The 71527-nt window shown below is 46.8% G+C and overlaps 1 protein-coding gene and 1 non-coding gene across 5 annotated transcripts; both read left to right on the top strand.

Annotated features, from left to right (window-relative positions):
• The first annotated feature begins 17151 nt into the window (after window positions 1-17151).
• Window positions 17152-55018, top strand: Jcad (junctional cadherin 5 associated). Of its 4 annotated transcripts, none has more exons than XM_057787632.1 (5): window positions 17174-17249; window positions 24672-24754; window positions 30616-30937; window positions 45696-49228; window positions 52421-55018. In XM_057787632.1, the coding sequence occupies exons 3-5, from the start codon at window positions 30672-30674 to the stop codon at window positions 52453-52455; spliced, it is 3834 nt and encodes a 1277-aa protein (XP_057643615.1). In that variant the 5' UTR covers window positions 17174-17249; window positions 24672-24754; window positions 30616-30671; the 3' UTR covers window positions 52456-55018. The 4 variants fall into 4 exon arrangements, with proteins under 4 accessions (XP_057643616.1, XP_057643615.1, XP_057643617.1 ...); XM_057787634.1 differs by lacking the exon at window positions 24672-24754 and adding an exon at window positions 18072-18140; XM_057787633.1 differs by lacking the exon at window positions 24672-24754 and having other exon boundaries at window positions 17152-17249.
• Trnak-cuu (transfer RNA lysine (anticodon CUU)) lies at window positions 24068-24140 on the top strand. Its single transcript has one exon. It is a non-coding gene; the product is annotated as a tRNA-Lys (tRNA).
• Window positions 55019-71527: the final 16509 nt, after the last annotated feature.

Below are 71527 nucleotides of genomic sequence, written 5' to 3'. Positions count from 1 at the left end.
TAGAAAGCCGGTTCTGGTTCTAGCTGTTTCTCCTGGTACAATTCATGGCTATTCTGTGTTTACGTTTCCTCTTCCTTGAAAGTGTGTATATGTGTATATACACTATAGGTGTGTGCGTGTGCATGCGCACGTGTTACTGTACATGTGGAAGCCAGAGGTCAACATCAGAGACTAGATGAAGAAAGAGTACATATTACATCAACCTCTAACATGCACACATGCATGCACACACACATGTAAGGTTGTTAATGGACGTATTAAGCGGGAGCTGCATGAGCATGCGTGCACAGCCACTCTGATGGCAGTCTCAGTGCATGCAGCCTGCTGGGAAACGGCTGCTCAGCATCAGTGGAGGTGAGAAAGGAAGCGGATCAGGGACTTGACTCCCAGTTCCTGCTCTTAGTTGAAACAGTTGTCTGGCCTTGGAAAACCCATTTCCTTTATCTGCAGAGATGATAAAAAGCTTCTCTCATCACAAAAAGACTCTAATCAAATGGGAGTTCAGCCTCCCTTTTGTGGACGGAGACAGGAAAACTATACTTATCTGGAAACTTGTGCCATTTGGTCCCAAGTCAAGTATACCACTTTGAAATATGTTGTTTGAATTAAGTTTCACATCATTTGATCAGATAAACATTTTCTTTTCTTTTTTGTAGTTTGTGACATTCATTAATTGTGAGCCATCATAGGCCTCCCATGCCATTTTTTTAAAAACAGGAGTACCTGTACTCTAAGGTATTAGAATAAGTAGAAGCTTTTCTTAGCTCCACCTGAGAACCCACTCTATTTTTCATCCTACGGAAAACTGGATTTGACAGCTAATGGATCTGTTTTGTTCTAAAGCTGTCATCTGTTTCCAGGGCACTTTTTAAGGTTTCTATCATTTCTATTATATGTGAGATACATAAATATGTATTCATAATTACTCATTTCCAAGAAAAAAAGGTAAAAGCACAATTACAGTTAAACACAAAGAGATAATATTTAAGACTGTAGCTAAGTTTAAATTTCAGCAAAAGAAGCAATTCCTATACACACTGACCCTGCAGCTAGGCGCACAGTTACCACCTCTGTAAACAAAAGATTGCCTTACTGCAGCAGAGTCATAGGCAATGCTGGGGTGATCGCATGATCATAGCTTTCGAATGTGTGCCCACTCAATGCAGAAGCCACTGCGCTCCAGATGGACACAGACTCTTCAGGGGAAGTCTTGGGGTACTTGAATCTTGGCCTCCACTAGCTCTGTGCCTTTGTTTACCTGGCTTGTCTCTTCAACTTTTTCAGTTCGGTGATCCAATTAAATATTCAACCAAGGTAACTTAAATCAGTTTTGTCATTTGTAGACATCCTGCCTGCTTACTATATAAAAAATATCAAAAATTAGCTACCTTTTGTTGAGTTTCTTTGCTCTTTGTTCTCCAGCTCACCTAGTCATAGTATGGGCTCATGAGGTGCCCGTAATGGTTTATTACTCCTGAGTGATACTGATGCCCTCGAATTAAGCTTGACCTCAGAGTGTAGGAGTGCAGCTGCCTTCACCAGGGGAAGCCAGGGTGCGCAGCAGTGAGAAACCTCTGATCAACTGGTGGCCCATCGTTCTCCAGGGATTTGATTGGTGCAAATCTAACATAGGGCTACTCTTCTAGAAAGGAGAACCTGTTCTCTTTTCCTGAGCCGAAAGCAAGACTTGGAAGACTCCTTGTATCACATGCAAATGGCACTTGGGAAGCCAGTCGAGCATCAGGCACCAAGGGCAAAGAGTTGCTGCTGGTGCTTCCATAACTGGGCAGCCAGCCAGAGGAGAGCATGCTGGGACCTCATACTGGACAATTGGAGGGAGCCCAGCAGAGCGGCGCAGAGAGGTGGGCTGTCCTCTGAGAAGGGAGGGGCTGATCATCTGTGCGGCCTTGGGTCAAGAACTTCACTCCAGGACTCTTGGGAACTGGAAACGTGGATGGATAAAGTCTCTCTGTTAATTTGCTGAGCAGCGGGTAGTTCAGAACAAGATTTCCATCAGACAGACTCAGCACTGCAGGAATTAGAAGATCAAGTCAGGAGGAATGAAGAGCAACCTCCAGATGGGAAAGTATTGCCAAAGTTGCAGGAATGTGTAGGAAGAGGTGGTTGGAAGGATGTAGACACCGGATTTAGCCTTTTCTGGCTGTGAGGAGAGGAAACAGCAGGAGGATGAGGGCTGAATTTGCCTCAAAGCTGGAAGTCTCAGAAGTGGTGTCCTTGGGTCACATGACACATAACATGAAAGAGTAGAGGGCAGCTGGGCAGACTGAGTATCACGTCTGTGATGGATGGCTGTGATATGTTTCTGTTTCCATGGACTTATGAAAGCCAGACCACACTGAATTTCATGTCTGCCCCACTTCCTAAAATTTAAAAATGTTTCTACAGCTTATGAGAATAGGTAATGAAAACAATTGAGTTCAAATCTGGTTATCTAACTTTTCAAATAGCCCCAGAGAGAGAGCAAGAGTGAGAAAGGACATCATGGAACTCCCGGCAGGAAACAGGTGTAAAGCGGCTCCTCAAGGAGTTCTCGGAACTGAGATCAAGGCAAGACAGAATGAATCCTGACGCTGCCCAGTGGTTTGCTCGAACGCTTATTGAATGGGAGGAAAAGTCAATTTTGCCCCTTCAGAATTCTTGTCTGAGAAGCTGCTGTCTCTCAGATTTTGAAGTACTGTTTGTATCAGTGAGCAGCAGCCTGGAAGAAGTTCTTGGTGAAGTTCGCTGAAGACAGAGATGATAGCAATTAAGCAGAGCATCCATATTTTAGCTCTTGTTAGAGACCATGATGGTTTGGATGTGAATTATCCTGCTTGGGCTAATATTTTCATGTTCTGTCTTCAACTTGTGGTGTTACTTTGAGGGCTGTGGAACATTTAGGAGATAGGAGCTGGCTGATGGAAGTGGGTCATTAAGAATAAGCTTTAAAAAACCCTCTATCTATCTATCTATCTATCTATCTATCTATCTATCTATCTATCTATCTATCATCTATCTATCTATCTATCTATCTATCATCTATCTATCTATCTATCTATCTATCTATCATCTATCTATCTATCTATCTATCTATCTATCTATCTATCATCTATCTATCTATCCATCCATCCATCTATCCATCTATCATCTATCTATCTATCTATCTATCTATCTATCTATCTATCTATCATCATCTATCTATGGTGTGTTTCACCACACCCAATCCTAGTGGGGGGATTTCTAAGGTGATGCTGTCCTCTCTGTGACTCAAAGTTGGATTCTACCTTTGTGGTCTCTAAATATCACTCTTCCTGACCCACTGACAAGGTAGATCTGGAACCTGGGCCAACACGGAAGGTAAAGGGCAGTTTCATTGCTGTTGGTCTGAGTTTGTATAAGACATGAAGCCTCAAGCCAGCTTTGAGGAACCTTTGCCTCCATTGATTTTCTTCCTCTATCTCCATGGCATCAAATAAATCTCACAGCTTCAGGAGCACGCGTGGACAGGAATGAGGCATCTGAGCATCTTTTAGGGAAGTACTTAAGAGCATGGGCCGCGACCTTTCCCTCCTAAAGGCTACCAGTATCAGCCCCAAAATCGGAGGCACCCTCTTCTGGAGCATCATCGAGGAGTGATGGCAGCAACAGCTCCATTATAGCTCATTCTAAAGAGAAATGCAGTCTTCTCCATGGCCTTTCTATGTCAAAGCATAAAAGAGGCCTGTTGCCATGAGCCAATCATTACAGGAAGGGCTCGTGTGATTGATGCCTCCAGATCCATCTCTTTCTAGTCCCCTAGGTGTAATTTACTGATCTTGCTGTCAGCTCAGAGCAATCAGCTGCTTCCTCAAAAGGCTCATGACCTAGGTGGGCGCTTTTGTCCCTCTGTTCAGACAGGCATGAGATTGTCTGCCTCTACCACCTCCACAGGCTTGATGGGAGAATTGCCTGTCTGCACTGGGACAACTTTATGAAGCTGCTATATTTAAAAAGGAGGGTACCCCTTCATCCTGTCTTGTAATTGAGGGCAGGGTGCCCTCTCGATTAAGTGTCTGCCTTGCTTCTGTCCCACTCCCTCTTTGTGTGGTTCAGGGCATGACGGTTACAAGTTGACATGGCAGCACTCCAGCCCTGCGACTTGGCAGGAAATGGGCTGCACCCACACCTTGTGCCAGGGGAGCTCCCAGGCGCTGAGGAAAATGCAGCCTTATCCTTAATGATTCAACCATAAAAAGTATGGCGATGAAAATTAAACCCCACCTAGCTCTCCTTCCCACCCATCCCATTGGCTGTTTAAAGGACAGAATACAAGACAACCAGCGCTGCAGGAATGTGGGTGATTGGAACCCTCCGGGGCTGATGGGGCTGTAAAGGGGTGCAGCTGCTTCAGAAAGTTAAACATAGAATTACCATATGATCCAGCAGTTCCTCTGCCGGTATATACTGAAAGGAATTGCAGGCGGCACCTTTAAACAGACACTTGCTCAGAGCAAACATGGTGCTTATATAATCGACATAAAACACAATGCAAACAGGAGTGCCAGTCACAATACCCACCAACACGGGCAGAGAGACTGTGGCTACCAACAGGCGAGTGGATGGACAGGACGACATATTATTTAGCCCTAAACAGGAATGAATTACTAACACGAGCTGTGGCGGTACGCCAAACAAGACGCCAAGGGGGAGCACCTGATTAAACTTGTATGAGAGATGCAGGAGAGGGTGTGAACAGGGCGGGCAGGAGATGATGGAGCTATGGGTTAATGGACAGAGTTTCTGTTTGGGGAGATGAGAATTTTCTGGAAATGGGCAGAGGTGAGGGCTGTACAGCACCGTGAGGGTTCTGAGTCCAGCACCGTGAGGGTACTGAGTACTGGTGAGATAGTTAAAACAGGATAAAATGGAAAGAATGGACATAGCTAAATTTCCTTTGACCAGGTACTTGCCAAGGTTTGAGGTGTCTCAGCTCTGTCTGGAATCTTCCGCCCAGGGAGGGGTCTACAAGCCTGTCTTTACCGGGTCAGGAAGTCTAAGGATGCATCAGGACTTCACAGTAGAGAAGACTAGATGTTTGTTTCCGGAAAGGGGATTCGTTGAACACTTTAATGTATGCAGCTGGTCAAATGACTTCATAGACTTTAAGTTCATTGCTGCATGAGCCCATTTTTCTGCCTGTCCTGGGCAAGTGAGTTGTGCTAGGCCTGGACCTCCTGCTCTCCTGAGAGAAACCTTTTAAATGAATAAAAGCTGCCTGAGCAGTCAGCCTTCACACTGGTCCTCCTCCACCTCTGCAACCTTTTGTTTTCTCCTGCCCTTGACAGGCATGATGGCTTTGCTCGCAAGCGGCTCTGATTCCCGTGAAGGCGAGGATAACGGGCTGCCAATCAATCCCATCTCACCAGTTTAAATTAGGCTCTAGTGATTAGCGTTGGTATGCTACCCAGGGCTCCACATGGGCCCTTGTCCTAGCTGCACACAGACAGACCTTTACAATGTCATGGTTAATTTGGGATGGGGTAACCTAACAACCCCGTTAGGTATACACTCCTCACCGGAAATTGAAGTCCCTCCTGAACATAGCAGGGTATGGCGACCCACAACTTTGGGTGTTGACAGACGAAGCTGAGCTTCTGCAGTCAGCAATTTGCTGGGTACTGTCTGCAAGCTGTCAGAGCAGACCTGCTGTGGCTCTCACTCCGGTAGGAAAGGACTCACACGCGTGAGTGTCAGCTTCTTGTCATTACAATGATACATCTGAGACAATTGGTTGTAAAAAAAAGAAAAGGTTTATTTGGGTTTATAGTCTTATTTATTTTTATTGTTTGTATTGTCTCCCTGGCTCACTAAGTTCTGGTTGTCCTGGAACTCACTATATAGACCAGGCTGGCTCAAACTCACGGGTACCGCTCTACCTCTGAGTGCTGGGATTGAAGGATTGTACCACCACACCTGGCTCATGGTTTGCCAGACTCTGGTCCATCATTCTTTTTTCCTCTTGGTTTTGGATCTATGGTGAGATGGCACATCTTGGTGGGAAACGGTGGCAGAGTAGAATGCTCATCCAATAAGCCAGGGCTAAAAAGAAATGACAGAGACAGGGCAGGAGCCCCTCTGTACTCTTCAGGGAGCCCCACCTCCTCAAGCATCTACCTCTCCACTCTTCAATGCATGGACCTGGCCTGAGAGATCCAAAGTCTAGCTTGTACCAGATATTCAAAGAGTCCCTGTTGAACCGTATTTGTAAGTTAGAAGTGGAAAGGTGCATGCCCAGGAAGCATCATCAGGCACCGCGCATGCCCAGGAAGCATCATCAGGCACCGCGCATGCCCAGGAAGCATCATCAGGCACCGCACATGCCCAGGAAGCATCAGGCTAACTCCACTGTCATCCTAGTTAGGAGACTAAAGGCGGTGACAGAGTTTGGAGGAAAGTGTTGCGTTGTATTGAGACTGCTGCAACCGCAGCTGGAGGAACATCAGGCTCGCAGTGTGGCAGCACCTGTGCCCCTGCTTGCTTCTTCCTTCTCACACACAGACCCTCACCGAACACAACCAAATACTCTCATTTCCAATGCATTCTTCTTCCTTCTCATGCCAGGTTCTTCCTGAGCTGCTCTCTAAACTGACAGCGTGATCCACACAGGATGACACCAACTTGTATTTGGTATATGGTGTTTCCCACGACGTGTTGGCTTTACTTCATATGGGGATTTTTGTTCATAATGAATGTAGGCTCCCAGTGTGGGCTCAGAGCACAGCTATGGATGAAAATCTGATGAATGGAGGTACCTGGTAATTGAGCCCGTGAGGAGTTCACACAGAAGGGTTTCTTCTTGGCAGCCATGGCATCAACTCTGCATTACCGAGGGACACTTACTTCAGAGGTCAGAACACCCCAACCCTTCCTCTTCTACATGCCAAGGCCTTTTCCTCATAAAGAAGATGATGTTTCCTAGCAGTCTATAAAGAGATACAAGAAGGATTGGGGATGTAGCTTTAGGGTAGAACATTACTAGGCATGGATGAAGTCTTGGGTTCAATTCCTTATCGGGCTAGAGAGAAGGGGGGAAGAGACAGCAAAGTCTGTTCTTCCCATGGTTCCCTATAAATGAGAGAATAGCATTGAGAAGTGTCATTTAGTCACCGGAGAGCAGCAGTTCTCTTCCTCCAGCACTGTGCTGTGACGTGTCAGATTCTTCACTGTTCTGACTCTTTGTCCTAAGCCCTGGGAAGGTGCTACATAAAGATGGCCACATTTAGGGCATATCGGCTCTGTACTGAGGGACTCTGTGTAATGTCTGTGGTTTGTTGTTGCATAGGGAAAATGAGGCTCAAACATCTAAACTGATTTGTCTAAAGACCAACAGTAAATGCCAGCATTGCAACCCAGAGCAAAATGTCTGGCTCCAGAGTCTGCATGCTTCTCCTGCAGGGGATGTCCCCGGATGTGTCTGACAACAGGGAAAATGAGCCCTTCTCAGGACATTTCTCAGTGCTTAACGTGCAATGTCAGGATGCCATGGGTCTCGTGCCTTTAGGATGCTCAGGCTGGACATCAAGGGAGGTCTTGTGCTTTGGAGAACATTTGCAGAGCACGTGTGCTTGTGTCAAATCTTATGGCAAAAGTTTCTGTGGTGGCAGGGACACAAGATGGAGCACATTACCGAAAAATGGGAAGGCTAAATGCTTAAGTCTTATTGAGGAACAGTGGCCATTAACTGCAAAGTTAAAGATGTTTCGTGATATTTCTTTTAAACGCTGGATAAGGTAGGCACTTTTAATACCAGGGGCAGGTTATCTGCCTTTATGAAAAAGAGATTTTGTTTTCACAAAGCAGTAAAGTTAGTGTTTGTGGGATTCCTTTAGTTGTGTTTATTTTAGTGTCTAAAGTTACATGTAAGAGCTGACCTCTCTTGGATCATCAAAATGGCTCAGCAGGTAAAGGTACTTGCTGCACAGCCTTGAAAACTTGCTTTGATCCCGGGGACCCATTTGGTGGAAGGAAGAACTGACTTCCCCAGGTTGTCCTCTCACCTACTTGTATGTGCCACGGCACACACATCAATACCCACACCCACAGTAAACAAATAAATGTAAATTAAAAACTTTCAGGGAGGGAAAATAAATCTGGATTTTAATTTTTGCTACTATTATTATTGTTGCTGGAAAGGGAACCCAAGGCTGTACAGTAGCAGCAAGAATTAGTAACTAGGAAATTCATTATACTTCGAGTAAACCTTTAAAATATAAAACCCAAAGGCTTCTGAAACCCTCATCTATCCCAGGGCCACTTATACCTCCAACACACATGCTTTTTAAAATAATAGATAAATCTTTAAAATATAAAATTTATAATAACCTCAAATTTAAATGAGTTAAATTTAACTAACTGACTAAATAAAGCGGGACTACCCACAGAAAAGGTATCTGTTTGGCTGTGCTGCATCCAAGGTCACATCCTATGATGGCTTCACAGTCTGGTGCCTAGCGAGCGAAGAGAGGTGGCACTGGGTTTAACACCACATCTGTGGCTCATTAGTTATGGTAAACTCTAGGTATTTGGTGGTTTCAGCAAAAGTCCAAATTCACATTCCAGGCATCAAAAACTTTAGGGAAGGCTCTAAAACTTCATAGACCAAAGAATGAATGCACACATTGGTCAGGGTAAAGCAAGACCTGGGACTTGCTCTCAAAGCATCCTTTCAGGAAGTTGCTACAGGTATCTCTGTCCAGACGAAGGTTGAGTGCAGAGAGGAGGCACCCAGTAGGAGCTTATCAGTTGCTGATTGGGAAGAATGCAGCCAGTGGTCAGGAAGAGGGAGGGGCACATAGCAAAGGATACATTGCCACAGCTAGCAGGAACTCAAAGATATGGTTTCAGCTAGAAAAGACTGTTACTTTTAATTCAACAGCAAGAGTACCTTTTCATTTAAATTTTCACTCTGGCCCAGTCATATTCCATATGTATCAGCTATCTTTCTACAAATTGCTAATCATCTCTTATTCATGCAGTATTTTCTTTAGAAAATGTGATTTATTGTTGTTATATTAAACGGAACACTGACATGTGTTCTGCTTGATGTACAGAGCACCCAGGCTCACAAAAAGCTAAGAAGACATTTGACAGGCTTAAAGCAGAACACAACCCCACAGATTTGCTTAAATTTATTTTAAATTATATGCATATGTCTTTGTGTGGGTACATGCACATGACTGCAGGTTCCCACAGAGTTCAGGGGTGCAAATGCCCTGGGAGCTGGAGTTACAGGTGGTTGTGAGCCCTTTGATGTGTGTGCTGGGAATTGAACTGAAAGAGCAGTAGATGTGCTTAACCACTGAGCTATCTCTCTAGCTCCTCACCAGCCTCTGCCACCACTACCAAAGATTTAAAGTGAGTGGACAAAGAAGTCAAAATCTAAACATTTCTGAAAGTGCTGGTTATTTGGGGCTTTTGCTTAAGTAACCTGGTTGGTGGCTAGGTAATACCTTAAGAACGTTTGTTATTGTTTTTTATTTACCTGCTTATCTTGGTTGTTTCCCCATGGCTTTATACTGGAGATTGAATCCAGGGCCTCACACAGCAATCATGTATTCTTACACTTCCAGCCCCGGGTAGTATATTATGAAGGTGACTGATGTTGATACCAAAAGGTTAATTTCACAGAAAGAAAGGATTTAGGTGACAGGCAGAGTGAGTCATGCAGGGCCATGGGGGAAACTCTAGATCAGTTAGAAGGTAGAGTTCTGGGGGATGACCTCATCATCAACCTTTATTGGGGCTTCCTCCTAAAATGCCTAGCCAGGCAGGGCATGACTCCCTGATGGCTAGTCAGCTCCATTTCAGAGAGATTTGTAACTGACTTAGTTACCCTGAGCTGTCTGACACCTGACTAGCTTGATTTACTGCAGGGAAATCCTTGGCCAGGAAGGGTGTACAGGTCAGAACAAGACGTGGCTCGGAGTTTGGGTACCGGTCAACCACAGGCAGATATAACCGACTTTGTGCTTTTGTTTTGATCTGTGACTAATGACTACCAAATAGAATCAGACCCAAACACAAGCACAGAGGATTTAAAGAACTTTCCTTTCTTCGGGGAACCCAGATTTTAACAGCTGAGTCAAGCATTTATGACAATTAAGAAAATCTGGGACTAGGTTAAAATGCTTCCAAGAGCCGGGCGGTGGTAGCGCACGCCTTTAATCCCAGCACTCGGGAGGCAGAGGCAGGCGGATCTCTGGGAGTTCGAGGCCAGCCTGGTCTACAAGAGCTAGTTCCGGGACGGGCACCAAAGCTACAGAGAAACCCTGTCTCGAAAAACAAAAAAACAAAACAAAACAAAAAAAATGCTTCCAAGAAAAGCCCAAGGGCTGGAGTGTAGCTCTCCAGAAACGCACAGAAGGGTCCAGTGGGCATGGCAGCTCACTTGTAATTCTGACAACCCAGACAGGGACTCCCCAGAGCAAGCCGGCTAGTAAAACTAGCTAAAAGGTAAGCTCGGGATTCAATCGAGAGACTTGATGGAAGAGTCATCAGGAATGACTTCCAACTTCAACCTCAGTCAATTGCCGTAATAAAATCACAACCCAAAGCAACTTGGATAGAAGGCGCTCATTGGGGCACGTGCTTTATAGACCATCACAGAGGGAAGCCAGAGCAGTGACTCAAGGCAGGGCACAGCAGGCAGGAGCTAAGTAGAGGCCATGGAGGAGCACTGCTTGCTGGCTTACCCAGCTTGTTGTCTTAAACCACCAGGGCCACCTATCTAGGCATGGCACCACCTGCGGTGGGCTGGGCCCTCCCACATCAATCATTAATCAATAAAATGCCCTACAGACTTGCCTATAGGCAGTCTGATGGAGGCATTTTTCTCAGTTGAGGTTACTCTTCCCAGATATGTCTAAGTTTGTGTCAAGTTGACAAAAACCAACCAGCACACTCAGGTCTCCATATGCAAACATGTACACATGTGAACATGCACCATCACATATGTGGCCACACATATGCATTTACACAAAAAAATGGGAAAGAAATAAAAAAAGGAAAATCAAAAGTGGTTATCCTGAAATGCTAGTGGCTTGTTAAGCTTGGACCTTAAATATGCCCCAAAGGCTCATGTGTTAAAGAATTGGCCACCAGCCAATTGTGCTGTTGGGACAAGGTAAAACCTTTTGCAGGTAAGGCCTGGGAGAAAAAAAAAAGTTGGGGTATTGTCTTAGTAAGAGTTTCTATTGCTGTGAAGAGACACCATGACTATGGCAACTCTTATAAAGGAAAACAATTAGTTGGGGTTGGCTTACAGTTTCGGAGGTTTAGTCCACTATCTTTATGGCAGCATGCAGGCAGACATGAGAGTGGAGAAAAAGCTGAGAGTTCTATATCTTGATCCACAGGCAGCAGAAGCAACTCTATACCACACGGAGCTTAGCTTGGGCAAAGAAGATCTCAAAGTCCACTCCCACAGTGACACACTTCCTCCAACAAGGCCACACCTCCTAATAGCACAACTCCCGATGGGGGCCATTTTCTTTCCAACCACCACAGTCATTAAGAGCAGGACTTTGTGGGGGATATTTAGGCCTGACCCCTCCTCTCTCTTTTGACCTCTAGTAACCATGAAGAGGTTAGGCTTGCTTCAGGGTGCACCAGTCTTCACGATATTCTATGTTACTAAGGGTTAAGAAGCAATGGAACCAGTGGATAATGAGTTGAAACCACAGCAGAGAAAAACTTCCTTGTGTATAAGGTGATTGTCGTGGGTGGTTTCGTAACAGTGGTGGAAAGAAAGCTGGCTCATACACAGCTCCAATAAAATGCCGTAGAAGGTTTTGAGGGGAAGGTAAGTAATGGGATAAACGTTTCTTCTGAAAGATTATCTCCTTTCCAACACAAATAGAATGATTACTTCAAAATCAAACAACTCCATAAGCATTCTACCCTCATGAATATGGAAAGAAAGAGTCTGGCCAATGAGAAAGACTGAAAGAAAAGTGTTGCAGGAATTCATTCAGCCAATAGCCTTTTGGATACCAGCCTATTAGGGCGTGGCCTGAGGTGTTATAAATGTAGACAGAAAGCATGTACTCGCTTGGTTGGTGGTCAGAGCTCTCTTTGCTGTTTCTAGCAGCCACAGAGGACCACAGCTCTCTACCCTTATTGTGAGTTTATCCCCCAAATTAATAAATAGTTGTTACCTTTTATTCCAGGCTCTTGTGGGTCTCCTTAATTATGTCTACAGAAAAGTAATTCCTCCTGCCTCTCTCCACCTTAATGTAATTTTGTCTCGCTTTATGTCACAGATTTAACAAAATACGCCTCATATTCTCTTATTAACAGAAGCTTTTACTTTATTTTATTTTTGACATGGAGCCTCATGCAGCCCAGGATGGCCTCAAATTCAGTATGTAGCAAAAACTAGCCCTGGGATAACCTTGAACTTCTAATCGTCCAATCTCCACATCCAGGATTACAAGTTGCACGCAGGGCTGGAGATGGAATCGGGGGTAAGTTCTCTGTGAGCAGAACAGCGTTCCCAGCCCTGGGGCATTCTTACTATAATATTTGGTAAACAGCTTATTTTTGTTTGTTTGCAGTACTGGGGCCACAAGAATACTAAGTAGGTATTTTGCCTCTGCACCACCACCCCTTCAGTTGTCACATAATTCCTGTTTTAATTTTATTTAGATTTGTTTACCTGGTTGTGTGTGTGTGCGCATGCACGTGCATGCCATAGTGTACAAATTGAGATGAGAGGGCAACTTACTGAAGTCGGTTCACTCCTTCCACCATTGGAGTTCTAGGATCAGAACCAGGTTGTCAAGATTGACAGCAGGAACCTCACCTACTGAGTCATCTTGCAGACTCCTACATATTTCCCATTTCAAAAATAAAGTCATGTGGAGTTAAAAAGTTCTGAACTAATTTTGATTGATTCTTGATTGACTGGTGTTAGAAAGGAAAGAGGGAGCCTGAGGTTCCCCTCTACTGTTGGTCATACCTCGGTCTGCTAAAATCTACCCTGGCATCTCTCTGTCCTAGGGAGACACCAGCCAGACCCAACCATTCCCAGGAGAGACCAGCACTCAGGAGTTTTCCTTAAGAGTCTGCCAAGGCATGACTAAATGCAGGCCAGGGGTGCTTGGACTGTGGCCCCCACCACCAGTGAACAGCAGCTCTGCCGTGGTGAGAGCTGACACAGTCTGGGAGATGGAGAGTAGCTGTTCTCCCATGTAGCCCGACATGGGATAAATCTGACACATAGATAACCAATAATTAAAAATTAAAAATGGCTTTTCCCCTCCTGCGGTAACCATGCTGATTTTTTTAAGTGTTTACCTTTCCTTAGTCCCAACGTTTGTGAAATATGTTTCAGTGTTAAGTCTAAGCCAACATGGAAGACAGTGCTGTAGACTCTGCTTGTTCACACAGTGATGCCAATGGCTACTGCATTCCCAGTGTGTGTTAAATGCCAATCATTCTACACTCTCAGCACAGGTTATTTCTAATTGGTTGGAAGTGTCACCCCAGCACCTCGCATCCATACATCCAAAGAGTCTGGAATGTTCAGGTGGAAGTTCCATCCCGAGTCTCCTCCCCTGGGAGTTGCCTCAGTTCAGACTCCACCCCCCCCCCAAGCCCACCAAACAATGACCCCTCACCAGAGACACTTAAGACCACTCCCACCGGGTATTTAAGCTGCACCCCAGAGAATAATCACATAGTTTTCCAGTCTTCTTCCCTGGCTCCTCTGTGGGTGGGGGGGACTGGAAAGTCACCCGGGAGCATTGGTATCCATTAAACCTGGGCCTTTTCTAAACTGTTTGATTTGATCTAATTCGGATTATTGCATCGGTGGAGAGGTTTATCAGGTTGCAGAAACTTTTCAATTTCCAGTACATTTTTTTTTTCTGGCTCTGCACATTGAACCTAGGTACTCTACACTCTAGGTATTTCCAGTTTTTGTGCTTGATCTGGTCCTTGTCTCTCAAAGTTTGTTCAGGAATGGTCTGGACATTTGGAGGGCAGATTTCAGAAACTCACACACACAATGAGTACTCTGATCACGTCGTTTTTTAATAAAGCTAGGAAGCTACTAGCCAAACTCTTTCCGTGGCTCCTGGACTCTAGAACACTTCAGGAAAACTGATGTCTAGTTTTTGACAAACTAATGAGGGAGTCCAGCGTCTGAATGGCTGGGACACGTATCAATACCTAATCAAGCATTATGGCCCTGTTGACCCAACGCCCTTTCTTTTCTGTACATAGCCACCGTTGCCTTTCCACAACAAGTCAACAAGCAGGAATCAAGCTTTTATCAAGAACATTCATTTTTTAAACAAAGATGACAAATGGGAACGTTTTACAGACTAAAGGTGAAAAAAATCAGAGACTATCTAAATTAACCAAAGGATGCTTCGTGGTCATCAGAGACGGGGCTGAAGGAAGGGTGCACACGGGTTGCTCTGGAGCCTTGAAAAGGCATCAAGTTAAAGAAGCCAGGGCTTCGTCTTTTTTATTTTAATTTCTTTAAGCAGACTCTTAAGTATTCTTTCCCTAGTCATTTGCACATCTGCCCCATGACTCAATAATCTAAGTTCCTTCCTGAGTCTGTGAGATCTCTTGTCCAGAACTCAGAGGAAGGTGGGACACTGTGCATCCGGGCTGGGACCCGGCATGTCCTCTCCAGCTTATGTTCCTAACATTATTGTGACGAAAGTTGTTTTCCACCATACTGTATATTTTACAATACATAACCAATGGGTATTTCCCCCACAATTTAACCCTTCAACATCAGTGGATGAGAGGAAAAGAACTGAAGATTTCTGGAGAGCGCATGGCGAAGGTGAGCCTGGGAGATTGGAGAAGACATGCTATTCCTCTATGGTCAAATTAAAATATATACAGGTATTTTCTGTATTGCCATGGCCTGCCTTATGAAGAAATGTTCTCTAATATGAAACCATAATTATAAACATGTGTATGTGTATAAATGTACATATCAAGTAGACTGCATGCATATATGCTTATTTTATAAATGTTTTCACAGACTGTTTACATTTTACTTATTCTGTATTTATGTGTTTATTTATCTTTGTAACAGGATCTTGTTTTGTAGCAGAGTGACATTAACTTGTCATCCTCCTGTCTCAGCCTCCTGGGTGCTGGGGTACAGCCTGTAGATCCTTACTGATGTTTGTCTGTTTTCACGTGTCTGCACATTGGTGACAAGTGTCTGACTTTCCCACTACCTTTCACCTTCACCTGTCTTCTTACACCTGTTGTCCAGGTGATCATGTTCATCTGTTCATTTGAACCTTACTTTCCAGTCCTCAGATCTTCAAAATCTCCCCACCTCTGTTCCTCACCCTCTCCTGTAGCTCCAACCCCTACCCGTGCTGCTACTGTCTCCTTCCCCAGCAGTCTGCCTTTGTTTCCTGTGTGAAACCTAGCCTTAGATATTGCTAAAATGCCCTGGAGCGGGGTGCATGCTACACCAATCCCGAACAAAGGGGAGACCCAACACTTAGACAGGGGTCGAGGAGGGTCAAGGAAACAGAAAAATTCTCGAAATTGCCTTCTTTTGAATGGAAGAATTTCAGTATCGTTTTCCTGATTAATTCTGTCTTGCCTATTTTTTTTTTTTGCTAAAACATTATTATTTCTTCTCTTTTTGTCCAGCTTCTTAGTATCTCTGCTGAAGCTGTATGGCACCCTAGTTTCATTATGAAACTTTGGTGGGATTGATCCAGAAACTCCACAACATGACTTTGTTCTGTGGGCAGACACATTTTAGTCTCAGTTCAAAAGCTGATTGCAGGAATGTTTGGCTGCCTGTGGGTAGGCATACAAGGACACAGATACATGGAGTCTATGGAAATAGAATCTATGTGATTGCATCTTAGAAAAGAGGTACTTATGGGTATCTTCAAAGGCTAATCTTGGTTGTCAACTTGACTATATGTGGAATTAACTAAACCTCAAGCAGCTGGCACACCTGTGAGGGATTCTTCTTGATTGGATCACTAGCGGTCAGAAGGCCCACCCTGAATCTGGACACAGCTTCTGGTAGCAGGCAGAATAAAGGCCACGGAGGAAGGAGGGTCCTGCTCTTCGCATGCTTGCCCTCCCTCTCACTGGACAGTTCTCTGTTCTGTTCTTGATCTATTTCTTCGCTGGTGTTAGAACCCACTTCAGGATTCCAGTGCAGACCAGAAATTTGAAGCTGGTGAGGACCTCCCTGGAAGTCCGTCATCACAGTGGGGGTGCTGAGACATCCAGTCTTTACCAGAACCTTTCAGTCAGGAGACAGTCATTGTTGGACTACTTGGGTCACAGCATGAAAGAAACCAAGTATATATTTATGGAACTTTTTAGATTCCTTTAGAGGTTTATCAGGTACCTTTACAGAACCCTGACTAATGCAGTGTCCCACAACAAAAGTTTATTTGTTCAATGAGTTGGCAGTGGCATATACCACGGAAGAAACTCGTCCCTGTATGATGGCTTTAGACAGACGTGTCAACACAGTGGTCCTTTGCCTTGGTGTCTCTGGGTTAGCCAATGTTCCTGAACTCTTTCCAACTCCTCGGCAAAGTTTACCATTTTATGTCCTCTTTGTGCCCTCCAGAGCCTGAACTTCAGCAAGTCTGTACAGCAGTTTGAGCTCTCCGTCCTGCTGTTGCAAGAGTGAAAAGGGGGGCCAGGTTGGTGTCAGGAGTGTTCAGTGGGGTCTGACTTCTATGTCCACACCCTGCACGTGGCAAATCCTTCCCTACACATGCTACCCCCATCCTTGCCCTCCTCACCTCCCCCAGGAGAGGATGGAACAGTGGATCTCCACAGCTCCTAGTCTGTAAAAGACTAGTCTGCTATCTTATCACTGCTTTCCACCATCGTGTGTGTGTGTGTGTACATTTTCCTAGGGTTGACATGGTCCAAATACGAGGGGTAAGAATGGGCAGCCGTGTGCAGGCTGCTCTGTTCTCCAACTCTGTCTCTGAAGCTCACGCAGCCTGGGTCCAGGTTCAGCCTTCTCCCTAAGCCTGTTCTCCCAGAGGACCTAGCCGGGTCGGGCGGTGGGCGGAGCGATGCTGGGCGGTGGGCGGAGCGATGTGGGGCGGCGGGCGGGGCGTGCGGCTGTGCTCCGAGCATGCTCCGCCGGGTAGTAGCAGGCGGGGCGGCTCGTGCTGGTCCCCGGCCGGCCGAAGCGGCAGCGGCTGCGGCGCGGGACAGTGTGCGGAGACCGCTCGGTAAGTCCTGGCAGCTGTGCGTTCGGCTCACTCCCCTGGCGTCCCACGGGCCCCACCTCAGCCTCCCGCGCGCGCCCCCAACTTCTCTAGCCCGGACATTGTTGGGTCCTTGCCTTGGCGTGAAGGGACGCCCGCGCCGCGGGTGGCAGCCCGGCCCCACGTCCCGCGGACTGAGGTCCCCGTTCAGGTGCCCGGCGCGGGGAGGAGGCCAGGGTGGCGTTGGCTCTCGTGGGGCGCGGGTCTCGCGTGGGCCTCTTTCTCGTCCCGTGCCGCGATCTGGCGGACCCTCCATCCCAGGACTGACAGCCCCGGTTCCCACGACGCCCTGGCCCGCGGGACCGGCGGTGGGACATCGGGAGTGGCCGCGCCCGCTCGGGTCCCCGCCCGGCCCCGCCACCCGCCGGGGAGTGGCTGGCAGTCCGCTAAGCGGCTCAACGGGACTGAGCCGCCAGCGTCCCCACACCCAGACCAGCCAGCCACAGACTCCTCGTCCCCCCCCCCCGTGCCCCCTCCCCACAGCCGGTGACCCGGGACTCCGGCCTCCACGCATCCCCCCCACTCCCGCCTCCGGTCTCTGGCCGAAGAGGCTGAGAGCTTCGGGTTCTTCTTAGGGAGGAAAATATCTAGCGAGAACTTCAGCCAGCTCAGCCTGGCTGTGCCCCAGCCGGGTCTCATCTGTACTCCGCTGTGGTCTCTCTGCCCAAGTCTGCGTGGCTGGCTCTGGCTGGACCACACAACTTCCAGGCTTTTCCTGTCCGGGACAGTTAATCTGTTTCTCCTACAGATTTCGTGTTTTCTTTCTTTGGAATTTTGTCTTTTCAGACTCGGAAAGGAAAGATATCTAGGGATTGGGAGTGAGCTTTAGAAGATGGGAGGAGCCCTGAGAGGGAGGTGAGTAGTGGGATTCTGGCATCCTGAAAGGCTTTGCATAGAGGATAGAAAAGATAGGAGTATATTCAGCCCAAGTAACTAAAACTCAGGGAACCAGTCTTTTGTCAGGTGAACCGAGGCCATCTAATATAACAGGAACACCTACAGAAAGGACTTTGGGAGTCTTGTGAAGGTTTCTTTTCATGGGAGTTGTGTTGGACTTTTTCTGTAAAATTGGGAGTTTGAAATTTTTCTTTGGTTTTTTCACAATGTTCTGTATCTTTGGACATACCTTGATAGTATGTCTAATCTTCCTCATCGCTTGGGCAAATTTCTCTCCCACTTATGCTGGGCAGACCATCATGGGGCAAACTTTCACTCCTACTGCAGTGGGCAAGCAAATATTTGTTGAACAGAGGCCTTTAATCTGTGGGACCTTCCTGCTGCAAACCCTCTGCTGCCCGGACTGGTAGGTGAGGGTCCAGAGGGTGCTAGGGACTTAGGGAGATAAGGTTGTGAGGGAACTCAGTTGTGGGGAGAGGAAAGTTTGTTTTTCCAACCTCTTGGAACATGGGCCATGCCTGAGCAGCCCCAAGCTCTGGAGGGCTTGACAGGCTCATCCGAGTTATCTGGTAACTCATCTGAGAGGTCATGGCTTCCAGAGGCCTGCTGGATGTTGTTCCCTCACTAGGAGAGGTTAATTAGCCTTTGGAGATATGCAAAGAAAAAAGATAATGGGTCAATTTTTCAGTTTTAAAAAATAGCAAATCTGAAAAGATACTAGAAATCTGCTTTGTGGCATGCAATTTAAAAATAAACCCCGTCTTTACTGTTAGCACCAAAGCCCGGGAGTTAGTGGCTCCTGCAGGTTCCCTGTCCTTGCTGGGAGACAGGGAGCATGGTCGGAGGCCAGTCTCTGCGTTAATGAGCTTGGCAAGACTTGACGGATATTAATCTGGAGAGCTCAGAACATAGTGCTGGGCTGAAACGATTGTTCTGTGTGGGTTTTACTTGATAAGCCAAGACTTTATCTCTGAAGCCCCCCTCTCCCCCAGACTGTGGCCAAATCTCTTGGTTGTAACAGATGTTAGTTTTCACCTCTTGGGTGGGAAGGGTTATCTTCCTAGTGGAGCCTTGGCTTCCAGAGCCTGGCTAGCGTGATGAATGCTGGGAGATACTAGTTTCTTAAAGCCAGAGGCCAGGGAAAGGAAGACCCACCTTCTGACTCTACTACATACTTTAAACACAGCCCCCACCCCTTCTTTATTAATTTGCGTTTGGAGGATCTTACTTAAAATGTATTTATTACCTTTACTTTCTATAACTATATTTCCTGACGACTTTTAGAGGATGTGATTTAGATACACAAAGATTTATTGTCAGACCACTTTCTTGGGAGTCTTTGGCTGTGGTTGGCACTGCCTGTATAGTATAACTGACGAAGCTTGGCTCTTGTGCGCGGTCACACCGCTGTGAGCAGGCACTAAGGTACTCGCTGGCTGAAGAAGTCAAGAAGAATGGAAGCGAGCGTATTCTGGGGGAGGTGGGGCATTAGCTGCTCCATTGTCACGGCGAGGTCACCAGGAACCTTTTCTTTCTTTTACCAAATCACTTAATTTTGTAATGTTTACTTTTGAAATAACTTCATGACTTTTATAATTAGTAAGTAAAAGTTACATGAAATAATTTGAGCCTTCACATTTTTATAATATGTTGACTTTTTATTCTAAAGGTATTTTAAATTTTAAAAAAGTAATAATAATAACAATAAGTTTAACAGAAGCTTCTCCTGGGACAGTTGGCTTATGTTAATGGGATAAAATTAGAAAGTTTCAAACTATTGCAGATTTTACATTCCCCCTCAAACAGAATATTAAAAAGAAAAATCTTACTTGGTTTTTATCTTTTCTTAATAACTTGTAATCATACAGAAATGTCAATGAGGTACTTAGAGTCTCATAAAAATGCAGTGGAGTAACCAAAGTTCTGATCGTGTGACACAGAATTTGGAGGTGTGTGTGTCCCCCGACCCTAGTGGAGATAAAGGAAATGGGGTTAGGAGAGGTAATGCTTGTTTAAACCCTGAAGCACATGGCATCTGACACTGTGTCCCCCACCACTCTCTTACCCACCATTACCAGTGTGCCAAGACCGCTTGTTCTTTTAGCCTGGTTTCCCGTCTGTTTTGTTGCCCTTGTTACCTGAAGAAAAGTCAGGTCAGTGATGCTTGTCTTACCAAAGCGTCGCTTCACAGCTTGCATATCCTCTCCATGGCTTCCACAAGTGGAACAACATGGGGAAAAGTTCGTGAGAACTTCTTGTCTCAGGACTTAAACTGGAGCTGTGCAGTTATTTATTTAATAATTAAGATTAGAGAGGGAAATGACAGCCCATTGTTCGTGATAAAACACACAGTTCTTCCACTGGGGAGAAAGCTCTACACATGCGCACACCATTAACAACATACGCCATTCTGGCTTGTTTTCTGGCTTGGCTGTTTACCCCTTATTTAAAGAAGGCACGTTGTTATCTATTAATTATAACATTAGACCTAGATGTTGTCAGTGCAGCAAATACTTGCACTGAGCTGCCAGTAGTTTAAGGGACCAGTGACACCTGGAACGTAGAATGTCAGTGGCTACAGCTGTGGAGTTTGGGGGATCGTTAGAGAGGAGCATCGTCTAAGGAACCGTTACAATGGATCCCATCATCAGAGCATATGACTGAGGCTTCAGGAGCAGGTCAGGAGCCTTTGGCAGGTGGGACCAGAGCCTCATGTCATTTACCAGTCCTTTATTTCCTCCTACAACATTCCTTTGATGGCCATTGATTCTTCCTGACAGGAACTGTGTTTTCAAAGGTGCCTACCTGCACAATCCTACCTAAGACAGCCTTTGCTTGAAAAAGGGTTTAAACTAGAATCCAAACCAAAGATTATTAGAAAGACAAACAACCATTCACTTACCAGGTTACTAAAGCTCTGTCAGGGGTAAGCTGCCTTAGAAATTCCATTATTACTTGTTGACAATATATTAAACTAATAGCTTATACTGATAAAATTTAAGTTACAATGTAATGAGTGTGATGACTGCTCACGAGTGCTGATTAATGATAAAGTAGTGTATTGGGCTGGGGAGATGGCTCTGTAGTTAAGAATACTTACTGTTCATGCCGATGATCCAAGTTCAGTTCTCCACACCCATGTCAGAGGTGACATTTCTCTGTGCCTCAAAAACTGGAAATACAATTTTATTCATGTTTGTTTGTGCAAACTTCAACCTCCAATGTACTTAATGTCCCATCAAACAAGCATCTAATTCAACATGTTATCATGAGTAAAACTATATAAATAGCATTGAATTTCTATGTATGGGCCTCTGCTTATGTCATTAGGATGGGTCCCAAGAAGTGAAACTATCAGTCCATAGAATTTCAGAGCTCTCACTACTTATTATCTCATCATTTGTTTGTTTTGCTTTCCTGGGTAGAATCTAGCTGTGTGGTCCAAGTTGACTTGTCAAACCTCTTGGCTCAGCCTCGCACTGCTGTGATTAAAGGCAGGTAGCATCCGGTGGGGCTCCTAAGCACTGTTGAGAAAGGAACTATCCATTTGTACACACCCCTCCTACACACTCAAAACACACAGATTACTGTGCCCTCAGCAGCAGCAAATATCCTTTCACAGATGTTTGGTGCTAGAGAGATGGCTCAGTGGTCTGGAGACTGTCTTGCTCTTGCGGAGAACCCAGAGTTGAGGTCAGTCCCCTGCACCCTAACAGGTGACTTGCAACTACTTGACACCCCCTTCTGGTGCTCTAAATGCACATACACCTAAATAAAACTATGCACTTTTAAATTTTGCTAATCTGGGGTGTGAATGGTCACAATTTGGTTTAATTTTTATATCTTTAGCAATTTAGTTTGGTTTCTTTGATTTTAGATGAGTGAATTTCTTTCAGATTTGTATTTGGGTATTTGTCTCTTCATGTTCATGTTCAGGTCAAGTTCTAAGCAAACTTTTAAAAGAAAGGTTTTTGTTTTGGCAATGAGCTTATTGATATTTCACTCCCCTTACTATCTTGGGAAGATTTATGACTACAAATATGAAAATAAAAATGTTATTTTTACAAATGAGAAGGGAGAAGAAATTGATAACAATTAAATGGCATCTGTTTACCACTCTACTCCAAGTGATGGGACTTGGTATACTTGAAATAATATCACTGTGGAGGGTGTGAGCACGTGGGTTTGTGTCTATATTCTCCAGTGTCCTTCATACCCACTGCTAAACACAGACCTTGAGGAATAAGGGCTGGAACAAGTGTGCTATTTGGAATAAAGAATTGCTGGTTGTAGAAACAATGTTCTGTTCACTGTGTGGCCGTTGCCTCTGTTCTCTTGGGTGGCCTCTGCATGGGTGCTAATGAGGCCAAGGTCAGAGATTTTAGCTGCATATGACCTATTTAGCTACTCTTTTTTTCCCCCTACTTTTCTGTGGTCAGCTGACTAGGAAATAATGTAATGTTCATCATATGAGAGACAGGCTCGAGGGGGGTCGAGCTTTCCCAAGCTGTGAAGAACCTCAGTACATGAGCTTGTTTGTCCAGTGTGCTCTGCTAGGGATCAAAAAGCTCTGCTTTTCAGGCTCCATCTGGACACACACGCATCTCACACGTATACATACAACTCAAACACAACTCACACAGGCAAAACACCCAACTCATACACATACAACTCTCTCTAACAAACCAAACGCATACATGTCAAACACAGAAAAGCAACTCTTAAACACAGACACAGTCTCTCTTATACAGACTCTGTCTCACACACATACGCTCTGATACACAGCTCACACACTGGCATGCAGTCTCTCTCTCTCTCTCTCTCTCTCTCTCTCTCTCTCTCTCTCTCTCATTTTACCCACACCCCACTGCATGCTCAGTGACAGTGGGGAATGGGAAGCATAGCTCCATCCTAATGCAAGGGCATTGTTAACACTGGCTTCCGATTTTATAATTCAGTCATTTGAATATTAAGGACACAGGTGATATAGAACTCAGAAATCTGGCACAGTAAGTTGGTCTAAGTCAATGGTTCTCAGCCTTTCTAATGCTTCCACCCTTTAATACAGTTCCTCATGCTGTAGTGATCACCCAGCCATAAAATTATTTTGTTGCTACTTCATAACTAATTTTTCTACTGTTATGAGCTGTACTATGTACTGTTAATGAACTGGTATGCGACCCCGTAGGAGTTATGACCCATAGAAGAATGATTGACTGGTCTAAGTGGCTTCACTTGGGTTCTTTGAAAGGGACAAAACTGGTCTTTTGATAAATAATAATAATACATAGTGATTTGGGAGGAAAAGGAAATTGTGGTAAATCGGTGGTGCCTTAGTCAGGGTTACTATTGCTGTGATGAAACACCTTGACTGGAAAAAACTTACTTCATTCCCAGTGCATCAGATAAAGTAGTGAGGGCAGGGACTCAAGTGGCATGGGACCTGGAGGCAGGAGCTTATGCGGTGGCCATGGAGGAGTGCTACTTACTATCTTCTCTCCATGACTTGCTCAACCTGCTTTCTTTCCCTTTTTTAAAATTTCATCTATTTTAAAATCTCAGCCCCAGGACCACCAGCCCAGTTATGGCCTCATCCACAATGGACTCCCTCATCAATCACCAATTAAGAAAATGCCCTACAGGCTTGATACAACCCAACCTTAAGGAGGCATTTTCTCAATTGAGACTTCCTCTTATCTGATAACTCTAGTGAAGGCAAAGGCGTAAGTCACAAACAATCCCATGCTAGTTTGGAATTATGATTAATATAATGGTTATTATTTAAAGGGACTCTTAATCTCAGGGTCGTGGGTTTGAGCCCCACGTTGGGTGCAATTCTGTAGTAGGAACTGCGGGCTGTGTTCCTGCCGCCCCAGCTCCTGGTCGCCCAGCTAGCTCAGTCGGTAGAGCATGAGACTCTTAATCTCAGGGTCGTGGGTTCGAGCCCCACGTTGGGCGCCAGATGAAGGTGAAGGCGTAAGTCACAAACAATCCCACGCTAGTTTGGAATTATGATTAATATAATGGTTATTTATTTAAAGGGGAAAAAACTTACAGATCACTGTCCCAGACAACAGCCCTCTGCGCAATCAGGAAGGGAGTCTAGTCACTGGAAGCGGAGCAGGAAGTAAGAGAGAGTGAGGAGGGAAGTAGCCGCTTTTTTAAAGGGAGAGAGACCACGCCCCAGTGGGCTGGTATCTCAGTGGCTATTGGCTGGAGGAGTGGAAGGACCTCCCGCAACACTCTAGATTGTGTCAAGTTGACATAAAACTAGCCAAGAAAGGTGGGCTGCATCAAAATCAAATTATTTGTTGTCTTCTGAAACAGAAATACTTTCTACAAATGGGTTGACTGTTGTCCTAGTCATACCAAGTCATACCTGGCATTTTTTTAGAAGCTTACTTCTGTGCCCTCTTTCCCATCCTTTTCTCCACCAGCTCCCCTGCACGTCAGAGGACTTTCTAACTCTTCCTCTGCTCTTCCTATCAGGTCTACCAAAGAGCACTCTATCCTTCCCCAGGCCACTTGCAGTTCCCCGTAGCTGTGCAGAGTCCAGATTGTCAGCGTTGCAGGTAGAGTTGTTTTCTTTTTCTTTAAGAATGCAAGGTCTTTGTTGCTGCCCCTTGCTCATTTGGTTTGGATGTTCTCCTGGCTTATCTGCTTTTTGGTTTTACATAATGGGCTACTTAGGAAGAACCTGAAACCCACAGTGACTTAGCGGCCTGTGAAGGTCACCATACAGTTGAATGGTGTGTTTCTAAGTAACTCACTTTGTTGCTTGTCTAAAAATTAACACTAGTGTTGCCGTGGAGTGCACAGTCAAAGGGACGACGTGTGTAAAGAGCAGCAAAGCCACCTTCACCTAAACAGTAAAACAGGATTTCTTGTTAAACACTTAGGTATAAGCTTGAGGCCACCACATCTTTTTCTTTCCTTGTTTGTGTTCATGCATTATTTTGTAAACCAGGAAGCTAGTTAGTGGGGAGAAGAGAGATATATTTGGACGGATCTAAACGAGTCGCCAGGACTGCCATCCTAGACAGACCTGTGTAGACGTAAGGGCTGCCATTTAGACTATGTGCAACCTTGGATGTGAAACCTCGGTACTCTCATCTGTGAACTGGAAATAGCCTTGCCTGCATCAGGTTCTTCCTGGGAATTCAAAGGGAAATAAGTTTCCCAGGCAGCTAATGCAACCTCTGTCACTTGGCAGACACACACAGGCTGTCCACTCTATCCCTTAGGTGCCCGAGATTGCACACTTACTTACAATGCAAATCTCTCTCTCTCTCTCTCTCTCTCTCTCTCTCTCCCCCTCTCTCTCTTTATCGCTCTCTCTCTTCCTCCCCCTCTCTCTCCCCCTCTCAGATTTATTACTATTTTTAAAAGTGTGTCTGTTTTTTAACTATGTGTATGCATGTTTGTGTGTGTGGATGGGTATATGCATGTAAGTGCAGGTACCCTTGGAAGCCAGAGGTGTTAGATCCCCAGGAGCTGGAGTTACAGACAGTTGTGAGCCACCTAACATGGATCCTGGGGACTGAACTCAGGTCTTCTGGAAAGTCAGTAAGCTCCCGTAACTAGTGAGCCATCTCTCTCTACCTCTAAAGATTTATTATTTTTTTAATGTGTGTGTGTGTGCGCGTGCGCGCATGTGCCCATGCGTCTAAAAGAGACTGTCAGACTTCCTGGAGCTGGAGTTCCTTGCAGCCTCCTGATAGGTTGCCAGGAAGCAAACTCGGATCCTCTGAAAGAACAGTAACGCTTCTGACTATTGGGCCATTTCTCGAGCCACATAAAGCAAGGTTTTCTTGTGATTTGTAGAGAGAGTTTATTGGGGTTAAAGGGCAAGGAGAGTAAAGAATAAATTAACTATGAATAGAAATGTATTGTGGACCTACAGGAGGGTGTTTTGAACAGTTCCTAGCTGGTCACAAACATTTCCAAGGGGAACAGTGGGATAGTAAGATATAAACTAGATCTCATGCAAAGCCCAGAGAGAAAACCCTGACTCCTCAGCGCTCTTGCTTCTCTGGTTTACCTCCTTCCCCACCTAAATGAGAGCCTGCATGCTAATAAGCATTTCTTTTTTGGTCCCATCTCATGAAAGCATAATTTAAACCAGACCAATAGAGGTAAACAAAGGGTATTTGGGGCTGAACCTGACCTTTTTTCCCACTCAGTGTTATGTTTGATTTCTGGTTGTTGTTGTTTTCTTTTTTCATTGAAATGTAATGTTTGTTCTCTGGGAATTTTGCTTGTTCTCCCTCTCTCCCTCCCTCCCTGCCTCCCTCCCTGCCTCTTTCTCTCTCCCTCTCTCTCTCTTTCTCTCTCTTTAGGTCTCACTCTAGTTGACCTTGAACATGCACAGATCCTTTCGCTTCTGTTTTCCAAATTTTGGGAGTTCCACGCCTGCCTTTATTTTTTTAAGTGTTTTTTTTTAAGCTGTTCTCTATGCACGTGTGTTTTGCACATGTGTGTGCAGTGGCAGGTCCTCCAGAAGAGCAGGCAGCACTCCAGCGCACTTCACCTGCCTTTAATGTTTAGAAGATAGGAATGAAATTCCCAGAGTTTGCATTATCTTAACTATTCTTAGAATGTTAATTACATGCTCAGCATAAAACCTTTCATACAAGAAAAGAAAATTTTTATAGACCCAGTTTTTCTTCTTTGTGTATGCTGCCTTACAGAGTTTGTTTTAATGAAAAGACTTGTTTGGCTTAGTCCAAGTTGTACAAGACCAAACTAGGGAAGAGCTTGTGACAGAAGGCCCCATGAGGCATTCCCTGGGTCAGCTTGCCAGGTTACCCTTGAGTTCTGTGGTCTCCACGGGGTGCCATGAAATCTAGTAGCAGTGGTTAAATCAGCAGCATCCTGCTTGGGTCACCTAGCCTCCCTTGGGGTAAGTAGCAGATCCGTATGCATATGAGAAAATGGGCTTGCTATTAAGGCACCCTAACACAGGAAAACATGGGTCTTCGTAATGTCACAGCCACTTCATATCCGCCCTCCACCTCGGCTACTGGGGCAGACCATCTGCAAATAGCTTCTGTTTAGACTCCTCTTCCCAGTGACAGAACCTTCTGGGACACAAGTCCCTTCACTAGGTGGTTAGCTCCTGTTAGGGTGCAGACCCTGGAAGAATGTGGGAACAATAGAAAAGCTCACTAGATGCAAACACACAGAGCTTCCTGGTGGCCTCCTCCAGCAGACGCCTAGAGCAAGAATGGCAGCGTGGAAGGTGTACATCACTTCCTGGGCCCCATGGGCTCCACTGTGTGCTGGTGTGCCAGTCGGTGGTGGATCCACAGTGAGGGCAGAAGGAAATGAGGGTGCTGTTCTTCCAGTGGTGCTCTGTAGACCAGAAGAGCAGCAGATGTGGTGGCGAAGGCCTTCATTGAAAAGCCAAATTCGAATAGGAAGAACAGCTTGATTTGCTATTGAGAGCAAGGGACTTGTTAGACCAAGGAATTTCTCATGCGTAATAGCATTATTAAACTTGAACAAGCTTCAGAGGTCACCCTGCTTTACATCTTGACCATCGGGGGATGACATCTATATTGGTGTTTTTCAAACTAATGCTCTGTGAAGTTATTTAGTAGGTCACGACCAGTATTCTTAAAAGTGAAATAGTAACTGTCTCGATCACTTTCTTGGGTATTTCCTTATCAGCATTTAATTCAAAAAATAATAATAAAATGTAGCCAGATGCATTAGTTGCTTTGTCTCATGGCTGTGACCAAATATCTAACGAAGAATGACTTTCATTTTGATGCACGCGTGAGAGGGCACATCCCCTCCCGGCAGGAAAGCACACAGCTGCAGTCTAATGGACGAATGTTCATATCGTAGTGGGTAAGGGAGCAGGGAACTCAGGCCGGAACCATAGGGCTGACTCCAGAGTCTTCCTTTTGCCTTACAGGCCCTACAGCCTCTCAAAATAGGACCAACAACTGGAGAACTAATGTTCAGAACACATGAGCCTATGAGCAGTATCTCATACCCATACCCTAACACGACCCCTCCCAAAAAATGTCTTTTTTTCCCCTCTGAGACAGGGACTCAGCATTGTATCCTGGCTGACCTGGAATTTACTAGACATCCCAGGTTGGCCTTGCACGTGGGACAGTCCTTCTGTCCCAGCTTCCTGAGTTTTGAGAAATGAGCTACTATGTCTGACTAAGAAGATGTTTATTGAATGATCTGGCTGCAAAATAATGTGGAGTGAAATCTGGGCCGACCATGACATTGGGTAACATCTCTTCCAGTCATCCTGTCTTCACCCATGTACTCCAGTCCCATGGAAGAAATGACAGGCTCCCATCATATCTCTGATGCCCACTTTTAACTGCCTACTGTCTGTCCAGCCAGACAGTATAAAGAATGTGTTCTTCATTATTAGTTCAGAGCTCGGTGCATACTATGCTCCTAGGAAATGTGTCCTATTGTTTTGTTCTTACAAAGAAATATTCTGTTCATGGTTACTTGAAGAGGCTGAGTATCCAGTCAGTGCTGACACCAACCGAATATGAGGTTGGAGATCAAGAGCAACACAGCACCCCATGGTACCGAAGGAGACAGAAAATGGCAAAGGCACAGGGTGAACAATCAACAGTGTGGCATAATAATCTTCCATGTGATGTGTGCACGTTCTTTCTCACTGGACTTTCAGAACACTGCAGTCATCTGGGATGGTTGCTGCCATTTTCCATGTAGGAAAGCTCGAGGTTGCTCCTCGCCCACTTCAGGGACCACACCTAAAAAGAGTAGTTCACCAGACCCTGGGTCATGTCTGATCCTGTGTTGTTTTAGCTACACTCTTTCCTTCCCAGTTACAAAACAACTGTTATGACAGCAACAACCTCGGTGTGTGTCAGCTTTTGTTTATCTTAACTTCCTCTGAAGTGATGTGTGAGTGACAGAATTAAATGCCATTGACTTACAGTGTTGCTATCTTAGAATTAAAAGGAAATGAAAATTCCTTGGGCGCCTGAGCTCCCTCTTTGGTGCCTCATTGGTCCATCTTGCGGCCACTGCAGTTAATGTGTCTAGAGTAAACTGCTTCCTCTTGAGGCAGCCCATTCCTTCTTAAATGGAAAGCGACTTCAAAGAATCAAGCCAAACATAGGTGTTAAAATAACAGTGCACAGGGACCTGTAGAAGAAGGGTCCGTGCTTCACGTGGATGTGGAAACAACAGAGGCCACGCCGGGTAAAGGTGAAGGGTACACGTAAGGGGAAAAAGTCTTCCATGAGTCCGCTTGGCATTTAGGGTTATGGGTAAGGCCTGTGGGTCATCTGGGGGCTCAGCCCTGAGCACTGAAGCCAGACTCTACTCCTACCTGTGTGTTGCAGGCCCCAGAGAGTAAAACAGGTAAGACTTTCAACATCAGAGATCCCTTGACCTCAGTCATCCTAGGTCACTTTGAAAGCTGGAGCTCTTCTGAAAGACACATATGCCTTAGCGTGGGTTGTTAGCCCATTGAAGGTTTTTTCTGAATTGTGGGCACATAGGGATGTTGGGTTTATTTACCAAACCCCAGTGGGACAGTGGCCCACATGGATATTTCTTGAGGAAGGGATACATATACCATCTCTGAATGAAGACACATACTCATAGGTAAGGATCCTTTACCCTGGGTCACCAGGGGTCTGTCTCTAAGACATGGTTTTACTCCTGAGGTCATCATGCCCAGAGTCCGATTTAATTGCCCAGTCTCCCACTTCTGTATTGGCAAATGGCAGTGTATCTATCCAGCTTCTAACTAGTCTTCAAAATGTTGCCCCGGTGCCCCTTCTCTCATTCATGCATCCATTCTACAAGTATTTCCAGAATGTATATTAATTGCTGGATGCTGGGGATGTAGCTAGCAAAACCCCTAGCTAAATAGCCGCCTTCCACATTCACACAGCTCCGAGTTGTGCTGCAACCTCTTTTCTCTAGTGCTTAGTCAAGGTCCTTGCTAAGCTGACTTGAACAAATACTTGTTCCTTGAATCCTTCCTGATTGTATAAGTGAACGTCCCATCTGTGAATCCGTGAAAGTCATGAAGTAGTGTCAGGAATGGTGACAGGAAATTTTCTCTGAGGTCACTAATGCCCAGAGCTTTCCGGCTTTCTACAATCTAAAGGGACACCATGCACAGTTACAGACTTACAAAGTGTGATCACCCCCAAGCTGACCACAGAGATATCTCTGTCTGTGTGTTCTAAGGGCATGTACCCAGTAGTCAGCAGAACAGTATGGGATCCAGAAAGAATTCCCCTTGGCATGAGCAGGCAACTTCATCACATCTGCATGCTGGCCAGATATATTTCCTAACAATTGCTTCTGTGGCCACAGTGAGTTTCCCATCACCAGTGGAGGCCTGGGGAGGGTGGGTGTCTGCTTTAGTGTGGGCACTCATAAAGGCAGCTCTTGATTGCCCTTCCAGTGATGGGTCCTGCCGCCATGATGGTTCAGCCGCGTGAGCTCTGATGACACTGCGCCATGTACAGTGTGGAAGATCTCCTGATTTCTCATGGATACAAGCCAGCCCGAGATGTCTCAGCACCGCGTGAGGACAAATCAGAGGGATGCCGGCCGACAAGGACAAGAACCCGAGCTGACCAGCGCCTGTTGAATGGATATGAGGATGGCCACAGTAGGACATCCCTAGGGACAGGGAATGTGAGCAGCTCTGAGAGCCGCAGCAGCAAGCCAAGAGGCCACAGGGAGCGCCAGAGCACTTCTGCTTCCAGAGCTCCTGAAGCAGGGTAAGTGTCCTGTTGGCCCAGTGCTTTCTTTTGACTTGGGAGTTTGGCTTTGGGTTATATGTAAGTAAATCAACTATTCCTGTTTGATTGGGTTGGGGGAGGGATGTCAAAGACATTTCGCTTGGGCTGCATTTGAGGTCTGAATTCTGGTTGTAGTCAGCCCAGGGCTGGGTGCAGACCTTCATTCCCCTTGGTGTGTAAACAGAGTCACCAAGGCCAGCAGCATATCTCCTGGCTCTGCTTTTCTTCTCTGTGAAGTGGTTAGCTGTAGAAGGAGCATCCTGGAACCCTGTAGAGTTCATTCATGCCCACCCCGACACTCCAGGATGATTGGCTTCCTCATGATGTATTTCAGTAGTTTGTAGATTCAGGGAGTTGGAAAGGGGTGTGTACTCCCTATATTTGGCCCAACTTGCATTTACACCTATGTTGTCCTTCAGTGGTTGTCCTATCTGAACACAGGTCTACTGTGGGGGTTCCTTATGATAGAATAGGAGGGTGGGTTGCCTGGGTGGTGAAAACAGGAATCTTAGCGAACATGAGAATGAGCCCCCAAACCCTTCCAAACAATTTTAGTTCATGCCATCCCTCCATCAAGCTGGGCTTATCTTGGGACAGGAAAAGTCTATAGAAAGCAAAGCTCTAGGTGAACAGTATGCTGTGAAACCGGCTATAACCAGCCAGAGGGGATAAAGAGACAGGTGAAGCTGGTGTCCAAAGAAATAAAGTGTTGGGCTAAGAGAACGGGCAAGAACTAGCCTTCTGTAGTCGTAGGTCAACTTTCCAGAGAAGAGCTGGCTTGTCTCCAGCTTTCAGACAGCAGTGGAAAGACTCTAAAGGGCATTCAGTACCTTGAATGTCGGGCAATGACAAAATGTGGTGGGTTCTTCTTGCCTTGTGACGTAACGGTGAGTTTTCTTTCCTAGCCACTTCACCACTGGGGCCGGGCTCAGGGGGGACTCCATCCTGAAGTCAGGAAGCCATTTAGAATTCATGCTACTTCTTAGGCTTGTCAGCCACGACCCTCCAGAAGCCTTCCCATAGCAGACAAGTCGGTTGAGGGTTATGAGAACGCTGCTGGCCGGCAAGCGTGGATGATTTTCTCCTCTAGTTTTTGTGCTGCTTCTATCTTTCTTTCCGCTTAGATCACAAGACAGCAAGGTTGGCCCCATCCTTGTTTCTTCGGTGTTTCCTACGGAGTTTGAACTCTATACCCGGTGCTTGTTGGATGTATAGAAACGCCTTTGAATCCTGGACTCGGGCTTTCTATCCCTTGTAGTAGGATCGGGCCCCTGAGAGCCAGCAGGTAGCCCTGCCCAGTCAGTACTCAAGGAGGTGCAGTTTCATACAAGCTGCTGCCTCTCCTTGTGTCATGAGTGAGTGTTCAGATAAGTGGCTGTGTGACACACTGGCATGTTTTCATATGGATAACAAAGATGCCTCTTCTGTGTGATTTTGAGATATGCTGATAGCAGATAGTGGCTTTGGATAGAAAGGGTAGCTTACAGAGTAGAAAGAGAAGACATACCTGATTGCAGAAATCCATGCCAGTGCTTAAGCCTGGGGACCATGTACAGGTATTATCTGAATGACAGGGAAAGGCACTTTCTTCCTTTGACAGCAAAATGACACTTGAAGTGAGAAGGTCATCTCTAGGAGACAGGCATGAAGGGAACTATTTCCCCTCAGGAGAACATACTCTGGGGGAGACAAACAGGTATCAGTGGGAACAGTTCAAACAGTTCAGCCTAAGATGAAACCAAGCACACCCCAGAATATGCGAATCCTGGTTCGGAATGAGTAAGTGGTGTTCTGCCAGCTTGCAGCCTTTGGTTCCTTGACCAGTGCAGCTATGGGCTTGTAGCACATCCTGTCCCAGCAGTGGCTCTGGTGGCCTGGTCTCCAGGTGTGCAGGGCACCTGGGGCTCAGAATGTCCTACTCCAAACTATGAGGAGACTAGGCAAATCGCAAGGCTCCTTCAGTGACGTCTCTCATTCTGTCTGACCTGCAGGTGTCCCACATGTTGTCTACCATTCTGGGAAAGGTGAAGGTCGGTGTGAGTGGAAAGCCTGGAGCAAGTGGGGAGACCTGCTTGTTTTATTCTGGCAGGTTGGAGAGATAGTAATGTTTCCTAGAGGAAGACTTAAGGTCCAGAGAGTGTTGGTGGCTTTGCTAAGGCTACTGTGGGTGGCGGTGGAGGAAACCTAGCTTGGCCAGAAGCCAAGCATCTAGCTGCCTCCCCACAGCAGCCAAAGGCCTGGCCACACTTTCAGCTGGTGAGCTCTTCCTCCAGCTGCCAAGCACGGGGCTGTCTTTATCTCATGTCCTCCACCCTTTTCTGGCAGACACATAGAGAGACACTGAAGGAATGCATGCTACCACACCACACCGCACCGCACCACACCGCACCACACCGCACCACACCGCACCGCACCGCACCGCACCGCACCGCACCGCACCACACCACACCACACCACACCACACCGCGTATGTTAGATAATGTGTGCAGCTTGCTCTTCTGTGGACATTGTTCAGTTACATATAAATGCAAGGAATAGTTGCCCACGCCCTGGTGCTCGGCTGGAACATCAACCAATAGTTCTTTTGAGGTATTAGCAAGCATGCAAGGTACTTGTTTCCTAACCTTGAAGACATTGCCCAGGGCTCTCACCATCATCAGATCAAATGCTACTGAGCAGCCAAGACAAGAGTGATTAACAGTTCCAGGGAAACAGAGGTGGAGCAAACTTGCTCTCTGGATCTCAATGTCTGCAGACACTCTATGGCTGGACAACACAGAAGATAGGCTCTGAGCCCAACTGTGTGACCACTCCCTAGGGCCTAGCTTACTTCTCTTGCCTGTGTCATTACCTGGTTTCATAGCAGGCCCTGCAGGGCACCACCTGTGCCTGACCAGTCTGCCTTAACTGCTGCCAGTGATCCACCCCATCCCCCACTCTCTCCACGCTCTCCAGTTGTTCGTCTGATGACCCTGCCTTCTTAGCACCACCACTTCAGGTCTACCCCGTGGGAGTTCCTGTCCCTGAATTCTCTAGCACGTTCTCTTGGCCTCTGGGGTTGCCATGTCCTGAAATCTGATACCTTACTGATATATCAGCTACTCAGCTAATTCCAGTTGCCAACACTTTCACTTTTTTGAGTATTCACTCTAATAAACTCACCGTGCCAGTCTGGCACCCAGGCATTTGTGGAAGTACTAAGTATTTCAGTGTGCCAGGTTCTGGGAGTGGTGAAGGTCTTGGCAGTCTTGGGTTGGCTGGGGACAGGTTCCATGGTGAGGGAGAGGAGTGTTGGCCTGCTTGCTAAGCTGAACTGACCGCTTTCCTCACACCTGTGCCAGCACAGCTTTAGGAGAACGGGCTTATTGTAGGCCACAGTTTCAGAGAGCGCGCGTTTATATCATGGTGGAGAAGGCATGGAGGGAAAGGCTGGTCCATGGCAGTGGGAGTGTTTCACATCATGTTGGGTAGTGCGCAGAGAGACCAGGCCAGAACCTGGAATAAGTCTAGCCTTCAATAAATCCCAACAGTCGTCTGCTAGCTAGGCTTCACCTTTTGAAGTTGTAGAACCTTATTAGAGGAATAATTCACCATGTTTTTTTTCTTGTGAGTGGTCTTGACTCTTTTGTGTGCTGGACAGCCCTTTCCCTGTGTGGACAGTGACTCTGCCCCAGAAAGAGGTTCAGGATGATTGTATTCTTCTCTTTCATGATATTGTCATTGTTTGCTTTCTAATCCTGTGATACAACTCCATGACAAAAACAATTTGGGGAGGAAAGGGCTTGTTACATCATCAAAGGAGGCAGGACAGAGGAAAGGGGGCTCATTACATCATCAAAGGAGGCAGGACAGAGGAAAGGGCTCATGACATCATCAAAGGAGGCAGGACAGAGGAAAGGGGGCTCATTACATCATCAAAGGAGGCAGGACAGAGGAAAGGGGGCTCATTACATCATCAAAGGAGGCAGGACAGAGGAAAGGGCTCATGACATCATCAAAGGAGGCAGGACAGAGGAAAGGGCTCATGATATCATCAAAGGAGGCAGGACAGAGGAAAGGGCTCATGACATCATCAAAGGAGGCAGGAGAGAGGAAAGGGCTCATGACATCATCAAAGGAGGAAGGACAGAGGAAAGGGCTCATGACATCATCAAAAGAGGCAGGACAGAGGAAAGGGCTCATGACATCATCAAAGGAGGCAGGACTGGCTCAGTGCAGACCCTGGAGCAGGAACTGAGGCAGAGACCACAGAGGAGCACTGCTGACTGGCTTGCTCCCAAGCCCATATCTCTGCTTCCTTCTTGTACAGCCTTGGCCTACCTGCCCAGGGGTAGCACAGCCCACAGTGGGCCAGACCTTTTTGCATCAATCAATGATCAAAAAAATCTGTCACATAGACATCCACAGTGCAGTGTGATGCAGGTAGTTCCTCAGGTGAGGCGGCTCTAGGTCTGTTTCAGATTGACAGCTGAAGCTAACTCTGACAGAGGTTTATAATAGCAGAGCACCCTGCTGCCTTACCCCATCTCTCCGAAGTTCTGACACAGCAGCACGTGCCTCAGGGTGCGTCTCCTGCACAACTGGTGAGCCATGGATGTCGTAACTCCCCATAGAGGGTTGTGCATCAAGGCAGCTTCCGGGCCATGAGATGCTGAGCATCCGGCCCTGCTGTGCTTTGAATGTGGAATGTCCTCTGCAGACTCATGAGCTGAGTTCTCAGTCCCTAGGTTGAGATACTGCTCTGTGGACTTCTCCTGGACTTCTCATTGGTGGAATCTATTTGGGGAGTGGGCCCCTGGGGAGAGATGTAAGTGGACACTGCCCTTTCACTGTGCTCACAAACCCTAGCATGAATCAGGAAGCTGCCATTTCTTAAAGGAGCCGTGCCTCTGCTTGCAGTCTGTAAAGAGTCTATCTAAAAAAAAAAAAAAAAAAAAAATGCTGCCACAAAGAAGCTGTGCTTAGCTCTGTTCTTTTATGTCTAAAATCCTTTCTCAAGCTCTCTCGGGTTCTATGTGGATATAGTTGCCCATGTTGGCGCCATGGAAGCTGCTCGTTTGTTTCCTGGCCGCCCAGACTCAAATAGTCACACAGAAACTATATTAATTATAACACTCTGGTGTATTTCTAACTAGCTCTTATATTAACCCATTTCAATTATTTTGTGTTTTACCACAAGGCTCATATTTTGTTATCTCTTGCTTCTTGGCCAGTTAAATGGCATCTGCCTCCTTTGGCAGCTACATGGTGTCTCCCTGACTCTGCCCCCCGCCCCCCAGCCTGGCTATATTCTGTCCTACCATAGGCCGAAGCAGCTTCTTTATTAAGCCAGGCGTGGTGGCGCACGCCTTTAATCCCAGCACTTGGGAGGCAGAGGCAGGCGGATCTCTGTGAGTTCGAGACCAGCCTGGTCTACAAGAGCTAGTTCCAGGACAGGCTCCAAAACCACAGAGAAACCCTGTCTCAAAAAAAAAAAAAAAAAAAGCAATAGTAATAAAACTTATTCACAGCATACGGAGGGGAATCCCATATTCGAGAGGGCCTTGGGAATTACATTTTGATGCTTCTAGCCTGGAGTCTCTGCTTCCTGGTCAGCCTCTGAGATCAGAGCAAGCCACCTCATGCCCCTGCTGCCACTCTAAATGCTCTCGTGCCTTCCCCACGATGAAATGCTAACCTGGGAGAGCTCTTTGGCTTTCAAGTGGCTATTGTCAAACATTCTGTCACGAGTGGTGAGAAAGTGAGAGCACAGCCAAGACACGAGCACCCACCACTCTTCACAAGCCTGGCCTTTCCCTGTTTACATCAGCACCTGCCTCAGAGAGCTGGCCTGGAGGCTTAGGGTCCCCCAGTGGCCTTAGACTGTCTGTGAAACTGGCAGCAGTTTCCACATGGAAGTCACTTAAACAGGACAGAAAAATCAACAGGCCACATCCAACGCTTGCTTGCCATCACCCATATGAATGACCACACATGTGCAGAAACATACACATGTGAGCACAAACATGGTACAGTATGCAAGCATACATGTGCATGAGAACACATGAGCACACACACACACAAGTACACACATATAAGCACACATACAGTCCACACATATGAGCACATGCATGTATGAGTGCACGCACATGAACACGCAGAGAAAGTAGATGAGACTCTGTGGAGGGAGCTGCATGCTTCTCGTGAGGTTGATCCTTAGCTCCCATTAAAATATGTGGAGAGCTTTATCAGCCTTCACGGGCTTCCTTAATGTGCTTCCTGTGGGCTGGCATAATCAGAGGAAGCTGTAAAGTAACTCAGCAGCACTGAGGCTCGGATCTGGAAGTCACCACAATAGGCTCTGCTCTGCCTCACCCAGGGAATCCGGGTTGTATTTTTCTTCTGGTCTTGTCAGTTAACTTTGGGGCTAACTTGTAATTATCCATCAGTAGCAGCATCATGACTAATTAGAGACTGAGAAGCTGAGGAGCCTCTGATGTGATGGCTCCAGGCTCTCATCCTGGGTGGTTTATATCAGGTGGATAAACATCCCTTCTCAACGGTGCTACTGGCTATGGTAAACAGTTCATTTGGTTGTTTTTTTTTTTTCAACTTCTCTCAAATCATACCCTATTTATAATGGTTTTCTAAAAAAAGAGTGTGTAAATGCTTAAATTTGACATCAGTTTCTGTATCTCTTTCTCTTTCCACAGTTCTAAGCCCACACACTTTATTTATCTTTGGGGCTTGGTTTATATCTTTAGCACAGGGTACTGTGTCTTGGCCTCGTCATAGGAGATGATGCAGATTCCTGAGCAAGCAAAGCCCCAGGCCTCTCCTTCCCTCTCCTCCAAGGCACTTGTTCTTGTTCCGGCGCACCTGGGTCCCCAGTGTCTCCTGCTCAGTATACCACATTGCCTTCTCCTGCAGAGTTTGCTTCAGCAGGAGGCCAGGTAGCTCCTCGGAACAGAAGCATAGTGGTGAGGAAGGACTTCCAGAGACCTTCCTGTGTCTTGGCAGCCGTGGCATCACCAAAAGGCTTGTCCATGGCAAGACTTGTCTTTAGCTAGAGATCTGATTGAGTCTGAGAGGTAGGGAATCCACTGGACAGTCTAAGCAGGAAACAGGAGGCTGAGCAAGAGCTGAGTGGATCCCTGTGCATCATTGCTTTGCCCCCACGAGGAATGTACTAAATCCTTTAGGAGAAGCAAAGAAAAACCCATGCATGCAGCTCAGTAGTGGCCATAGGTGGCTTCTGGGATGTCCCTCAGGTCTGTGTGAGCATCTCCAGTGCTTGCTTCCCTATGCCGCCTTCTGTAAGCTCAGCTGCTAGAGAGCAGTGGGCCAGACACATGGTTTGAGTGATCAAATTCATGGAAGCAAGGGGGCTGGTCTAAATGGGAGTGGGAAGTGAGAAGCTAGCTTAGCATGTTCTTTCATGGCTTCAGTGGCACTGGGCAGACTGAACCGGTCAAGAAAGTTTAACTTGATAAAAATGAATTAGTTCCCATTAGAGGAAGTAGGATACCCTAGAATAGTCTGCCTTACCTGTTAGATGTGCATGGGAGCAGATGGGTGGATGCTGCCCTTCCTGTTTTGTTTTAATAAACCAAACACTGGTCTGTTCTGCATTGTCCTGTGGAAATGGGTGTAGCTTCTTCCTTAGCGAGCAGCTGTGCTGGGAGGGACAGCATCGTGTTAGGACACTCAGCGGGATCATCAGTTCCTGCTATTGTCGAGTCTGTGGAATACAGCCTAGAAGAAAGAAAATGTGTACTCAAATAGCCATCGCGTCTTGACAGGCTTTCCAATTTTCTGCTTTCCTCTGTGCTTGCCTGTGCCCCTTTCCCTTGGATGGGAAGAAAGTGTTGACATTTCCTGCCCACCAAGAACTTGTCATAACTTGTTAGCAATTGCAAAAACAATATTCTCCATGTTCAGTACCATGCGAAGCATTTTGCATTATTTCACCATTTCTCTCCCAACAAACTCCCGAAGGCAGAATTGTTATTGACCCTACTGTAGAAGTGAGGTATTGGAGATAGGGAGGTTAAGGACTCAGCAGGAGGTGTGCACAGTCAGCAAGTTGTGCTGTTGACACTTAAAACCCATGCTGCCCTTCTAAGCCAGGGTGGAAGTGCTCACACTCCTGGCATCGTCATCTTGGTTCACGTTTCCTGGCTGATCACCTCCCTAAAGCTAAGTCAGAAAGGTGCCAGTAAACGTTGCTTTGGGTGCTACTACCAGCACCAGATGTGAAAGGCCACGCCACACGAGGGAACAGCCTCTGCCCTGCTAGTTCCTTGCTGGTGTGACTGGGGAGTCAATGCTCTGGTGCCTCTCTCTCCCTGAAAAGATGCCCTGAGGCTGGTTATACTGTGGGGTTTATTTCTCCCCGAGAGTGAGAAGGTGATCTGCCATTAGCATGCCTGTGGGCACAGGAGCCTAGACACAGGTCCTCACAGGACAGCTGCCTCTAGAATTAGAGAGTCTGAAAAATGTCTCCTTCCCGCTCACTCCAATGTCATCAGTATGACCTCATCACTTAACCAGTAAGATGAGGGGGACTCCTATGAACATCTGACATGACTTGGAGGTGGGGCATGTGTGGAACAGGCTCTCGTCTCGCGTGCGTTCTCATGAAGGGTTTTCCTCAAAGATGACATATGTAACGCATGTGCACTGAAGCCCACCCTGCACAGCAGCCACTGGCCCCTGGACGCATGTGCACTGAAGCCCACCCTGCACAGCAGCCACTGACCCCTGGATGCATGTGCACTGAAGCCCACCCTACACGGCAGCCACTGTGCCCTGGACACATGTGCACTGAAGCCCACCCTGCATGGCAGCCATTGGGCCCTGGTGGCTTGCCCCTCCAAATTGTTTTTATTTTGCTGCCACTCAGGTCTTAGGTCCTTTTTGTGAATGTTTTCCTGTCTCCCTACTGCTCCTCTATCTTCCTATATTAAATATGTTTATTTGTAGTGTCTCAACACTGCATGTCATGGCATATGAGTGGAAGTCAGAATAGCCTGTCAGTTCCGTTCCTCCACCATGTGGGGTCCCAGGCACCAAGTCAGGTGGCTAGGCTCAGCAGCAAGTATCTTTACCCACTGAGCCATCACGCTGGCCCAAGATTGCCCTTTCCTTGTTACTGCACCAGTAGGCAGTGAGGTGATTCAGAAAAATCTTGGCATTCATGTGGGAGCAGCTGAAGCCCAGGGCTAGCTCAGCGTGGAAGAGACATTGTGGCCCTACAGCATCGTTACAGGGATGGCTTCCACATGCCCGTTTTCTTCCAAGTATGAGCTTCTGTTGGTGGAGCCCAGGCCCCTGTGCAGGACTCCACAGTCTGATGCTGCTCACTGACTTCATAGGCTTTTGTGTAGGTATTAGCAACCTGTGTTTCCCAAAGTTGCCACTGTGCATGCACACTGACTACCTGAGTCCCTGAGTAGATTTCCCTCACTCCTCATTTAATGTCTCCATTAAGCATCTTTTCAAAGTCCAAATATATACAGTTAAAAAACAATAAATTCTTGAAAATACCATCAGGTACTCTGTGATAGCAGCTGTTGGTGACATTGTGAAAAGCGGGCTCAGTGATATGGAGTCAGTGGTAGCATTTCCTGGTAGACCGCTGCCCCTGCAGCCTCCCAGGCACACTGGCTGGGAAGTGTGGTGCTGCTGGTCTGTCGAGCAGCTTTATCTTGTTTCATGCTAGCCTCTATATCTTTATCTTGTCTCATGCTAGCCTCATACTTCCTTTGTCTTGGTCTACTCCCACTTCCTGTTTCTTCTTTCCATTTGCTCTTTTGTATCAGAGGGATGTTTAGTGTGGTATACTGAATGTTTACATGCCGAAAAATGGAATAATGGGCTTCCAGGCCTGCAACAGATTCCACAGGGAAGATGGTGGACCTGCTGCAGAAGCCTGTTGAGCATCTAACGCTGGGCTGGTAAGTGTGAACGACTGTAAAGAGATGCCATGCCTCCTGCCACTACAGTTTAGGGAAGGCGTAGAAGGTGCTGGTAACCGATAGCCTTTATGTTTAGCTTATCCATAGAGCTACAAACCACTGATCCCTTGGGAAGGACTAGGCTGTGGCCACAGCCATCCTTGTCCAGAGCACCCAGGTGATTACAACAGAAAGCATCTACCAGGCTGCACACTTGGAAACCAAGAAGAAGCCACTGATCCAGGAGACATATGTATGACTTCAGGACCCCGCATCCCCACCCTGACCTCCACGTGGAAGGACAGCTGACAGGACCTTGGTCACCCCATGAAATGACCAGGTTCAGGACAATGTTGATGAAGCAGGGAGAAGTGACTGCAGTACCTGTGTTTCCCTTTGCACAGAGCCCCAGGTCTGTCTGCAGGCCGCACTCTGCTTCTTGGCCGTTTTACTAGACCACACATACATCCTGTGCCCAGATGGTCACAAGTTAGTCATAAAGACCCTGGAATGCACCGAGGAGATAATCCTGTCAGAGCATGTGACAACAGTTAAAACAGTGCTTTCCATTCTGAGTACTAGACTTATCCTTTTGTTTTTAGCTTGTGTATGTGGTGTGTGTGAATGTGTGTATGTATTTGGGGGCATGTGTATGAGGGTGCATATACATGTGTGTGGAGAAGCTAAAGGGTGATATCATGTGTCATCCTTGATTGCTCTTAACCATGCAGATCGAGGCCAGTCTCCCTGTGAACTCAGAGCCCGCTGACTCTCTAGTTTGATAGCCAGCTTGCCCTGTGCATTCCTGCCTCTGCCTCCCAACCTGTGGGGTTGCAGGTGGGCTGCCACACCCATCCTGAATTATGTGTGTGACTAGTCCTAGTGCTCACTCAGCCCGAGCTTTACCTAGATGCCAGGTTGTCTTCCTAACCTCTAGACTTGCTTTTAAAGAAGGCAGGGTGCCCCAGCAAGATGACTCAGTGGGTCAAGGGTAGAGATCCCTGTCACCAAGCCCAGTGACTTGAGTTTATGCCCAGACACATACATGGTAGAGGGAGAAAAGTGACTCTCACATATGCCCTGTTCCATGTGCATCCCCCCAACACAGTCACACAGAATAAAACATCTTACATGACGGGGCAGGGCTCAGGCTCAGTGCTGGCCTGCATGTGTAACACTGTAGGTCTGATCCTAGACACTGCAGAAAACAACAAGGTAAAAATTTTAAAAACAAACAAACAACAACAACAAAAAAACCCAGTCTTTTCTCTGGTTGAAAAAAGAGTCATGTGATGGAGCACAGATTCCTCCTAACTTTTCTCTTAATTACCTTATGGAACCAGGGAGTAGGTCTGCTGATTTCCTTGAGATGTGTTATTTTTCTAATGTTTGTATTTCAGATACTTCCCAGGCAGTTTATCAGTTACGCTGTGGGCTTAATCACTCTGGCTCACGATAATGCCAGGGTAATAGCAAGGCTTGCTCTGCCTCCTCCCCATCCTGTCCTCTGGGAACTCGGCGTAGCCCCGTGTGTGTGTGTGTGTGTGTGTGTGTGTGTGTGTGTGTATGCAGGTGTCACCTGGACTCACAATGCACCATTTCAGCTCTCTCCCACCCTGTAGCAGTGTGCCCAGCACGCTTGTGTCGAGTCCATTGTCAACAATGTCTGTGTTAAATCTTTAGTTTCTTGGTTTTTTTTTTTAAAGAGAAATTTGATCTTTCCTTGTCTGTTTTCAAAAGCGTTAGTGAACATCCCTGTGGCTTTGAAAGTGCGGTGAGGCAGCACTTGACTCATGAGAATCTGCTTATGGTGATTTGTCTGAAGGAGATCTTACAGAACATGCCCTGTGTGGGTTCTACTGTTGTGTGTGTATGTGTGAGTGTGTACGCGTGCATGTGGGGGGGGGTTGTGTGTGCAATTGAGTCCAACCTTCAGGAGTTGGAACTTTGTTTCCACCATGTGGGTTTTAGGAATGGAACTTAGGCCATCAAGCTTGGCAGCAAGCACCTTTTCTTACTGAGACGTCTCCTGCCCCTTGTTTGGTGTTTTGAGGCAGGGTCTCACTATGTAGTTATATCTTACCTGAAACTTCCAAGTGTTGGGGTTCTAGGTGTGCACTGCTATGTCTAGGAATGCATCACAGTTTTCTGTATCATATGGACTGATATTTAAAATAGATTATTTATGGGGCTGGGAGATGGTTCCACAGTCAGAGCACCCGTGACCTAAATCTGTTCCTAGCAGTCATATTAAGCTACTCACAATTGCCTTGCTCCAGGGGATCCAACATCCTTTTCTGTCCCGTGGACACTTGTACTATTGGCATGCATGCACAAAGTAAATGTACACATAAATAAAATTATAAAAAGAAATTAGTTTGTTTTAAATAGCCCAGATGGATCTGGATTTTCTGTAACTTGGAATTTAACCCGGGATACTCGGTGATTTTGATTACTTTTGACAAAGTGAAGATGATAGCATTTTTTCTGCACTGAGCAGAAAACTGTCACAGTCTGTTGATATTCTCACCCTGTTTATGTCATTTTTGTCTGTTTTCTGGTCATGGTCATGGCATATGCATGCATAAACAGCACCTTGGGTTTTCAGCTTCCTCCCTAAGCCTGCTCACCATGAAGCCAGAGCCACACTGTGACTTCCTCCAAAAAGTCAGCAAGCCCCATATAAAGTGGTCAGACCACCGAGGCATGAGAGTGGTAGGAGACAGAACCTACTCGCTGCCAGAAGTGAGACTGCTGCCCTCCAGTCAGGGTCACTGGACTGAACTGGCTGTCTCCTGCACGCTCTAGAACTACCAGGCTGGCTTACCTGCGTGGGTAGGTGGTGTTCAAGGAAACCACTGGCAATGGCTTCCAGAGTGACGAGTCTTATAGACCCTAATCCAGGCAGTTCTCTGCTGAGGATTCAGAAGCTAATGAGAAAAACTTGAGACGGCAGCGAAAAGATTGACGGCTTATCCAAGCAGCAAGCACAGAAGCAGTAGACCTCTCAGCGAGGCACTCGGCCTCCAGCACTGATGAAGGTTTGCAGACAGCGGCTGTTCCACCTGTTGTTTGGACGCCGACTCTGTCTTTGAGGGAAATCAATAACTTGAAAGGAAGAACAGCAGTGACCAGAGTAACATATAACTTCACCAAGGACCCTGTGCATAGCAGCTACGTTCTGCCCGGTCCGTTCCCAGACCTTTATGTGCTGGTGTGCTGTGGTCACGCAGAACTGGTGGCTTTCAGGTCATCACTCTGCAGCTACACCTCCAGACAAGGGGTGGAAGAGCACATGGTGGTGTGGGGGGCGGGATGGAAGTTAAAATAGTGAGAAGTTGATTTCACTTATCTTATGAGGAAAAAAGTGATTATAAGCCGAGCCAAGACAGTTCTGCAAGCCTGTCTGTCCTCTACATACAAGGGCGACTATAAATTGGAGTGGGTGGCTTATCTAAGGTGGATTTGACAGCGTGTTCCAGGATCTACTCATTCCTTTTGTAAGAATTTATTCTCAATGAACTGAGACTTACATCAAGTGCTAGTGGACTTGGTGTAATCCTAGCACTTGGGAGGAAGAGGCATAAGGATTGGGCATTCAAGGCCAGCCTGTGCTACCTGAGACCTTGAACCAACAAATTAATAATCAAAACAGCAATAGAAAAACTCTAATGAATAAAACAGAACACAGTGGCCAATCGCCTGGGCTTTCTCCTTTTATTTCTTTGTATAAACAGTATTCCATAATATACTAAGATACTCCTGGGCACTAGGATTTTAAAATCCCCTGGATTCAAATGTGCAATCCTGGCAAAGTAAGTTCCCAAGACTACAGTATCATCACCCTGTGGTGATGCCATTCCTCTGATTTCCACGTCTTCTTGGTCTCTGGAACCCTCCTGCCTTCCTCTCCTCCTGTAGTTGTGGTTGTTACCAATACGGGGCTGAGAGGACAGTATACATAACCCATGTATAGTATGGTATCTTATCCAGTAGCACTGAGCTAAACAGGAAAGGTACCCTGGGACTCACTCGTAGGTGTCCCTCAGTGGTTCTCTTATGTGCTGTAGTGCAGTGCTTTGAAGAGCAGACTCCTCAGATTGCCCAGTTGATCTGGGCTATGCCTGGCCTGCACTGCAAGTGACCTAGGCTGCTCCTCTGGGGTGCTCCTTTAATCCAAGGGTTCAGAAGCTGTGAGATTTGTGTCCTCTCTAGTACAGCCAGAATCCCTGGTGTTCCTGTGGATAGCTTGCTGCTGCCACTTGAACCTTGGTGACAACACACAGGTTATCCTCCAACCATGACTGGTGAGACCTGCTTACAGTTGACAAAGTCCTATGACTGGGGACTGTCCTAATCACTGTCCTTTTGCTGTGAAGAGACACCAGGACTCTTACAAAAGAAAGCATTTAATTGGGGGCTGGCTTACAGTTTCAGAGGTTTATTCCATCATCATTATGGCAGGGAGCATGCTGGCAAGTTGGCACTGGAGCAGTAGCTGAGAGCTACATCCTGATCCGTAGGCAGAGAGAGACTCTGGGCTACTCATGGGCTTTTGAAACCTCAAAGCTCACCCCCAGTGACACACTTCCTCTACCAAGGCCACACCTCCTAATCCTTCTAATCATTTCACATAGTCCCACTCCTTGGTGACTAAGCCTATGGGGGCCTTATTCAAACTACTGCAGGGACCAGTTTTTCAAAGGTGGGGGTAACCCAAGCCTGACCTTCAGTATCCATCATTGAAGTCGACAAGGGTGTGTTTTGCCTCACATAACATCTGCCTCTCTGTTTTTCAGGTTTTTAAATCAACCCTCTTTAGCATGGTCCTCTCAGCCCCGTATTGGTAGCGACCACACCTACAGGAGCAGAGGAAGGCAGGAGGGTTCCAGGGACCGAGAAGACGTGGAAATCAGAGGAATGGCTCAGGCGCACAGTCTACCCATCCATGTGAGAGAGGGTCCATGGGAAGTCGCAGGAAGGACAGAGCATGTGATGAGAAAGGCCGTATGGGAAGAAGAGCTACGGATGCCAGCTCCTGCCAAGTGGCATAATGTGTGCCCAGAAACCTGGCAGCAGCCAAGGAAGTTAGGGAGGCAAGTGTCTGATGGTGAGAGAGAGAAAATGTTCCGGGATCTGTACCAGTTCGTTCAAGGAGACCACATGCCCATATCTCAGAGCAAAAAAAAATCCCAGTCATTGCCTCGAGTTCTTTCTCCTGAGAGCCTGAGTTTCACAGAAATTTCTGTTCCGCTGCGTGATGGGCACTTAACAGGTATCCCCAAAGCACCACCATACGCTCCCAGCTGCCCACCACCTTTGGAACCCACGAAGAACCTTGAGAAGTCTAATTCTTCAGGCCCTTTTCCCAGGCCTAAGTTCGGGAAACCCCTTAAGACCCAGTGTCACCACTCTCAGCCACAGCCCAAGGGAGAAGACGGATTTCAGGACCCCCAGCACAGGGAGCCACGTGGCTCCTACCCAGCAAGAAGTAAGGATTCCAGGCATGAGCTGGGTATGCTGGATACTGGCTTGGAGCCTCCAGTGTATGTGCCTCCCCCTTCATACAAGTCACCCCCCCAGCACATTCCCAACCCCTACCTTGAAGATCCCGTGCCCAGGCATCTGAGCAGCAGCCAGAGTCAACAGCAGCAACTGCCTGAGAAGGCTGAGGCCAGTTGTCCACTTCCTTCTGGCTCCCTTGCAGCTAGGAACCTCTACAGTGCCACGCCTGGCTCTCCCCCTCAAGGTCGTCCTCCACACCCCTATGTTGCCACCCAAGGGGCTTCTGTTCAGTACATCCCATTTGACGACCCGCGGATCCGACACATCAAGCTCGCTCAGCCCCCGGAACTCTACGAGGGGGTGAAGCTTGACGACAGACCCTACAGCTCTCGCCTCGCTGCCCAGGAGCCAGCACCCCTGTCAGTCAGTGAGCAGGGCTCAGCTTTTGCCCGCTCCAGTCCACGGTGGCTGCATGGCCATGTCCCCATGGACGCTGAACATGGAGGTTTCCCCAGCCAAGCAGAAGAGCGTGTCATGAGAGAAGTAGGGGCTGATGTAAGAGACAGTCCGGCAGAAAGTCATGCCTCCTCCCCACAGCCACAGAGTGAGGGTACCTGCAAAAGCTACACTAAGCTCAGAAAGTTTGAAACTGGGATTCAGACCAAGAAAAGTTCAAAGAAGAAAACCAACGCAACCATATTTTGTTTGGTTTCTGTCCCAGTTAAATCTGAGTCACTTCTGCCAGATACGGATACGAACAACAATGACTTGAAGCTGGGGGCCGATAAGACGCATAGACTGTGTCAGGGTGCAGCCCTGGAAGAGCAGAGTCTGTTGAGTATGTCTTCCACCGACCTGGAGCTGCAAGCCCTCATGGGAAACATGGCTTGGAGAAGAACATCCCCAAGGCAAGGTCTGGGGGAACCAGAAGACTTGAGTCAAACTGATGACCTCAGAATCCTCCACCTCACCAAACCCAGCCAGCTCCAGCCTCCTGGCTCATGGCCAGGCTACCAGTGCAGAGATCAGCAGACCCAAACCAGTTTCCCTGAAGACACCAAAAGCTCACTTCTCCCCCTTGCCATAAAACCGGGAGAGCCCGGCAATGCAGCCCTGACCCCAACATGCCCAGAGCCCACTGCTTCCGAAGTACATGTGCATGCAGCCTCAGCATCTAGTGACCAAAATCAGAAGCCCAGTGGACCTCACCTCCGAGGCCAGATGTCCCTCAGCCCATCTCGAAACAGTGCTTTCTCAAGGACTTCCTCAGCCTCAAACCAGGCATCTGTGCCAAAAGGGGCCTCTGGTCAGCCCCCTAGGGCCAGCCCTGCACCCAAGCCAGAGGTGGTGAAGGGGGAGCCTACAGCAGGCCAGTGCAACAGCACACAGCTCTTCGGTCAGTTTCTCTTGAAACCAGTTAGCCGCAGGCCCTGGGATCTGATAAGTCAGTTAGAAAGCTTTAACAAGGAGCTTCAGGAAGAGGAAGAAAGCCATGGTGCTAGCGGTGGGAGCAGTGATGAGGGCAGCGAGGCCGAACAGCCCCAGGACAGTGCTCACTCCAGAGCCAAGACCCGGAGCCACCGTGAAACCATCCAGGCAAAGAGAGCAGAGCCGCAGCCTGCAGCACCGCTCGAGGCAGGGTTCCAGGCAGAGAGCTGGAGAGAGGAACCAAAACCTGGCTCCCCAAGTGCCCATCCTCAGTCCCTGGGCCGGTCACGGGAGGAAGACAGCAGAGGCGTGCTTGTCCAGTGGGCGGATGAAAGCCTGGTTGCAGAGCAGCGAAGCCGGGAGGTTCCGAATGGGGTGTGTGAGCGGGATATTAGCGTGAGTCCTCTAAGCAGGATGGCTCCCAGTGACACAGAAACAGCCCCCTTTTTCTATCTGGCAGAACTGAGAGGAAGTCAAGAACTCACCAAAGTCAGTGATGCTTTAGGGTCCGTGCAGCTGGACAGAGAGACCCCTCCAAAGGTGAATACTGGTGAGGAAAGAGACACGGAGGTCCTCCTGCCTCTCACTGATAAATCCCGAGGCCTCTCAACCCCAGACTTGTGGTCTTTGGGGCTCCCACTGGGACAGGAGCAGAGAGTTTCCAAACCAGAACCTCTGAGTATAGAGAGTACAGTGGAAGTCCCCCCAAGTGAGTCTCTGCAGGAGAGGGCAGAGAGGATCCTGGGCATTGAAGTGGCTGTGGAGTCCCTCCTGCCAGGTGCCGGGAGAGGAGGACAGAGGCAGCTCCCTGAGCGTGGTGCAAGTGCCTGCAGCCCAGAGTCGTCCAGAGAGGACTCATCTCCCAACTTGGCACCATCCGGGGGCTCCTCTGTGAGCACTGACGCCTTCTATGGCAGGAGAAAGTGTGGCTGGACTGAGAGTCCCCTCTTTGTAGGGGAAAGGGCCCCCCAGGCTTCTGTGTGCTCAGATGTAGATGGGTTCCCGGGAAGCCAGGCCACCAGTCCTGAGCCTGAGAAAAAGGACGAGGAGGCAAAGGCACCCTTCAAGTCCACTCTGTTCCATTTCATGGAGAAGACTGCAGGTGCCACAGGCTCCGAAAGGAGGCTCCGAAGCCCTTCCAAAGTGATCGAGAGTTTGCAGGAGAAACTGGGATCGCCCCCAAGGAGGGCAGATGCAGATCGCTTGGTGAGAATGAGGGAGATCAGCTCCTTGTCTCGGATGAGGTGTCTGAGCTCCAGGAGTGTGGACTCCACAGAGGAGCCCGACCAACTAAAGGCCACCAAGAGTCATGTCTCTCAGGGTGTCATCCCGCAAGAAGAAAATGGGCATCCGGAAGTGCTAAGGAAGAAGCTGTCTGATCAGGACTTGTGGTGTGCAGGTGAGGAGTTGGGCTGGAGGGTGGGTGCTTGGTGTCAGTTTGCGGCCATGTGACCATGACTAGCATGACTAGTTCCTGGGTATCCTAGGCTCAATGCTGGCAACGGTTCCATAGAGACATCCTTCCTGCAAGGGTGGTGGCACACACTTGCCGTCCCAGCACCTAGGGCACTGATGTGGAAAGAACTTGAAGGCTTGAAGGCCAGTCAGGGCTACATGCATCTTTGAGCCCCAGGTAAAAGCCAGGAGAGAACCCAGCTCATAGAGTCAGGGGTCTGCAGACATGCACAAGAATAATAAATACATGAAAAATCAATCAAACTCATTTTTAAAAAATGAGTTTACCCAGAAGCTTTCTCAATTAAGAATCAAGATCTTGTCCTGTATTCTGAATGATTATATTATTGTTTTAGTTGGCTAAGAACAGATTACATGAAATTGTCCTTTAGCAGCTTCTGAGGATGGAGCGCTCCAGCCTGGCTGCAGCATCGCAGGGCCACATGCTGGGTCCAGAACGTTTGTGCGCTTGTTTTCTGCCAGTGGCCCTGCCGATGGCTCTTTGTCAGCTCATTATTTTACTTTTTATTGTTGTTTTGAGATGAGGTCTGTCTTTGTAGAAAGACTGGCTTCCACTCACGGATATCCGTCTGCCTACAGAGGCCAGAAGAGGGCATCAGATCCTCTGAAACTGAAGTTATAGACAGTTGTAGAGATATAAAATACACACCGAGCTTTCAAAGTCTCCATACGGAAGAACCTGAAATACCTTAATACTTTTACACTGAAATGTTACATGTTGAACGATAATATTCTAGAATGATTAATATAATATATTTTAGGTATATTTGGTGAAATAAAGTATGTTATTAAAGATAATTTCACCTGTTTCTTTTTGTTTAAATGTGGTTATCAGAAACCGTAAAATAACATTACATGGCCCACACTGTTTTTGTTGGACCTAGACTGTCTATGAGCTAAAGAACTTATTGTTCTAGAGAATTCTTTCCATGACTCCATTGAGTCCTTAGCATCAACTGTGGGTCTTAGGATACCAGTACATTGTGTACCAGAAACTGAAGGGAGCAGTTTAGTGCCTAGTGCCTGTGTGATCTGAGCCTTGGTCCCTCCCAGGCCTCCCTCTCCCTTGTTAGGGGTGAGGCGCTTCATATTCTCCGTCATTAGCAGCTCCACTGTATTCTCAGAATCAGCATACCTTGAACCCCACATATAGTACTGAGCAATAACTATCTTCTAGTGTGGTCATATGGTGTTTCTAAGGGCAGGGTCAAGAGGTGTTAAGTTGTGGGAACTCTACTTCCTTTAGCCAGGTGGCCTTGGGGTGCTCTGTCATGTGAGCAGACTCGAGTGTCTTGCCTGAGTGCCAATCTGTCTCTCTAGCATGTGGCACCTGAAGTGTGCTTCCAGCACAGTGCCCGGCGTGCAAGTGTGTGCCAGTCAGGGACAGGACGTGGTGTGGCTTTTGGCTGCAGGCGGTGAGAGGAGGCCCTTCACATGACATCTTTCTCCAGGTGCATTTCGGAGCCTTCTTTCCTAATTGTTTTTCTATAAAATTGTGCTGTCCTGCAGGCTTTTACAAATCACTGTCTAGGCTATGGTAAGCCTTGCTGTTACTTTTTCTCTATCCCTGTTGAGGTATTAACATTAAGTACATCTTTAAGATGCACATTGTGTGTGAGTGACCATATAGTGTATGCTAAGTCAGATGATCAAGTTCATTAGCATATCCACCATCCAGCCGCCTCTTGATGGAGTCAAGAGTCCGTGCGCTGTGCACTGCATCCACCCTGATGTGCCGACGTCAGGCACCTGTGCATCTTACAGTTGCAGTTTATACTCCTCCACTGTCTCCTCCCTTCCCCAACTCCAGCTCCTGGAATACAGGCGCCACTTAAAAAAATTCTACGTGTGGCATGCAGTGTTGTGCTTTCTCAGCTTAGCACAATGTCCCCAAAGTTCATCATGTGTCATTTTAACTGACAAGATCCCCACCCCCTTTTTGAGACTGAATAATGTTCCACTGTGTGTATATTTATGTATAGACAAAAATTTTCTTTACTTGTTCATCTGCTGTCGGACACATGGGTTGTTCCCACCTCTTGGTTCATACCTCTCTGTAGAAACAGTACAGAGAGCATGGATGTGCGGTCATTTTGATTTCCTTTCCCAGTAGTGACATTGCTGAATTATAGAGGACTTCCACTTTTGCTTTTATGTTTTGAGGAATCTCTATGTTTTAATAGCTATCTTGTACTCTTAGAGATTTATCCACCATTTTTTATAAAAATTTAAGAATGCTAAGACAGGAGCTCTGAGCTCAGGAAGCACCGGGTGGGCCTGGCTTCCAGAGCTCCGCTCAGCAGCACGTGTTTCCCATTCCGTGGCAGCTGGGCTTACTGTCCCGCGGTACCTGCTCCATTTGGGAGATCCAGGTCACCAGAGCTCAACGTGAGATTTTCCAGTGCAGGCTGTGGAAGGCCTAGAAGGTGTGCTGATGGGCAAGAGACCGTCCCAGTCCTGCCTGCTGGGCGGAGCATTTCAGGTTCCCCAAGCCTGGAAGAAAAGGATTTGTCCATAAAGATGCTTTCATTTCCTCTCAAGGACGGATAGGCATGCAAGGGTCAGAGTTCACATCTCCACAACAGAAGAGCCAGCCATAGCAGCATGCCTGTAGTCTCAATGCTGAGATCAGGCCAGTGAGCTCCAGGTTCAGCAAGAGACATTACCTTAAAAATAACGTGGGCACAAAGTGGAAAGCAATTGAGGAAGACCTCCAATATCAACTCTGGTCTCTGTGCACACTTGGGTGCACACACAGGAACACATACAAAGAAAACAGCAGAAAGAACAGCCTTAGGCTAGGGCGTTGCTGATGGTGAAGGGCCGGTGAGTGTATTATTTATATTGTACTATGAGCACCAGGGAGGGCCGTCAGTATACCAAATAACTTAGCTTTGCTCGTCTGTGTTTATTTGATAATGATTGTGCACATTCCTTGAAAACACGTTTCAGCCATAGTTTCTTACTCCCTGGTGAACAAAATTTGCTGAAGTGTCTAAAAATCAGTTTTCTATACATGTGAGTTTTGTTCTCCAATTTATGTAGAGTCGGAGAACTTAAACATAAAACATGGCAGGTGAATGTCCCTCTGACCTTCCTTCCTTCTTGTTTGCAGATTCGTATGATCCTAGCCGAGTGGAGAGGGTGTGACGGATGCTGCTGTAGCCCCTACCACCATGGCTAACAGAGTGTTCTCTGTGAACTCTGGTGTCTCGTCCAGGCTAAGCTGGAAGCTGTGGGTTTTCAGTGTCTCAACTCCTCCTTCCCTGTCAGCGGGAAATCGACCATCCCTACAGAATTGTTGTGGAGCTAAAGCATTGGGGTGCTGACATCACATGTCTTTATAGCATGGATACATAACTCCTATATTTAGAGAAGAGTCTTCACATCAGTTCCCCTTCCTGGTGGATTAGGCCGAGTGGGTAAATAGCTTGGTGTTAATCCAGTTTTATGTGAAAAATCAAATATGGAAGATACGGTGGGTGATTTTGATTGGACCATAATGTCACCCGTTCCCTGCCGCATCTGCCCAGCCCATGCTCATGTTTAGAAGTGTGGTCTGGGCAACTGCGTGGTATTTGGACACATACAGTTTAAGAGGAATGTGAGTGAGTATGTATGACCCATTTTTATTACTCGATCTTTGGCAGCGTAGGGTAACTTTAAGTAACTGCTATCAGCAGCTTCTTTGTGTTCCTGAGGGGTCACACTCATGCTGTAACACACCCAGAAGCGATTCACTTGGCACTGAAGCAAACATGCCACGCTCTGCTTTGCACTCAGTCTTCCCTAGGTTTTACTCTCTGTGTGAATGTTTAGATATTCTTTATATGAAAAATAATTGCTGGTTTAAAATAGACCATGGTAACAAAGTAACTATATTTCTTTTTATAAAATTGCTATTTTTCTATGATGTATAAACAGTTCTTAGGTGGCAGATTTTTAAGGAAGTGCTATTTTATTTAAGAGTCTATACCTGTGTGTGTGAGGGACCCAAGAGGGCCCACCTTGGCTCTAAAGCCGTATCCCTGCTCCACCCTCAGCTCTGTTCCTTGTGACTCAGTTTCACAGTGTTAGTGAGGACTGATCACAAGCTCGTCAGACTCACAAAGATGTTTTCACAGATGGAGCTATGGGCTTGCATTTCAAGCCACTCCTCTCCAGTTGACCAACAACTTCCTGGTCGTTTTGCAGCCATGTCCATAAGACTTGCCAAAACTCCATAGTTTCATCTTGTATTTCTGTGGGGAATCTGCCCAAGAAAGAAACTTTTCTCTTGCCTGCCACCTTGCTCCTTTACAGAAAGATATATTTTTGTCTACAATGATCCTGATGAACTAATCTTGCATATTCTAACAAGTGCTTGGAAACCGTACCGAGGCAGCATTCTTCACGCATATGCCGTGATGGAAGGGTCAGGAGGCCCAGGGTTCTACTCCCGCGTCTGCCTGCATACTTCATGCATTTCACACTTCTGTCTGAGGAAGGTGTTTTTGCTAGCTAACATTTTCCAAAGGTTTTATCCCCTTCTTTCCTCTCCTCCCTCCCTCCCTCCCTCCCTCCCTCCCTCCCTCCCTCCCTCCCTCCCTTCCTCCCTCTCCTTTTCTCTTTTTTGTTTCCCTCTTTCTATTAATTTTTGAGACATTTTGTTAATCTGTTTTCAGACGCGTCAGATTCTTCCAGTGTGAGTCCATGGCTGGTCTGTCCTCTGGCCCCGAGACAGACTTTCATGGCCTTGTATCTACATACTATTATTTTATTTCCTAAGAACTTCACGTGTTCTGGCTGGACCACACAGAACAGAATCCAAGTCCATACCGTTGCTCCTGCTCATCTTAGTCCAGAGCTTGGCTCTGGTGGAAGCGGGTATGGGACATAGGTCTCCCTGGGGCAGCGGGCTAGCAGGCTGGTGATGTGCAGTGCCCACACATGCAGACCCCAGGGCATGTCCGTGTGCACACTGGTGCTGTACTGACTTCCCGTCAAATGACCCGATACCATCTAAAGACTGTAGGAGAAACAGAAGGATCCTGAAGGAAAGCTGTCGTGCCTTACGTATCTCAGTCTGGAATGGGATGCTCTTCCATTTTGTCTTGTTCGAAGTCATATATGTCATGCTTCCCTGCAGTCATTCAGTCAAAATAGCAAATATTTATACTTTAACCTCAATTTTTTTAGATTTAAGCCCATATGAAAAATTTTTTGGAAGAAAGTGGTAACATTGAACTTAGTAACTTGAAAATTTGACCTTTAACTTTTCGTATCCAAGGTAATGAATATCTGGCCAAAAATTGTTTTGCTGAGGTCTTGAGTTCAATACTGACCATGATTCCCTATGTAAACTGCACACGTGCCCATGACCGTTGGTGGAAAGTTTTCCGTATTCTGTGTTTGTCAATTGTTTTTCTCATTACACATAATTTGGAGCTTATAAAATTAAAAGTTATAATTTTGACCATTTTATCTAAAAATTATAGCAGGAATTGTGCCTGTGTTGTTTCTGGAATTGCAGGAGGGAGGAGGAAATGGTGGTCTTTGGCCTCTTTAGGGAAAACTTTCTGAAAGATTGAAGATGAAGTAATTTTTACCATATTCAATTGTGTTTCTGTAATCCCAGGGAACCCTCTAGGGATGCAGCCAGTCCCTGGATGGGACCATCAGAATTATTTCCATAATTATAGACATCTATTTCCTTTATTAATAAAGGTAATGTGCATCACCTTTGGTAGTGTGGCTCCCTTACTGGGTTCTCACGGAGCAGAAAGCCAGGGAAGGATTGCTGGCCGTCAGCCTGTGGCGCCCAGAGTGTGTCTGCCCAAGTCATTTCACTGTTCGTTTGAAATGACTAATAAATTCATCATTGTCAGCCCAACACCTCCTCCAGAGTGACCAGGGGAGTAAACATCTTGTGAGCAGTTGTTAGTGTTGGGGTGCACCGGCTGCGGGATTGGCTGTGGGGGGCACCTGGAGTCAGGGTGAGGCACTGCCAAAGCTGTTACAGCAGGGGGTCATCTGCTTTCTGCTTTGTTTCTGACTGTACCTTCTGCACATCTGTGTGTGGGAGGACAGAATCTAAGAGACACATCCCAAATAGCCTTTGAAGAGCCTGAATGGTGGAGCGTCCTTGTCCCAGACCGTGGGTTGGTCACTCCGTGACCCTCAATTGGAAGAAGGGGGAACTGATCAAATACCACCATAGAAAGACTGCTCCCAGCCTGTATGTTTTGTTAAAAGAAGAATGGTGAGGTCAAGTCTATAAATTCAGACGGCAGCCCCTTGAAAAGGTCCCTGTGGTGTGACTGCCTGCTCACTACAACAATCCAGGCTTCAGCAGCATTGTGAAAGGCAGCCTTAACTCCTGCTGTTGGTGGCCTTGACTTTGAGAGCATCTGTCTCAACTGGAATTATTAATGTAATGGGGGCCAGGGAGGGGCTCAGGAGGCTGCAGACAGCCCCGTCTACAGTCTGCAAGCCTTCTCACAAGACAGACCTGTCCTGCTGCTACAGCCTCTACCCTGTCCTCCCTGCATCCACACCTCACAGCAGAGCCCAGGTGCGTGACACTGAACAAGAGGGAGACCAAGGCAAGTTCAGGGCGAGAAGCAGAACCAGGCAATGAAGACCACATGTCAGAGTCAGGGAAAACTGTGACCTCTATCCAGATGGTAAACATCCATGAAGAACTTACCATCTGGGTCAGCTGCCACTCCAGCTTCCACTGAGGCCTGTCAGGCAAACTGAGCATGCCAAAAATCATAAAATGTGGCAGGGCCCTGGAACCCAGAGGAACCGTGCATGCTCACCCTTTTGCACAGCTTCCTTAGCTCTTAAGGCAAGTGGAAAGGGTTCTGGAGACTGCCCTGTGGTCGCCTCCAGATGGGGCAGTCCAGGAGACTCTTGAGTAATGGGAGGTCAAGGCAGGCGAGAAACAGTCACACGGAGCAAAGCAAGACAGCAAAGCAGCAGGTGGGATGGCAGGAGGGAGGCCTCCAAAGAGCATGCTTCTCTCTACAGTGTCTCAGGATGGCTAACCCATGCTCCAGATAACTTTTACAAAGCTGTCTGTGTCTACAATCTGACTGTGGTACAGAAGCTGCCTGAATACTAAGTGCAGTGGCTCAGGGTATGGGTGCTGCAGGCACAGGTGACAAGGCACCTTTGCTCTTCACCAGGACTCATTAGGGTTGAAGGTCCTGAGTGTGACTTCTCCCACAGAGACTCACTGATGAAGTGACTTATGGATCATTCCAAGGACAGGGTACAAATTTCTAGTCACTCCTAGATCACTATCAGTTCTTGGCTTTCTTATCTACCTCTCTTGCAAGGATAGACATAGAGAAATGACCCTTGCATGAATGAGTACCCAAAGCATGGAGAATGCAGCCAAGCTTGACATAGTGGAGAAAGTTCTGCTAGGGCACTTTGTGGTGTGGGAGGTCCTTCTGTATATGTGTTGCTTTTATCGGTTAATGAATAAAGAATCTGCCTTGGCCTGTGATAGGGTACAATAGAGCTAGGTGGGGAAAACTAAGCTGAATGCTGGAAGAAAGAAGGTGGAGTCAGGAGATGCCATTTAGCTGCTGCCGGGAACAGACATGCCTGAACCTTACTGCTAAGCCACATCTATGTGGCGATACACAGATTAATAAAAATGGCTTAAATTAGTATGTAATAGTTAGACAATAAGAAGCTAGAGCTAATGGGCCAAGCAGTGATTTAATTAATACAGTTTCTGAATGGTTATTTCAAGAGTCTGGGCAGCTGGGAATAAATAAGCAGCCTCCTTACAACAATGGCACCAACATGGACAACTACATTCACATAAAATCTGAGAGAGCTCAGGAAGTAATTCAGACACAGAAGAGCAGAATTAAACACAGCTTCTTGGTAGCAGCATTTTCTCAGGTGAGCTCTGTGTGCTAGAGGCAAGTACTCTCATGCACACAGGAAGAGAGACTTCCTGACTCAGCTTTAGCGGCAAAAACCTTGCAGTTCTCTTTTAAGAGGCTCTGCCACAAAGTACTTAAATGGTGTTTATGAATGGCCTACTGCGTGCTTCTTGGTGGTGGCAGGGACCTTGAAACTCCATAGAGTTGTGGCAATAAACGGTGGCCAGTACTTCCGCCTAAGGCTAGACTCCCAGAAAGCCAAGGAATGGGGTGGATCCAGCTGTCACAGTCACAGCTCTAATTCTACCCATATTGCTTAGCAAATTAAAGACTCATGTGGTCAGAAAATAAAGATATACAGTAAAGATAGATCCAGATTAAAAAAAACTCTAAATGGTTTAGAGTGTGTTTAAAAATATATGTAGGCTTGGGAGAGAAAAGAAAAAGGATAGAGTCCTTTGAAAAAGGTAGAGAGAAGTTGGGTGTGGTGGCACACACCTTTAATCCCAGCACTTGGGAGGCAGAGGCAGGCAGATCTTTGTGAGTTCAAGGACAGTCTGGTCTACAGAGTGAGTTCCAGGACAGCCAAAGATACACAGAGAAACACTGTCTCAAAAAACCAAAAATTAAAAAGAAAAAGAAAAAATGAGTTTAAAATAAAGCCATGCAAAGATGGAAAATACACAGAGAGTCTGGGTACTGTATATTATTGTGTTGTCTTTGAATTATATGACTTCTTAGAAAGGAGCAACAGCTGCTAAAACATTTGATTATAAATGCTACTGGATTAATCCAACATATGTATTTTGAAAATGCCTTGCCTTCAAAATTTAACTCAAAAGATATGTTACTTTGGAGAAGAGGTTTTTACTTTATTTCCACAGGAAATGAGAGGCTGTGGATTCATTCTGGGTTAAGTCAAATCGGGTTTGATCAAGGATGACCCCCAGGAAATCTCCAATAGTAGCAGATGGCCCAGATGTCTTGAGTTCTATATCCAGAACAGTTTCAAGACTGCTGGCTGAGTTGATCAAGCTTCACAGAAAACTCCAGTCAGGGTTAATCATAATTCTCAATTTTCTTTAGGTCTCCATAAGATTATCAGTGCCCCCAATCAGCAGGAAGTAGCCTAGAAAACTATGCCCACATTCCCCAAAAAATGGATTATGGATGTTTCTTTTTTGTTTAGAATGTTGGTTACAAGTTGTTATCAATAATGGTCAGGAAGAAATCTAAACAAAGGAGATTCAATTCAAAATTATTGTTTTGAAAAAAGGGGGGGGTGTTATGGGACAATGATCTTGTACCCTGTAAAGGTTTATCAGTTATATTGTTTTAATAAAATGCTGATTGGCCAGTAGTCAGGGAGGAAGTAGAGGCAGGATGACCAGACAGGAGGGAGAGGTGGGGCAACCAGAACAGGAGAATTCTGGGAAGAGGAAAGAGTTGGCAGTCGTCACAGAGGAAGTCAGACCCAGAGGAAGCAAGATGAGAATGCCTCACTGATAAAAGATCCCAAGCCATGTGGCTGACACAGACAAGAATTATAGGTTAATGTAGGATGTAAGAATTCATTAATAAGAAGCCTGAGCTAATAGGCCAACCATTTTATGATTAATGTAGACCTCTGTGTGTTTCTTTGATCTCTGTCAACAACTTTGCGGGCTTCTGCTACAGGATCCTTGCTTTCCAGGGGCTCTGCTTGTCCATCATGACTGTTTTGTAAGCTCAGAGGAACTCCGTGTCCCATCATGCTCTTGCTTTGCTGTTGCTGCTAATTAGAATAGTAAACCAAGCTGCTATTCTTGGCTTTTTAAAAACTGGCCAGTGAAATGACTCTGTGGGTAAAGGTGCTTGGCCATAAGCCTGATGACCCAACTTTAATCTCTGTGACCAAGATGGTGGAAGGAGAGGGCTGACTTTCTGCTTTCCACGTGTGTGCTATGGGACAGATGCACACAACACATACATCAGTGAATCCACATAAAGCTTCTTACACACACACACACACACACACTAACAACTTTAAACAGAAATGCATCCTTCCTTCCAGCTGGAACTTCTGTCTACTCCATTGGCTTTTATAGGCTGGTCTCCTCTCTGCCCAGATGGCATGTGTGTGTGTGGCTCAGGCTTGCTTGTTTGGGACCTTGGAGGCCATCCAAAATTTCAGTTCACATTAAGATGTCAGTTTCAAAGTAAGAACTTTCCCCCACTGGTTGATAATTTAATTCACAGATTAAGGTACAAATGAAAAGTCTCCTCACCAAAGTAACACTGTAAAATGAAACACAATTCCTAGGCCTGGTGGTCCCACCCTAAAACTGGTTCTGCTCTTAACCAGCCTTTAATTGGTCACCCACTCTGGAATGGGAAAAGGGGGTTGAACTTTCTATGGTCTTTTTTCCAGCTTGGGATTAGGTGACTAGTTTTTGGCAAGCCTGGAATTCATAGAAATCTTTGCCCTGCCTGCGGGGAAGAAAGTAAGATAGTTGGAAGTTGTGGCTACGTGGGTCTGAATCCGGACGTGAAGACTGGAGCCCTGCTATTGTTACCTCAACCAGGGTGATCCTCTTCCCACTTCTCTTGCCTCATTGTAACTCTGCATCCACTCAGGGCTGGTGGTACTGAATTTGGGGGCAGGACATGGGGTGTTTATGAGCCTGGCTGCAGCCCTCAGCACAGCAGTCAGTGGTTCCTGCAGATGGCCTGTCCTGCAAGTGTGCAGTTTGAGGTCTTCACATGCTCTCAGCAGCAGAGTTGCTCCTGTCAGGTTTGCTTAGAACCCACATGTCAGTCGTCTGCAGGCTGTAAATATTGTCATTATTGGATTTACAATAATGCAGGGATCTGGAGACAGCATTCCGTGGGGACCAGTGTTGGTCCATGGGTCCGGTGGCCACTGCTTTGGTTTCAATGGGAGAGCCCAACTATAGTTTGAGTTTAGACAGAGTCCAGACCCTCCATTTGCTATTTCTTTTCTTCACTGATTCTGTCCTGTGCTTCCTGCAGCCTTGACTGCTAGTGTTTCTGCCCAGCCCAGCCCTGCTGGAATACTCTGAGCTTATATTTGTGGAGATATACTGTGCCTTTCTTTACCTAGCATTTGTTTGGGGCACTCCAAACACACAACATGAAGACAGAAACAAACATTATCTGTGCCACATCTTGTATGTGTTGATTAGTCTAATGGGCACCAAGTGGGCTGAGGGAGGGTGAGTGACTGCTTGGGCTCATCATTTGCAGCAATCCAGAATCCAAGCCGTTTCTTTAGCCAAGTGCATGCTGGTCATCTTAGCTTCCTATATCCTGAAAAGATAGGAGAACCCTATTTAATTAGAAAATACAAAGGTAGAGTTCTTACAATACTGCATGTTTGTGAAGATCAGGTGCAGTTATCCATGCCAGTACAGCATTCAACTTGTTTAAGCAAGTTGGGAACTTATTTTTTATAACCATTTGAATGAACATAGAAGTAGGCAGTCCAGGCCTGGCCTGTTTGTAAAATGGAGATTCTGTCCCAGAATCCTCATGGAGTCGCTTCCATCCTAAAGGAACCCCATGGACCAAGACGGGTGTTGGAGTGCCAACTATCACCAGCACTTCCTACATAGCTATCGAGAAAAATTCTCCCCCAAACAAATTCATTCCCTTGGAAGAATTTTCCAGGAAGTTGTACATTTATAAACACGTATTCCATTTCTAAGAAGTCAAATGGTGAGGTCCAGAAACTTATCTGTGTAAGTGAGCACCATTAGAGACAGTGGCCGTAGGTATTGCCTAGCATCCAGGAGGTTTGGCATTCTTTCCCTGGGGCAGATGGACACTGGTCAGGCAGTAGGGAAGAGGAGCACGTGTAACTGGAGACTGAGCTTTTGTTTCCCGGCTGCCCAGACCCGAATAATCACACAGACACTGTATTAATTACAACACTGTTTGACTGATGAGTTAGGCATATTTCTAGCTAGCTCTTACATCTTAAATTAACCCATTTCTATTAATCTGTATCACCATGAGGCTGTGGCTTACTGGTTATGTTCTGACATCTTCCTTCTTTGGTGGCTACATGGTGTAGCCTCGACTCTGCCTATTCTCTCTCTCTCTCTCTCCCTGTTCAGATTTCCTGCCTGCCTTTACTCTGCTAAGCCATTGACTGAAACAGCTTTACTCATCAATGAGTAAAAGCAACACATATGCAGAAGGACATCCCACATCAAGCATGTATGTGCCAGATTTTGGGGAAAGTTGTTGAGACAGGATTCTTCCACCCAAGCGCACTGAAGATCCATCGCATCAAAAACCGAGTATGCTCAGAGACGAGGGCACTTTCAGTAGTGTTTCACTGGCACCAAGGACCAGCCATGGGTGGAAGGGGCAGCCCTGCCTGCCTGCCACTGCAGTCCACAGACCCCGGGACACATGTGGACTGCGTGTATTGGCCAGAGAATGAATCTAGGGGTGGAGAAAACCAACAGAGCTCATACAGCCCTGTAGACTGATTTTTCTTTGGATCGTCAGCTCACAAATAATGACATGGAGACTTATTACTAATTGTGAAAGGTCGGCCTTACCTTAAGCTTTTTCCTAACTAGTTCTTACAACTTAAATTAACCCATATCTCTTAATCTACATTCTTTCATGTGGCTTGCACTGCCCATCCTGCTTCCTCCGCATCTGGCTGGCAACTCTGCCTTTCTTCCTCCAAAGACACTCTCTCTGCTTGGAAGTCCTGCCTGCCTGTTGGCCATTCAGCTTTTTATTACACCAGTCACAACAATACGCCTACACGGTATACAAATATCCTACAACACAGCCCCTATTTTCAACCACTCCCTGAAGGCACAGACCTCTTCCCCTCAAACACTGCTGAGTCCGCAGGAGTTTGCAGGAGTCCTTGCTCCTGCAATAGTGGCTCAGGGTTCATCCAGTGTGGGGTGAGGCTTTTTAATCGACTTAGAGACAAAACCTAGTTGTGTAAATCTAGTTTACATGAGTTCCCTGAAGCCACTAAAGTCTATATAAATCATTGATAACAGAAAATCATTAGGGTTTTTATGAGGTGAGAGGGCCAATACAAAAAAAAAAATCTCACTATCTAGGCCAAGCTGGCCCTGCGTCTGTGTTCCCTCCCCAGCCTCCCGAGCTGGGATTGCAGGGGGGCACCACCAAGCCCCCATTATTCACCTATCTTCCTTGCCCTTCCTGGTTTTTCTTTATACTTCTCCAGTTGCCCCTCTTCTGCCTCAAGTCTTTTTGTTTATTTGTTATTATTTTTTCTTTTATAATTTTTTTTTTTTTTTTTTTTGGTTTTTCGAGACAGGGTTTCTCTGTGGTTTTGGAGCCTGTCCTGGAACTAGATCTTGTAGACCAGACTGGTCTCAAACTCACAGAGATCCACCTGCCTCTGCCTCCCAAGTGCTGGGATTAAAGGTGTGCGCCACCACCGCCCGGCATATTTGTTATTTTTTTTGAGGCAGGTCTTACTGTTTAGTCATGGCTAGAATGGAATGTACGAGTTAGACCAGGTTGGCTTCAAACTCACAGAGATCTGTCTACCTCTGCCTCCAGACTGTTGAGATTAGAGATGTGTGCCACTGTGTCTGACTTCCTGTCTTCTTTTATTCATACGAAATAAAGCCTGTAATACTTATTCATCTTTTATTCATCTTATTCATATTTATTTCACTTACAATGAAATCCCATACACCTTGCTTTAAACGACACGGCCTTATTCTTCTTTATGGCGGAACAATACTCCATTGTAGATCTATACCTCATTTTATCCGTGCAGCCACTAATGGGCACCTAGGCTGGTCCATGACCTGGTTACTGGGAATGGTGAACAAAGCCAAACTTCGCAAGTGACAGCGAGTCACAAAACGATGGCGTGTGAACTCTAAAGGCAAAGCATGATTTAAAAAACAAAAAACACTTCCACCCTGCTCACACCAGAACGTCAAGCTAAGGGAAGCCAGCTGCCCAAAGACTCCAACACAGTCCCGTGGGGACCCACACCAGCCCCGGACAGAACTTCACATACCAAGTCACATGTTGGATGTCGCTGCAGGACGGTGGCCTCCAGGCCACAGTCCCACCCCACTCCCAGAGCAATGTGGATACTAGATGCCGCCTGTGCTTTTAAGTGATGAGTGGCCTAAGTGTGATGGCGACTTAATCAGAAGATTCGCTGTTTTTAAACTGCAGTGTTTAGCAAAGTAGAAACTGTACTTATAATGTTGGACCTTGAATCTGAGAAAGTTAGAAAACCAAAGGAAAACTTGTCGCTACTGTTGAGAGAAGAATTATAGAACTGAGTCACTGCAGGGCCTCCCACAGGCTTTCCTCCTCCCCGGCACTTCCTACCTCTTTCTCTGGGACCCCAAGCCCTACACTGGGCAAGCACCCATCACTGAGCCGCCACCCGAGTTGCCCTGAAGAACATGCATGTTGATGATCTTATCATTTTGACCTAGTGTCCACCCTTTCTCTCTTGAACTAGGGGAAGAACGGGGAGGGACTGGTGAGGTGTGACCTCTGACCTCTGTCTTTGGGAGAGGCCTTTTATGCGTGAACTTAGGTGGATGAACACAGGGCTGCACAGTTCACACCAGAGTTTTAGAGTGGCTCTTCCCTGCAGAGGTGTGTCTCCCTGAGGACGGCTTGACAGCTGTAACTGCACCCATCCCATGCATGCAGGGACATACTGTGAGGAAAAGCTAACCTCTATAGCATGCTTCATTTCCTTTTTACAATGACTGAGTTACGTACTTCCAAAGCACACCTCAGTGGCTTCACTTACCTCTGAAGCAACAGTTCAAATGACAGACAGAGCTGTTGCTTAGTGAAAGGGTCACGCACCACACACTGAAGGAGTGTCACCCGAGCACATACATCTGCATGGCCAAGTGGGGCTCACGAGTACACCTTGACCACCTTGCACATGATCTGTGATTCTTCTGTTGCTATTGGCTTGAGAGAGGGATGCTATCCGATGGTTGTTTCTGAACACATACATATACATGCTTAGTGACAAAGTCTTATTATGTAGCCAAGGCTGGCCTCAAACTCAGGGCCATCCTGCCTCTGCCTCTTGAGTTCCGCCATAACATGAGTGCATTCTACCCAGCATTATAAACTATTTGGTTACTATAAAGATAGAGACCAGGGCATGCATTGGAGTTTGTGAAATGTAAGTTGAAAATGCAGCCACATGTCGATGTATAGAGAGTGACTGGTTGGAATGATAAATACCCAATCTCTGTCATTTAAGTGCATGCCCCTTGGTTGGTGGCCCTGTTTGGGGGAGACTTGGGAGGTGTGGTCTTGCTGGAGGAACTATGGCACTGGGGGCAGGTTTTGAGAACTTAAAGATTTGTGCCATTTGAGTTTGTTCTCTTGGCTTCCTGCTTGTCATTTGAGTTATACTTGTAGCCATGCCTGCTACTTGCTGCCCTGTGTCCCTGCCAGGATGGTGATGGACCCTTATCCCTCTGGATTACCAAGACAGATGGCCACTATGGTACCTGCTATCTTGAAGGTTTCTGTTGCTGTGATAAATCATGGCCAGAAAGCAACTTGCGGAGGAAAGGTTTTTTCTTTTCTTTTTTTTTTTTTTGGTTTGTTTGTTTTGTTTTGTTTTGTTGTTTTGTTTTGTTTTGCTTTGGTTTGGTTTTTTGAGACAGAGTTATTCTGTGTAACAACAGACCTGACTGTCCCAGCTGTCCCGGAACTAGCTCTGTAGACCGGGCTGGCCTTGAACGCACAGAGATCCGCCTGCCTCTGCAACCCCAGTACTGGGATTAGAGGCGTGCGCCACCACCACCCTACACAGGGGCAATGGATTATTCGGCTCACATTTCTTAGTTTATAGTCCATTGAGAAAAGTCACGGTGGAATGCAGTTTATGGCTTCTCGTCCTGCTTCCTTACACACCATAGGATAACCTGCCCTGGGGTGGCACTGCCCTCAGTGACCTAGGCCCTCCCTTATCAAACATTACATAAGAAAATGGCCCACAGATTTGTCCTTAGGGCAGTCTGGTGGAGGCATTTCCTCTACCGCAGTTCCCTCTTCTCTAATAATTTAATACTTATTTAATATGATAAATACAGAGGAATGATGCCCAAAACCGTCTCCAGAGGAAATGTCCTGCCTGAAGAGCAGAATTGCTGAAGGGGCATGGCAGTCCTTGTCAGCACATGGAAGCCAGATTATTCATGAGGGGCCCTTGCCACGTAGGAGAGGCCTCTGAGAAGCGGAAAGTTCTTCAGAGTTGGATGGTCCTGGGCCCCTGCAGCCCTTGAGGAGAGGAGGAGGACAGACACCTTGAGAACTCAGCATAGGGGAGGTGGCCTGCGTAATCGAAACACTAGAGGGCAGTGTATGCTTGTGCCAGGGAGGATCTCCTGCGAGAGGCACTTGTGGCCTGCCTGGAGATCCCAGTCCTGTGAGGCAGTTGGCCACAACAGCCTGGACAAAAGAGAGGCTCTTAGGGGTCTGTTCTTGGACTCCGGCCTGGGAAGTGTGCCTTACAGCCAGATAGAGTCTGCAGCAAGTGGAACCTTGTGATGCAGGGAGTCATCTGGGGATTGACAGGCTGCATGGGAGGGGCTTAGCACAGTGTGCCGCGGGCAAATGCACAGTGCTAGCCAGTAGTCATCCTGCTAACCAGGACAAGAGGTTTGTTGTTGTTTGCCTGTGTTGCCCCCAGAGAACCACGTGGCAAAAGCCTGGTCCCCAGCCGGTGCTGTTGGGATGCACTGTAGAACCTTAAGAGGTGACTTCAGGAGGCTGGGAGTAAGGTCATGGGGGCTAACCTTGTCCAACCTTGTGGTACTGCGCTTGGCGCCATTCAGCAGTGCTGTCTCACAAACCAAATCACTCTGGTGTGCGCCCTGTCCCAGGAGCCTGCCCTGTGAGTGCAGGGAACAGTGAGGCTGGCTCTGTTTGCTCGTACAGGAGGACTATAGGGGTTCATCTCCCAGTGTCCACACTGAAAGCGCTGCCCTGGAGGGACAGCAATGGAGGCAGGGAACAAAATGACAAGAACCTCCTAAGGGATGCAAATGTCCTGGGCACAGAGGACAACAGGGACCAGTGAGCTGGGGTCAGACTGTCACGACTGTCCCATGTCACTGCCCATGTTTAGTAATAAAAGAGACTCCGTGAAGAAGATTCTAACTTCAGACTGCTCTGCGCGCGCGCATACATGCGCATGCCATGATGCACGTGTAGATAGGTGTCAGAGGATACCTTAGGGGTCAGTTTTCACCTTCCATCTTGTTTGAGACAGGGAGACAGGGTCTCTTGTTCCATACACCGGAATAGCCAGTCTTCAGGCTCCCAGAAATCCTCCTGTCTCTGTCTCCCATCTCACCACAAGAGTTATGGAATTACTGATACACACTATCCTGTTCAACTTCTAAATGGGTTCTGGGGACTTGAACTCACATCCTCATACTTGCCACAAGGGCAGCAGCAGGCACGTTGTCTACTCAGCCTTCTCTCCAGTCCTTGCTTAGGTTATTTTTAAACAGCTCCTCAAGATGATGCTAACAGCCTGGAGTCTGAGGTTGGAATTCCAGTTCTGAAGTACCCCAAATGGTAATGGCTGTCCTCCCCTGACTCTGCAGTGTGGCCCGCCCCGCTGGAAATGTGCGGACTGTGCAGACAGTCCTGGGACCACTTCGCAGGAAGAAGAGAGGTAAACTGGCTCCCATGTTCACACTGCACCTGGAAATACTGTATCCAATGCATTGGAGTAATGTCTGTCACTGAATCGGTTTCTCTGAACGGCATTGCTGGAGGGCTTAGCCGCACGTGTGACTCTCCTTCGCAGCACGCGCTGGTTCTAATGTACTATGTTGCTCAGGAGGGACATCACGTGACAGAAAAGGGCTAGAGCCATACAGCCTAGGACAGTGGTGCAGCTAGAGAGAAGACCCCAAGTAGACGTGGCTACACAGAACTCTGGATGAAATCTTCTTTCCTCTTGATTGGATAATTTTAGTTTTGAATCTTAACATTTTTATTTATTCCATGTTTAATTTGTATGCATGCATGTGTGAGCCACAGCAAGGTCATGGGACAACTTGAGGCCATAGGTCCTACCTTGTGGATGCCAGGAATCAAACTCAGGTTGTGAAGCTTGGTGAAAAGCACCTTTGTCATCTTTATCATCACGAAGCCATCTTACTAGTCCAAGTATTGGCCTTCTGAGACAGGGTCTTACTATGGCCCAGGTTGACTAGAACTTTAAATTGTCCGGTCTTGACCTCCGGAGTGCTGGCATTCCAGGCTTGTACTGCTCTACCCAGACAGAAATTTAGTCGCAGAAAACAAGACTATTTCTGCTTTCTTTATCACTAGAAGCTGTCAGATACAGTGCCTAGCATGCAGTAGGCCATGAATGTCATCAAGAATGTAGCTAACCCTTACTGCCTATTACCTGTGGGTATTAAGACAGACTTTAAAGCCTTTGCAATGCTGTCCCCTGCTGGTTAGTTCTTGAAAATGCTTGGTAATGTCCCTCAGAAGCGCAGGGTGTAGGGTTTAGAGTGAAGACTGTGCTTGTGTATTGTGTGTAAAGATTGTGTGTCCCAGGAACTTGCACTGCACACCTGGAAGCTGTGTGTGCTGCACATCTTGTCTGTGTATACTGAATGTTTGTGCTGAGGGGTATGTGTGTGTGTGAGAGTGTGTGTACCCACTATCGTTTTTGCTAGTTCTTAACTCCATAGTGGCTCTCCAACTGTCCAGCACCCCCATCGCAGCTAAGGCCCAGGCCCGGTATCTACTGGCAATATGGGAGGGAGCCTCAGGGTCACAAATCAGGGTCCTCAAGCCTCAGGAGGTCTTTGTAATCATGAGCCTACTTCTCAACCCAAAGCTCCCAGTCAGTACACATCTCTGTGAACTTCAGGAAGCCTGGCGCAGGCAAGCTGGCTCAAGTCTGTTCTTGTGTCCTGGGATCACTATGAGCAGCTTTTCAGGCTGGGGCTAGCATTTTTCAGGGAGGATGTGGTGAGTGAGTGGGGGCCTCTGGCTGGGAGAACTGGATCCTCCAAGGCAGAAGTGGCCCTTGTGCTGTGCTGCTGAGAAAAAGATGACCCATGGAGGAGTAATGACTGAATCTCTCACAGAGCCCAGGGGATAGTGCAGGTGCTCTACCATCAGAAATGTCTGCACTACTGGCTGAATGGCCCTTCAGACTGGAGCAGAAGTGGGCGCACACAGAGGGATGTTCAACAAAGGTGGGGCCAGACACGCCATTTGTACTTTTGTAAGAATAGCATGAAATCACATTTCTCTAGAAGCCACATAGACAGCCCAGAAATCCTCCACAGAGATTCTAATACCCAGCTTTTAGATAGCCGACCTGCAGGTGGACAGCTTGCAGATGGCTTTCCTCATCACATCTTCTTCTGTCCTGAGACTTCCCTTATCCACCTGGGAGGGAGAGGAAGACAGAATGACATCCTGGTCCTGGCCCCGATGCACCTTCAATTGGCTGCATTCCTGTTCATGCCGATTCAGAGTTTCTGCTCCTGGGTTGATGAGGACAAATCCCAGTCTTTGGTGGATCTCCACAGAGGCCACAGCTGCTGCATAGAAGCAGCCCTTCGGTGGCAGCCCATTTTCTCAGACTGTAATGGATGCTGGATGACCAACTTCAAAAAGAAAAGGTGACTTGTAGCTCCTGTGGTGGAATACATTATTCACCTTACAGCTAGGAAGCTGAGAGGGGAGGAAGGGTGGGGTTCCCCAATCTCCTTCAATGACCCAGCCCTTTCTTGACCTAAGACCTCCTCCAGACTCCACTAGAGGTCCCACACTCTCCAAGAACACACCACACCTCCCTCCCCATGTGGATCAGACCAATGGACCTTTCTGGGATCTATAAGATCCAGTCCAGAGAACCTTTCTAGAACCATGGCAAGCTGTAAAACATGGGAAATTCTGCATGTCATTTGCATATGTTAAGCAGAGATTCTGCAGACAGAGGGTCCAGGGAGCCCTGGCTGTATTTTTTTTAATCTTTCCTCAAACCCAGGGTTGGAATAAGTGTCACATGACCAAGACAGCTCTCACAATTTGTGGCACTTCTGGAAGCAGGGATGGGACACTGGCTGTGTGAAGAGGGTTAGAAGGCTAAGGGACATCTAACTGAAGTGAGGCACAGGTACTAGAGACCTGGCTGTATTGCTCTCAGATGTTTAGATTCAACTCCCTCCCCATCTCCACTCTGTCCTGTCCTCTGTGCCCCCTTCCTTTTTTATAGAAATTTCCTTCCCAGGGTTGTCCAGGAGGTAAGCAGCCCACACATTATCTGTCCCCTTCTCTAACCCTTCCCAGACCTGGATCTGAGGACTTTGCCCAGGAGCCTGAACCAAAACCCAGAGCAAAGAGAGGCTCTGTTTGGTTTCTAACAGTTAGTTGACAATTTTCTACAGGTATATTATCTCTACACACACACACACACACACACACACACACACACCTCCCTGGCAGTTCCTTGCCCTTTGGCTTTGTCGTGTGACCCATTTGATTTAATTGGGGCCTTCGGTATGATCACTGGATTGAGACAATCCACTGGAGCCTGGGAAGGTCTCAACTGGAAGCAGTGACTTCCCCTTTCCCTGATTCTCTCTCTAGGAGAGAGTTCAACAATGGCGGTAGGTCCAAGACCGCTGAGCCCGCCTCCACCCATGCCTGGCTGTAGGTGCCCCCTCTGTGCTCCTGGAGCCCGGAAGGTGATAGCACCAATGGCTTCTTTATGGCTAAACACTCAGCTGTCACTTGTTTTCAGCTCTTTGTACAGTCGGGGGTCTCTCCAGTTCATTGGTGTTCACCGGACTGTGAGGGTTTTGGAGCAGGGCTGAGAGTGGCAGCTATCTATGGATATAGTGCCACTGAAGGGCTGCTTCTATGCGCCAGCTGTGGCCTCTGTGGAAATCCACCAAATACTGGGATTTGTCCTCATACTCTGAATCGGCATGAACAGGAATGCAGCCAATTGAAGGTACATTGACGCTAGGACCAGGATGTCATTTTGTCTTCCTCTCCCTCCCGGGTGGATAAGGTGCTTCAAGGCTGTACCCATTTGGATTTTTCCTGTATTCATGAGCCTTTGGTCCATGGAGTCAGCTCCATCTTACAGGAAGAATTGAGGAAGCAGCCCTCAGTTTGTTAGTCTCTGTGCCACACACCACATGTGATCGCCACTTCCAGTCACTCCTCTGCATTTCCCGGGAGGCTCCTCACGGCTTCTTAAAGAAGAAAATACTCAACTCTGCTTCCAAAGGATCTCACCTGAGGTGGATCATCTCAGGATGGCTCAGGATTCCTACAGAAGATTCTGAACAGCCTGACCCAAAGTCTAGGACTGGATGGAAGGTTTGAAGAAATCTTGTACCATTTATAGATTATTTTAAAATGTATTAGCCCCTTTCCTGATACAGGGGTGACTGATTCCTTTAGAATGTGAATTTCCCATTTAGTAGACATCAGTCTCTTTCTCTGAGCCATTCTCTTCACTTTCCTGGGTGTTCAACAGCACAATTTTTTTTAAAAAAATTTGTTTTTATTGAGCTATATATTTTTCTCCACTCCCCTCCCTTCCACACCCCTCTCCTTCTACCCTCTCCCATGATCCCCATGCTCCCAATATACTCAGGAGATCTTGTCATTTTCTACTTACCATGTCGACTACGTTCTTTTATGACTTTCTTTGTTGTCTAGGTTCTCTAAAATTTGTGAATTGTAGGCTGGTTTTCCTTTGCTTTATGTCTAAAAGTCACTTATGAGTGAGTATATATTATATTTGTCTTTCTGAGCCTGAGTTACCTCACTTAATATGATGTTTTTTAGATCCATCCATTTGCCCACAAATTTCAAGATGTCATTATTTTTTTCTGCTCTGTAGTACTCCATTGTGTAAATGTACCACATTCTCCTTATCCGTTCTTTGATCAAGGGGCATTTAGGTTGTTTCCAGGTTCTGGATATGACAAATAATGTTGCTATGAACATAGGTGAACACATGTCCTTGTGGTATGATTGAGAATCCTTTGGGTATATACCCAAGAGTGGTATTACTGGGTCTTGAGGTAGATTGTTTCCTAACTTTCTGACAAATCGCCATATTGATATACAAAGGGGTTGTACCAGTGTACACTCCCACCAGCAATGCAGGAGTGTTCCCTTTACCCCACAACCTCTCCAGCATAAGTTGTCATCAGTGTTTTTGATCTTGGCCATTCTTACAGGTATAAGATGGAATCTCAGAGTTATTTTGATTTGAATTTTTCTGATGACTAAGGATGTTGAGCATT

Source organism: Chionomys nivalis, chromosome 13 (assembly GCF_950005125.1).
Source record: "Chionomys nivalis chromosome 13, mChiNiv1.1, whole genome shotgun sequence".
NCBI lineage: Eukaryota > Metazoa > Chordata > Mammalia > Rodentia > Cricetidae > Chionomys > Chionomys nivalis.
The sequence above is the reverse complement of the archived record's forward strand: the minus strand, read 5'-3'. Positions and strand labels throughout refer to the sequence as shown.

Coding starts and splice junctions, on each gene's coding strand:
- Jcad (XM_057787633.1), top strand. CDS start 30,672: ATGTACAGTGTGGAAGATCTCCTGATTTCTCATGGATACAAGCCAGCC. Junction 30,938..45,695: donor TCCAGAGCTCCTGAAGCAGG/GTAAGTGTCCTG, acceptor TCTGTTTTTCAG/GTTTTTAAATCAACCCTCTT. Junction 49,229..52,420: donor TCAGGACTTGTGGTGTGCAG/GTGAGGAGTTGG, acceptor TCTTGTTTGCAG/ATTCGTATGATCCTAGCCGA.